This window comes from Anomaloglossus baeobatrachus, chromosome 4 (genome assembly GCF_048569485.1).
Source record: "Anomaloglossus baeobatrachus isolate aAnoBae1 chromosome 4, aAnoBae1.hap1, whole genome shotgun sequence".
NCBI lineage: Eukaryota > Metazoa > Chordata > Amphibia > Anura > Aromobatidae > Anomaloglossus > Anomaloglossus baeobatrachus.
This window is the reverse complement of record NC_134356.1, coordinates 237,842,393-237,914,481: the sequence shown is the minus strand read 5'-3', so window position 1 is coordinate 237,914,481 and position 72,089 is coordinate 237,842,393. Positions and strand designations below refer to the sequence as shown.

Sequence of the window (72,089 nt, the reverse complement as noted above, 5' to 3'; positions counted from 1 at the left end):
AAGTTAAAAGACACTTTTGACACCCGCACTGCAGCAGAAATCAAAATGAAATTCTTTGGGTGCAAACAAAGGGCACAAGACTATACGGGACTATACCTTAAACTTGCAAGAGGCACAGAGAGCAGTTAAACAGGTGGACCCAGAGACTGTGCGTGATGAAGACAAACTACTGACTGAGCAGTTTATAGAAGGGCTCCTGTCAGACGCTCACAGGACACAGCTGTGTATTATGGTCCTGCAGAACCCTGCCCTGGACTTTGCAAAGTTTAAGGACTAGGCGATTCGGGTGCTGAGAGAATCTACACCAAATGACACAGTACCCCTCCGGCATCTTGCTATCACATACGCAGAGGTGGTGCCTGCAACCCGAGCGACTGCAGGAGCTGAGGCGCAGACCCTGGATAATGACCCCTCTGCAGACCTCAGACATCAAGTCCAAGAACTGACCAAGAGTGTGGCTGTCCTCGCAAAAACAGTGCAGTCTCTACATGTGACCCCATCGCCTGCAAGCATCGAGTTGGCATCCAGTCCAGATGACGTCCCGTGGATGCGGCAAAGGAAGATTCCGCCAACCCGAGGAAAAGACACAGTCCGTTACGATTCAACTGGACAACCGATCTGCCGCCGCTGCAACCAGGCGGGGCACTACGCAAGACGCTGTCCTTTAAATGGGCAGAACCTGGGGTCAGGAGCCAACCCCCAGGTGTAAGAAAACCCGGCTCGACTTCCTGGCGCAAAAAGTATGTGGGAGGACGACCGGTCCTTCCTATTGTGCTGGATGGGATCCCTTTGACTGCCCTCCTGGATACGGGGTCCCAGGTAACGACCATACCTTATATACTGTACAAAAGATACTGGGCTGATTCAGACATTACCCGTGGCCCAGATGATGATTTAACGATTGTAGCCAGTAATGGTCAGCCCTTGCCTCAAATTGGGTACAAAGTAGTAACCATTAAAGTGGGGCGGGTAGAATTGTCATCTCAGGGAATGATAATTGTGGTCGTTGATCGCAAAGAATCTAACCCAATGTTAACAATCGGTACAAATGTTATAGAAAATTGTCTTGCCGAGGTGATAGTCTTGTTGCAACAGGTGGCTGAAACTGCCAGCTCTGGGCAGCTGCGTATCCTACAGAGGGAGATCAGAGCCCTGATGAGAAGGCAGCAGGTAGAGCTGGCCGGAGGTGAAGTTGGCAGTGTAAGGGTAAGTGACCCTGTCACAAACCACCGGGGGGTCACTCAGAAATCCCCCGCGCTGGCTACCAGTACGTCACAATCGGGGGGTAACAAGTGGGGGTCACCCCTCCTTTATACCTCCCGACCGACAGACAGAGCACGTGACGCGCTCTCTAGCGCCCCTCTTATAGTCAGGCCAATTATGGAATTGCCCGACAATAAGCAAGGAGGCCGCTATACTACTTATGCCGATTATTGAAGGGTCCCCGGTGAGAGTAGGGTATATATTCCCCCGACCTCCGCGGGCGGAATATATAAAATCTCCCCGAATCTCACTGGCCTCCCCACAATAATCCTTGGCACAACTCGCTGCCACCAACCGCTTCACGGTAACTATTAGCCGAACACACAGACGTGGGATTCAAGATCGAGATAACAGAACAGCCCAAGATTAATTATATAATTTAATCAGCCTAAAGCACACTAGAAACTACAATATATACAATAGGGAATCTACAGAATATACATATGTCAGAGTACAGTTACAGATAAAGCATGGTTTACAAACAGGTATGCAATTCAATCAGTTACCTTGTGCGTCTGGCCACAGGGGGGCGCTGTAGACCAGGTTTCTAGGAACTCCCACAGATGTTTCCTACACGTGACCCCCAGCGAAAGAACACTGGAAAATGGCCGAAGTAGGGTTATCAACCTGGGCAAATCCAGGTCCCCTCCTACCTTCGTGACCTCAGAGGGAGCACTGCTCCACCCCTGGCTGGAGTTATGGACAAAATCCACAACATGGAATATGGCCATAACTTGGCCTGGGAGCGTCGTAGGCGGACGCCAATGCTCTCATTGTGACAGTTATGAATTTAGCTACAGAATGAGAGGTTTCATGACTTGTCTACTAGTTCCACATTGGCTGATATCACGCCTGGGGTATTTCCCAAGCTCCCGCTCCCATAAAAAAGGTGTGCCAGCATCGTCCGCATGCGAAAACACCATTTTTATGGTTGCCGTATTTATCGGAAATATGGCTTGCGAGATATGAACCATTTTTTACTGGAGTCGTTCTGTCTGGCTAGTTCCAGAGCCTTATAATGAGATACAACTCTTGTTACAGGGTGACGGCAGGGAGTCATCCTGTGTCCTTTGTTCCCACATCACCTAATTTCCATATCACAGGAGATGGCCATGGGATGGGTTGCTAAACAAGTTGTGTGAAGGAAAGGGGGGGTGACACCAGGAGAGGGCTTCCTGACATAACTTGAATATCATGATTTATCGTCATATCTCCGGATTTACCTCACACCTCCCCCCTTTTGAGGGCGCTAGGGGGCAGCACCCTCCGGTGTTCCCCCGTGCGCCCGTCCGCGACCTCTCCTTGTCGGGACAGCCCGTCTGCGTTACCGTGGTCACGGCCCCTTTTGTGGCGAATGGTGAAGTTGTATTGCTGGAGCGCAAGGCTCCATCGCAACAGTCGCCCATTCGTCCCAGAGACGGTGTGCAACCAGCTGAGGGGGTTGTGGTCCGTCTCCACGATGAAGTGGCGCCCGTATAGATAGGGTTGCAGACGCTGCAGGGCCCACACTATGGCCAGGCACTCCTTCTCCATTGTGGAATAGGCCACTTCCCTCGGTAACAGCTTCCTGCTCAGGTACAAGACTGGGTGCTCTTGGCTCGCAGAGTCCACCTGGCTGAGCACCGCACCGAGGCCGAAGTCACTGGCGTCGGTCTGTACTACAAACGGCCGCGTGAAGTCGGCTGCCTGTAGCACGGGCGGGCTGGACAGGGCGTCCTTTAGGGCCCGGAAGGCTGTCTCGCAGTCCATTGTCCAATCGACTGCAGAGGGCAGCTTCTTCTTGGTGAGGTCCGTCAGGGGCTTTGCCAGGCTACTATAGCATGGAACAAACCTCCTATAGTACCCAGCGGTCCCCAAGAAGGACATCACCTGCTTCTTGGTCCTGGGGGTGGGCCAGGATGCGATGGCCTCCACTTTCTCAGGCTCGGGCTTCAGTGTTCCCCCGCCTACCCGGTGACCGAGGTACTGGACCTCGCTCATGGCCAGCTGACACTTGCCCGGCTTGATGGTCAAACCTGCCCGGTGGACCCGCCTGAGCACCTGTGCTAGATGCTCTAGGTGATCTTCCCAGGTGGGACTGAAGACGGCAATGTCATCCAGGTACGCGGCCGCGTACCCTTCAAGTCCCTTGAGCAGGGTGTTGACCATCCGCTGGAAAGTGGCAGGGGCATTCCTCATCCCGAATGGCATCACCGTGGACTCGTACAGTCCAAATGGGGTAATAAAGGCAGAGCGTTCCCTGGCCTTGCGAGTCAGGGGGATCTGCCAATATCCCCGGCTCAGGTCCATGATGGTCAGGTACTGAGCCCCGGCCAACTGATCGAGCAGGTCATCGATGCGTGGCATTGGGTACGCATCGGCGACCGTGACAGCATTGAGCCCCCTGTAGTCCACGCAGAACCGAGTGGTTCGGTCCTTCTTAGGGACGAGGACTACAGGCGAGGCCCAAGCGCTGTTGGATGCCTGGATCACCCCCAGCTTCAGCATCTCGTCAATCTCCTGGCGCATGTGTTGCTGCACCTCCAGGGAGACCCGATATGCTGAACGCCGGATCGGGGGATGATCCCCAGTGTCCACGTGATGGACAGCCAAGTCAGTCCTTCCGGGCTGGTTGGTAAACAACCCCCGGAAGGGGAGGAGGGTGGCCCACAGCTGGGACCGTTGGTCCTCCAAGAGCTGGTGGCCAACCTCCACATCCTCAATGGATCCGCCTGCCCTAACCTGGGCTAGCATATCCAAGAGGGTTTCCGCTTCTCCCTCCTCGGGCAGGTTGCACACGGGGAGCGCACATGCCTCCCGCTCATGATGTGCCTTCATCATGTTCACATGGACGGGCTTCCGCCTTCCACGGGCAGGGTCCAGGGTGACCAGGTACGTCACAGGGTTGAGCTGCTGGTACACGAGGTATGGGCCTTCCCAGGCTGCCTGAAGCTTGTCCTGTGGTACGGGGACCAGTACCCACACCTTTTGACCCACTTGGTAGGTCCTCTCACAAGCGTTCTGGTCGTACCAACGCTTCTGATCGGCCTGGGCTTGAGCCATATTGTCGTGTACCAGTTGCGTCAAGGCCTGCATTTTGTCCCGGAAGCGCATGACATACTCGATAACCGACACTCCAGGGGTGGCCAAATCCCCTTCCCAAGCCTCTTTCACCAGAGCCAGGGGGCCCCGCACACGTCGCCCGTACAGGAGCTCAAACGGTGAGAATCCTGTTGAGGCCTGTGGAACCTCCCGGTAAGCAAATAACAGGTGTGGGAGATACCGCTCCCAGTCACGCCCATGGGAGTCGACCAACATCTTAAGCATCTGCTTTAAGGTGCCATTGAACCGCTCGCACAGGCCATTAGTCTGTGGATGGTACGGGCTGGCCACCAGATGTCGCACCTGGACTTGCTTACAGAGGGCCTCCATCAGCTGGGACATGAATTGGGTCCCCCGGTCAGTGAGCATTTCCTGGGGAAAACCCACTCGGGAGAAAATCTCCAGCAATGCGGTGGCCACCTTGTCAGCCCGGATGGACGACAAGGCCACTGCTTCTGGGTACCGGGTGGCATAGTCCACTACCGTCAGTATGAAGCGTTTCCCGGAGCTGCTGGGGATGGCCAGCGGGCCGACCAGATCCACAGCCACCCTCCTGAAAGGCTCATCGATGATTGGCAGAGATACCAGTGGGGCTTTGGGGTGTGGCCCCGCCTTCCCCACTCTCTGACAGGTTTCACACGAACGGCAGTAGGCAGCCACATCGGCCCCCATTTTTGGCCAGTAGAAATGCTGGTTTAACCTGGCCTTGGTCTTAGCGATCCCTAGGTGTCCGGCCATCGGAATCTCATGTGCGATCCGCAACAACTCCGTCCGGAACGGATAGGGTACCACTAACTGTCGGTCCCTGGGCCACGCCTCCGGTGAACCCTGCTGGACCGTGGCCCGGTACAGCCGTCCTTGGTCCCAGACCTCTCGCTCCGGGTCCGAGTCCGAGGGAGGCTGTGCCGCCTGCTCCTTAAGAGCTTTCAGGCTGTCGTCAGCCTCTAACGCTGCCTGAAACCCCTGACTAGATGTGGCCAGAATCGACGAGACTGTCACATCTTCAGTCAGTACCCCGGGACCTGTGTCCTGGCCTCCACCTGACTCGGCTGCCACTTGGTCAGAAGGGGAAGAGCTATCGGACCTCCGGGAGGCCCCTTGGCTTCCAGCACTCCCACTGCGGGTGACAGCGGCCACAGCCGCTGTGACCGTGGGTCGTGCCTGCTCCTCCTCCGTTCCTGACCAAGTCGCCGGTTCAGGCAGACCTACCTGGCTTCCTGACACCCCGGTTGTGGGGGAACCATGCACCGAGATCTTACCTGGGAGCACTTCCGCTCCTGGACCGGCCCCAATCTCACCTGCCTGTTCCCCTCCTGCAGCAACAGAACCCCGCTGTGAAATCTCTGGGGACCCCACATTTGCTGTGGTAGCCCCCACCCCACACACTGGTCCTCCCCCTGCAGCACCCTGCTCTCTGCTTATCCCTGCAGAGGGCAACAGATCCCAGCTCACAGGCTGATTACTTGTAGAGGCATTGTCACACCTTTCTCTGACCCCCTCCCCTGTCACAGCTGCAGCTGTGTGTGTGTCTATGGTGTCTATGCAAGCAGAAATATCAGAGTTCACTCCCTCCTCCCTTACATCATTCATAGATAACACATTAACATTGTCCGGAGGCATGTCAGTACTGGCTGAAGGTTCAGCCCTTGGTTGGGGCCCAAACTGGGAGGTTATCTGCCCCAAATCTGTCCCAAGTAGCACGTTTGCGGGGATCCGATCAGTTACCCCCACCTCCCTCACCCCTCGCCCTGCGCCCCAGTCCACATAAATGTCAGCAACAGGCAGCGCCGGGTCAATGCCTCCAATCCCGGAGACAGCGAGGGTTTTTCCAGGGATCAAGTCTTGGGGGGACACCATCTCAGGCCGCACCAGAGTCACCTCCGAGGCGCTGTCTCGCAGTCCTATGGTCACAGACCGGCCGACGGTGACAGGTTGGAAGCTGTCCAGGGACCTACCACCACCCCCACCCACACAATACACCTTGGGCGGCCCTTGGGACGGGGACGGAGCCGGGGCCTTGGGACGCTGAGGGCACATGGCCTTGAAGTGTCCAGGTAGGTTGCACTGGTGGCACCGTCTTGGTTCTGCCACGGGCCTGGAGAGGGGAGTTGAGGGGGACACCCCCTGCAGTCTAGGGGCAGGTGGGGCAGTCGCAGAGTTCATCTTACCCCCTCTCCAGGTGCTGCTGGTGGCTGCTCTCCTGGCTTCAGGAGCCCGATTGTTGGTGTAGTCATCGGCCAGGGCAGCTGTAGCCGTGGACCCCTTTGGCTTCTGGTCTCGGATGAACTGGCGGAGATCCTCAGGGCAGTTCCACAAGAGTTGCTCCGTGATGAACAAGTCCAGGATCTCCAGTCCGGTGGAAAGCTGCAGGCCTTGGGTCCAGTGGTCGGCAGCTCGGGCAAGTGCCCGCCTGTGGTCAGCCCAGGAGTCCTTTGGTCCCTTCTGTAGGCTCCGGAACTTCTTGCGGTAGGACTCTGGGGTGAGGTTGTACTGTTGGATCAGGGCCCGCTTGATGGTGTCGTAGCCCTGATCTGCCTCAGCAGGCAAGTCCCCAAGGATATCCAGGGCCTTACCCCTTAAACGGGGGGTCAGGTATTTGGCCCACTGCTCCTTGTCCAGATGGTGCTGCAAGCAAGTCCGTTCAAAAGCAGTCAAGAAAGAGTCCAAGTCTCCATCCTTCTCCAGCACTGGGAAGTCCTCAACACGGACCTTTGGAAGTTTGGTGTCTTGAAGGTCACGTGTGGCTGATGAGGGCCGGAGCTGAGCTAGCTGCAGCTGGTGGTCACGGTCTGCCTGTTGCCGTCGCTCCGCAGCCTCACGCTCTGCCTGGCGCTCTTCACGCGCTGCCTGCCGCTCTGCCCTGCGCTCTGCCAGGAGTTCCTTGTAGCCCTCCTGGTCTCCAGCCTGGAGAAGGGCCATAGCCATTTGAAGAAGGCTATCCGAGCCTCCCAGGCTCGGTGGAATGGCACGTGGTGATCTGCGGCCCGCTGCGGAGCCTGGTGATTCACTGTCCATTGCAGAGCGGAGGGCTGGCATCTGGCTCGTTGAGGACCCTTGGGCGAGCTCCTCCTCATTTTGTCCAGCAGTGCCAGGTTGTGCGATGTCCTCTGCAGAGCTGTTCTCTGGCGTCGGGCTCTTGGAGGGCTCGTGGACAACCTCCTCATCGTCTCTGGCCTGAGCATCGGCCATTCCTTTGGCTTTGCTCCTGGTGCTCTCAGCCATTCTTGCAGACTTTGGTCACTGACACAGAACTGACACCTGATGCCTCCACACACCTTACAGTATCTGCACTCTGACACTCTAGTGTTGAGCTAGTCTGAAGACCCCAGCAGCCACAGCTGCTGCAGGCAGTCTTTAGTGTCTGGGAGTATGGGTCTCACACTCACACACACTATTATCTCGATCCCACCGCTTGCCACCAATATGTCACAAACCACCGGGGGGTCACTCAGAAATCCCCCGCGCTGGCTACCAGTACGTCACAATCGGGGGGTAACAAGTGGGGGTCACCCCTCCTTTATACCTCCCGACCGACAGACAGAGCACGTGACGCGCTCTCTAGCGCCCCTCTTATAGTCAGGCCAATTATGGAATTGCCCGACAATAAGCAAGGAGGCCGCTATACTACTTATGCCGATTATTGAAGGGTCCCCGGTGAGAGTAGGGTATATATTCCCCCGACCTCCGCGGGCGGAATATATAAAATCTCCCCGAATCTCACTGGCCTCCCCACAATAATCCTTGGCACAACTCGCTGCCACCAACCGCTTCACGGTAACTATTAGCCGAACACACAGACGTGGGATTCAAGATCGAGATAACAGAACAGCCCAAGATTAATTATATAATTTAATCAGCCTAAAGCACACTAGAAACTACAATATATACAATAGGGAATCTACAGAATATACATATGTCAGAGTACAGTTACAGATAAAGCATGGTTTACAAACAGGTATGCAATTCAATCAGTTACCTTGTGCGTCTGGCCACAGGGGAGAAAGAAGAAAGAGTATACCAAAGACGGGATCACCACAATATAAATCAATAAATATTAAATTTTATTAAATTGACAAAAAAACCCGTGCACAAAACACATGTCTTCACACTAAAAGTTGCTTTGAGACACACAATGACACAAGTTAAAAACATTTAAAAAGCCAAAGGCATAACATGTCCGCCAGGAACAGATTGCATAGTCATATACACAATAATACAATTAAGGACACTCCAATTGTTAGTATATACGGCCCGTATCTGGTTTTACAAGAATGTGCTCTACGGCACTGGTGGACACAAGTAGTACAATAATATATAGAACCACCTGGAATTTGCGTAAGTATAATAATCTACAATAATACGTGATTACCAGCATAGAATGAGCTTTTGCATAATCTGCATAGGTAAAAAAGCTAATAAATGACAGCACAGATCGGGTTATGAAATAGAAACACTTGTATTATACACATATAGGACACCTGCACTACGGATACCAGGTGGTTCTATATATTATTGTACTACTTGTGTCCACCAGTGCCGTAGAGCACATTCTTGTAAAACCAGATACGGGCCGTATATACTAACAATTGGAGTGTCCTTAATTGTATTATTGTGTATATGACTATGCAATCTGTTCCTGGCGGACATGTTATGCCTTTGGCTTTTTAAATGTTTTTAACTTGTGTCATTGTGTGTCTCAAAGCAACTTTTAGTGTGAAGACATGTGTTTTGTGCACGGGTTTTTTTGTCAATTTAATAAAATTTAATATTTATTGATTTATATTGTGGTGATCCCGTCTTTGGTATACTCTTTCTTCTTTCTCCCATGTAACTTTGTATACCAGGAGATCCCACTGGGTAGTGCCCTTCCTCTCCTCCTTTGTCTGGCCACAGGGGGGCGCTGTAGACCAGGTTTCTAGGAACTCCCACAGATGTTTCCTACACGTGACCCCCAGCGAAAGAACACTGGAAAATGGCCGAAGTAGGGTTATCAACCTGGGCAAATCCAGGTCCCCTCCTACCTTCGTGACCTCAGAGGGAGCACTGCTCCACCCCTGGCTGGAGTTATGGACAAAATCCACAACATGGAATATGGCCATAACTTGGCCTGGGAGCGTCGTAGGCGGACGCCAATGCTCTCATTGTGACAGTTATGAATTTAGCTACAGAATGAGAGGTTTCATGACTTGTCTACTAGTTCCACATTGGCTGATATCACGCCTGGGGTATTTCCCAAGCTCCCGCTCCCATAAAAAAGGTGTGCCAGCATCGTCCGCATGCGAAAACACCATTTTTATGGTTGCCGTATTTATCGGAAATATGGCTTGCGAGATATGAACCATTTTTTACTGGAGTCGTTCTGTCTGGCTAGTTCCAGAGCCTTATAATGAGATACAACTCTTGTTACAGGGTGACGGCAGGGAGTCATCCTGTGTCCTTTGTTCCCACATCACCTAATTTCCATATCACAGGAGATGGCCATGGGATGGGTTGCTAAACAAGTTGTGTGAAGGAAAGGGGGGGTGACACCAGGAGAGGGCTTCCTGACATAACTTGAATATCATGATTTATCGTCATATCTCCGGATTTACCTCACAGACCCCTTCCCCATTGTAATACCCCCAAGAAGTGAGATATTGATATGGTGTCGGGCAGCAATAGGCCTCAAGGGTCAAAATTACCAGGCCCTGGTAGAACCTGTGTTTTCAGACAGTAGGCCTGGGATCCTGATAGCCAGGGGGGTAGCAGACGTCCGCAAGGGAAGAGTACCCGTCCGCATCCTGAATTGTGGGGAGGAGGAAGCCAAATTACCCCGGTACGCCACTGTAGCTAAGCTGTACACTGTCAGTAATAATGCCATGAGGACAATGGAACCCTTGATCCCGTCTGACCAGGCGGAAGACAACGGCTCCAGGGGACGGCTGGAGGACTGGTGTCAAAGATTACAGGTGGGCACCAACTCCACCCTTTCACACCAAAAGCATGGGGTTTACCGGGTGGTACAAGAATACGAGCGGGTTTTCAAACACCCTCTAGACTTTGGGCAGGTAAAAGGGGTTCAACATCAAATCCCCACTGGTGACCATCAGCCCATTAAAGAGAGATACCGCCCTGTACCCCCAGTGCAATATCAGCGTGCCAAAGAAATGTTACGGGAAATGAAGGAGGCTGGGGTGATCAGAGCTAGTTTTAGCCCCTGGGCAGCTCCACTAGTGCTCGTAAAGAAAAAAGATGGCACAAGATGAGAATGTGTGTTGATTACAGGCAGAATAACCACATTACACATAAAGATGTGTATCCACTACCCAGAATAGAGGAGTCGTTAGCAGCCTTAAAATCAGCTAATTATTTATCCACCTTGGATCTCACCAGTGGTTATTGGCAGGTTCCCGTGGCAGAGGCGGACAAGGAGAAGACTGCATTTACGACACCAATGGGCCTCTGCGAGTTCAACTGTATGCCTTTTGGGCTCTGCAACGCACTGGGAACATTTCAAAGATTGATGGAGTGTTGCTTGGGACATTACAACTTTGAAACCGTGCTATTATACTTGGATGACGTCATAGTCTACTCAAAGACCTATGAAGACCACCTGAAGCACTTGGCCAAAGTGTTTGAGTCTTTGTCCGGGTTTGCCTGAGGGTAAAGCCATCAAAATGTCACTTCTAGAAGCCAAAGGTACAGCACCTGGGTTATCTAGTCAGCGCAGAAGGTGTGGCACCTGATCCAGAGAAGGTCACAGTAATCAAGGACTGGCCAAGACCCACCACGATTAAGGAGGTGTGACAGTTACTTGGGCTGGTGGCTTACTACCGAAGTTTCTTTAAAGGTTTCACGAAAATAGCAGCACCCCTTTAAGATCTCCTGGTGGGTCAGTCAAAGAAGAGCAAGAAGCAGAGTCCTCCATTCGAATGGAGCAGCAAAGTAGAAATATACTTTGTCCGGTTGAAGATGGCTCTCACAGAAGAAATCCTGGCCTACCCGGACCATGGCCAGCCATTTGTACTGTACACAGATGCTAGCAACGTGGGATTGGGAGCAGTTCTGTTTCAGGTAGAGGGAGGCAGCGAGAAGGTGATAGCTTACGCCAGTAGAAAGCTTCGTCCCACAGAAAGGAACCCAGAAAACTACAGTTTCTTTAAGCTAGAGTTCCTCGCTATTGTCTCGGCAGTGACCAAACGCTTTAAGCACTATCTGGCGTCGGCCAAGTTTACCATCTTCACGGACAACAATCCGTTGACCCACCTGGGAACAGCCAAGCTAGGTGCGCTAGAACAGCGATGGATGGCTCGACTGTCCAACTTTGACTTTACCATCAAGTACAGAGCTGGCCGAAAGAATAACAATGCTTATGCGCTGTCCAGAATGCCTCACTTACTCGAGTCTGGAGAAGACCTGGATGAGCTGGAAGAGATAGAGTTACCGGCTTTCCACCAACAAGGTGTCTCCCAGTATGGGCATGCTGTAATAGAGAAGCGCTCGAGCCAACAAAGGGTCACTTTCAACCCATTGCCTCACCATGGATGGGAGGAAACACAGAACAGTGACCCGGCTGTCCGATTAGTCAAAGAAAAGCTGGCGCAAGCTGACCCTTATCTTGGTCCAGATGCTCTACAAGAAGCCCAACAGCTGTGGAAGGAGAGGGGATGACTGTTTCTCTACAAGGGCAAGTTATGCAAGAGATATGTTAACTGGCGGACCAATGAGCTTGTCTGGCAAATAGTGGTTCCACAGAGGGATGCCCCTATGGTCCTAGAAGCTTACCACGATGGAACAGGACACTTCGGGTGGAAGAAGTTGGAGATCCTACTCCGTGATCGGTTCTACTGGGTTGGCATGAGAAAGGCAATCAAGAAGTGCCAAGAATATGGTCCGTGTAACCTGAGGCGGAAAGATGATAACTCACCAGAGGTCTCCCCTGCAGCCAATTATCACAAAGCAGCCCCTTGAGTTAGTGGCCATGGACCACGTGAAATTATCACCAAGTCAGTCGGGCTATGTGTATGCCCTCACCATTGTGAACCATTACTCCCGTTTCCTGGTAGTAGTGCCTGTGAAAGACCAAACAGCCAAAACAGCTTGAAAGGGTACTGACTGATCAAGGCCCTGCGTTCGAGGCAGATGTGTTCCAAGAATTCGGTAACCTGTACGGCTGTAAGAAAATAAGAACACCACCGTACCACCCTCAAACCAATGGACTGTGCAAGAAAATTAACATGTGGTTATTGACTTGCTCAAGACTCTGCCTCTAGAAGAAAGAAACCAATGGCCAGAGAAATTACCAGATCTGGTGGACCTGTACAATCATATCCCAGTAAACTCCACCAACTGCAGCCCCGCTTACTTGATGCGAGCAAGACCTGGCAAGTTACCTGTAGACTTCGACATGGGAACTTTGTCACCTGAAGCAGTCCAACAGAAAGAAGATTGGAATACAGAGCGACAACAGTACCGCAAGGTTCAGGAATGTGTAGAAAAGAGCCTGTCCCAAGCGAGAATAAGACAAGAAAAGAACTACAATCAAACAGCCCCAGCAACTCCCTTAGTACCTGGAGAACAGGTCCTCAAGAAAGCGGAGAATGCACAAATTAGATGACCAGTGGGAAACTGAGCCCTACACAATTATTCCCTCAAATTTTGACAATAAAAGTGTGTCTCATAAGTAAAGATGGAGGCAAAACATATCAAGCAGTTTCAAGAGATCGTCTGAAAGTATGCCCTGCACGGTGTAAAACCAAAGAAGAAGTTCAAGAAAGGCCCCAACTTCAAGAAAAAGAAGAAGAGATGATCCAAACAGTACTTGGAAAATTCCCCAAAACATGGACCCAAATAATTCAGGCCATAGTGGTACTAGTATTGACTTTCCCGCAAGTGATCGTACCAGAAACAGTAGAGGTTCCAGATCCATCTGAAGACCTGTCGGTCCCAACACCAGATGCCACACCAGCAATGGAACAGGAGAATCAACCCCCTGCCAGTAGTGAATCTGTCATACCCTTGGTGAATCTATGACCCCGTAGGCAACAATCACGCATACCTGTCCGAGTTAGGCCTGCCAGCAACACAGGAGGTAGTAGACATCCCAGGTAGTAATGGATCAACACCAGTACTACGTAGGTCCCAACGCAGCACCCAGGGACAGCTCCCTCTAAGGTATAGGGAATAAAAGGAAAAGTACCTATTAGAGTGTAAATAGTTATTTGAAGTGTCTTTCTATAATGCTTTTGGTTTTAGGTGATTAAGTTTATGGACAACTAGGTCACTGGACTATGGGTGATCAAAACTTTAATTGTCTATAGTTAGCACCCATTGTGCTCAAATACCCCAGAAGAAAAACCCCTCCGGCATGCATAGAATCGGGACATCGATGCTCTGACGCATGGCCAGAGCCTACGTTGGGGGTTTTCTCGCGGCGGGTCCCCCATGGACTGTTACTTACATCTGGAGCAGTGTAATGGATACCCGGCAGGGAGCCACACTGGACTCATAATAATTGTAAATAGTATTGCATTATTCTCATTTAAGTTTGTAACGTTCAAGTGATGTTGCCTCCCAAAAGGGATGAAAAGTCATGTTTTGTTTGTTTCCTCAGTCCGGAGTACAGATTGTAACTAAGGGGGAGTGTGGCGCCCCAGCGGTCTGGTTGCCACAGCAGTGTTGCCCTCCTCAAAAGGGTTAATGCTGAGCCTGGAGTTAGTTGGGGAAGTCCATTGACCAGTAAGTACCATCGTCAAACACAGTTTCTTCCCCGGGCCAGCAGAGGGAGCTCTAAACCTGGAGTTCCAGGGAGATTCCTTAAGCTCTGACCTGGGGTAGGAGTTAGTCAGTCTGGGAGGAGAGTTCAGTGAGCAACGAACTCAAGTAGTGTGGTGTGTGAGCTGGGAGCTGAGCCGGATCGTTCAGCCCAGGAAAAACCACAGTCCCCAGCGAGGCAAAGAGGAGAAGGACATTGGGGAGTGGAGCGCAGCCAGCTCACCCCGACGTCATCGCTGAAAAGCTGAATACCGGAGTTCGGGGCCACTCGAGTACCGGTGGTCGCATCCGGAGGACGAGAGGACTGCAGGTCTCCGTCCACCCCCACACCCGGAGGCGCAGCTGTGGAGTCAGGACTTTGAGCCAGGATAGAAAGAGCGGCACCTGTGACAGTCCACGCAGCCCGCCATACGGGGAAGGTAATAAATTACCTCAGAGAGCGACAGAACGGGTCTCAGCATTGCTGAAACAGTGGGACCTCGTTTACCCAGACAGAGCGTAGGGAGCAGGCCTCATTACTCACCTGGCCAGTGTGAGTTCCCTGACTGCTTCCAGGCTACCGGATCGCCGCTCGCAACTAACAGACTCCCGGGAGGTCACCGACTGAGGACAAGTAAAGGAGAAGGTAAAAGAAATCATTGTTTGTGTCTGTTCCTTTCCACTGCCCTGTCGGCCCTACACCTCATCAACAAACACCATAGACTTTGCCAAAAGTTGCCCCGGGGTACCCGCTCCACCTGTGGGGAGCAAGAAACAACTCAGCTGCCACATCAGCCCTGGAGGTCCCTTCCAGCAGCTGCGGCTCCATAGCCGCACAATTCCACAGGTGGCGTCACGAATTTCAATAAACTACAACTCCCATCATCACCTCCCCCATCAGCCACATTGACTCTGCTGTCCTGGTAATTATTTACAAATAAATCGTGGGACAATTCAACATGCATCTGTAACATATAGTAAACTATAATTGCATTTTCAATAAAAAATTATCAATAATAAATATCTTTGATACTCAAATTATTGGGCATTTGATCGCTCTTTTTCTCCTTTGTCTTTACAGCTGCCGGGTAATCATAGGCCAGCAGCTGACATATGTCGACGTCAGCTGCTGGTCTGTGATTGGCCGGCTGCTAGTGACTCGCCCGCCCCAGGGCCTTAGGTGACTGTCGGGCCGGACTAGTCCAGGGTGGTCAGCAGTGGCGGGGACTCGGGAATCCAAAACACATGTCGGGTGTTTATACGTGGTGACCGCTGATTAATTGCTGCAAAATTGTTTTGGTAAATATATCTTATAATCACGGCACACCGATAAGGTTATTATTGAATATAGTCTATGTTAGACGGTGAGCTCATTGGGAGCCTAATTGATAGAGATTATATAGCAAAATAATTGGTCTTGTATCCTCATGGCGACCTCTAGTGGTCTGTGATGGTAATCCGTCAACCAGATCCTTTTTATATTAACCTTTGATCTATAGTATTTTATTGAGTAATTATGGATTGTGGCTATATGCAGCATTAATATATGTTTTTTTTTATATCTTAACAATTGCTGTCCCGATTATTGTTTACGATATTTTACAGATGCATGTTGAATTGTCCAACTATTGATTTGTAAACTATAATTGCATTTTCAATAAAAAAATTATCAATAATAAATATCTTTGATACTAAAATTATTGGGCATTTAATCGCTCTTTTTCTCCTTTGTCTTTACGGTTGTCTTGCGATTTGCCCCTAATATGTACAGTCCATATATGCTAATAATTCGTCTATTGATGGTTATTTTACATAGTTTATATCATAATGCATAGATGGTCACTGTTTAAGTTTCTCCTTGGTGCCAGCAGCTGGCATTGGTAAAGTCATGCAGAAAGCTTGTCTCTACGCAGCGCTGGCAGCACATTTCAATTGAGCTGAAATACAATGCTGATATTGTCAGCCCCATGGACTGGGCAACAATCGTTAAAAGGGTTCTACATTGCCTGGGGTCCGCATGCGCAACAGAGTGGACACCAAGGACAATTGAGAATTATTTTTTTTTAATTTAAATATGTATGTGAAAAATTGAATAATAGGTGGCATTACTACAAGATGGGTATAAGGATGGGACATTATTACAAGATGGAAACAAGGATAGGGCACATTACTATAAGAGGACCAGGATGGGCGATATAACTACAAGATATGGATCAGGATGGGAACATTACTATAAGAGGTTGGCCAAAATTACTATATGGTGCTAATTGAAAGACCATGTTACTTATAAGAAGGGGATAAAAAAGTAAAGAAAAAAAAAAAAAATAAGCGCATGACTTTTTTTTGTTACCACTAAATATTTTCTAAAAAGTTATCAAAAAAGGGGTATAGAGAAAAAACAAAAAAGGCATCACTGAAAATGTCACTTTGTCCTGCAAAGTATGCAGCCCCTAAATTCGATGTTTTTTCTATTTGCTTCCCATACACCTAGCTGAGTTTGAAACCCCTGATCTAAAATGTTAAACAGGCAGTCTGTTCCAATAGTGACCAATGCAGCAGAACGTTAGCTATTCTATATAGCAGACATCCACTGTACTTTTGGGCATTAGGGGATGCCATTTACCTATTCCTCAGCAATGTAAAAAAGAAGGGAATTTTGTTACTTACCGTAAATTCCTTTTCTTCTAGCTCCTATTGGGAGACCCAGACGATTGGGTGTATAGCTACTGCCTCCGGAGGCCACACAAAGCATTACACTAAAAAGTGTAAGGCCCCTCCCCTTCTGGCTATACCCCCCCAGTGGGATCACTGGCTCACCAGTTTTAGTGCAAAAGCAAGAAGGAGGAAAGCCAATAACTGGTTTAAACAAATTCACTCCGAAGAAACATCGGAGAACTGAAAACCATTCAACATGAACAACATGTGTACCCGAAAACAACCAAAAATCCCGAAGGACAACAGGGCGGGTGCTGGGTCTCCCAATAGGAGCTAGAAGAAAAGGAATTTACGGTAAGTAACAAAATTCCCTTCTTCGGCGCTCCATTGGGAGACCCAGACGATTGGGACGTCCAAAAGCTGTCCCTGGGTGGGTAAAGAAATACCTCATGTTAGAGCTGCAAGACAGCCTTCCCCTACGGGGAGGCAAGTGCCGCCTGCAGGACTCTTCTACCTAGGCTGGCGTCCGCCGAAGCATAGGTATGCAACTGATAATGTTTGGTGAAAGTGTGCAGACTCGACCAGGTAGCTGCCTGGCACACCTGTTGAGCCGTAGCCTGGTGCCGTAATGCCCAGGACGCATCCACGGCTCTGGTAGAATGGGCCTTCAGCCCTGATGGAACCGGAAGCCCAGTAGAATGGTAGGCTTCAAGGATTGGTTCCTTGATCCATTGAGCCAGGGTGGATGTTGCAGCCTGCGATCCCTTGCGCTGACCAGTGACAAGGACAAAGAGTGCATCCGAGCGGCGCAGGAGCGCCGTGCGGGAATGTAGATTCTGGGTGCTCTACACCAGATCCAACAATGCAAAGCCATTACATATCGATGAAATGGATAAAAGGAAGGTAAGGAGATATCCTGATTGTGATAAAAAGGGAATACCACCTTAGGGAGAAACTCTGGGATCGGACGCAGCTCTACCTTATCTTGGTGAACACCAGGAAGGGAGCTTTGGATGACCGCGCTGCTAGGTCGGACACTCTCCGAAAAGACGTGACCGCTACCAGAAAGGCCACTTTCTGTGAAAGTCGAGAAAGTGAAAACATCCCTCAGAGGCTCGAAGGGCGGCTCCTAGAGAGCCATTAATACCCTGTGCAGATCCCATGGGTCTGACGGCCTCTTGTACGGAGGGACAATGTGATAACCCCCCTGCAGGAACGTGCGTACCGGAGGAAGTCGTACTAGGCGCTTCTGAAAGAATATCGACAGCGCTACGACTTGTCCTTTAAGGGAGCCGAGCGACAAACCTTTTCCCAATCCAGATGCAGGAAGGGGGGAAAAAGGAAACAATGCAAATGGCCAGGGAGACACTCCCTAAGCAGAGCACCAAGATAAGAATAACTTCCACGTCTTGTGGTAGCTTTTGGCAGACGTCGGCTTCCTAGCCCGTCTCATGGTGGCAATGACGTCTTGAGATAATCCTGAAGACGCTAGGATCTCGGACTCGCTGGCCGCACAGTCCGGATCAGGGCCGTAGAATTCAGTGGAAAGAACGGCCCTTGGGACAGTAAGTCTGGCCGGTCTGAGAGTACCCACGGTTGGCCGACCGTGAGATGCCACAGATCCGGGACCACGACCTCCTCGGTCAGTCTGGGACGACGAGGATGGCGCGGCGGCAAGCGGAGCTGAGCTTGCGTAGCACTCTGGGCAACAGTGCCAGAGTAGAAAACACATAGGGTAGCTGGAACTGCGACCAATCCTGAACTAGGGCGCCTGCCGCCAGAGCTCTTTGCTCGTGAGACCGCGCCATGAAAATCGGGACCTTGTTGTTGTGCCGAGACGCCATTAGGTCGACGTCCGGCATCCCCCAGCGGCTACAGATTTCCTGACACCATACTGGGTGCAGAGGCCATTCCCCTGCGTCCATGCCCAGGCGACTGAGGAAGTCTGCTTCCCAATTTTCTACGCCCGGGATGTGAACTGCGGATATGGTGGAAGCTCTGTCCCCCACCCACATCAGAATCCGCCGGATTGCCTGGTAGGCTTGGCGATGCGTGTTCCGCCTTGGTGGGCGATGCCTGCCACCGCTGTGGAATTGTCCGACTGAATTCGGATCTGTTTTCCTTCCAGCCACTGCTGGAAGGTTTGCAGGGCAAGATGCACTGCCCAGATTTCCAGAACATTGATCTGAAGGATGGACTCCTCTGAAGAGAGTCCTTGACCGTCTGAGAAGGGAAACGTTCCTTTCTAGGGACGTCGACTACCCAACCCATTGGCAAAGCATGTCCCATTGAAGTGGACGCAGATGAAACTGCGCGAAAGTGACTGCCTCTGCATGAGGCGTCTTAAGGGGTGTGACTGGCCTTGAAGGAGAGACTGCACCCCCGACTGTAGTGAACGCTGCTTGTCCAGCGGAAGCTTCACTATCGCTGAGGGAGTGTGAAACTCCATGCCCAGATATGTCAGCGATTGGGTCGGTGCCCGATGGAACCTTGAAAAGTTGATGATCCACCCGAAACTCTGGAGAGTCTCCAGCGCCACGTTCAGGCTGTGTCGGCATGCCTCTTGAGAGGGTGCCTTGACAAGTGGATCGTCCAGTAAGGATCACAGAGTGACCCTGAGAGTGCAGGACTGCTCCCACTGCTGCCCTGAACTTGGTGAAAACCCGTAGGGCTGTCGCCAGACCGAAGGGCAGTGGTACGCACTGAAGATGCTCGTCTTCAATAACGAAACGTAGCAAACGCTGGTGCTCTGGAGCAATCGGCACGTGGAGATAAGCATCCTGATGTCTATTGATGCTAGGAAATCTCCTTGAGACATTGAGGCAATGACGGAGCGGAGGGTTACATCCGGAACCGCCTGGCCTTCACGTGCTTGGTGAGCAGTTTTAGGTCCAGAACGGAACGGAAAAAGCCACCCTTTTTTGGCACCCCAATAAGATTGGAGGAAAAAAACCGTGTCTTGTTCCTGAAGAGGAACAGGGATTACCGCTCCTTCTGCCTGCAGAAGAGCATCGGCTCGGTGGGGGGGGGGGGGAATTCTGAAGAGTCGAGCCGGAGGACGAGAACAGAGCTCTAACCTGTACACGTGAGACACAATGTCTCTCACCCACCGGTCTGTGACCTGTGGCAGCTAAATGTACCCAGAAGCGGGAGATTCTGCCACCAACCGCGGAGAGAGAGAGAGCTGAAATACATGAGGAGATCGCCTTGGTAGCGGTTCCTCCTGCTGCCTTCCTTGGGCGTGAATGAGCCCGGCCGGAATCTGAGCCCCTCTGAGCCTTTTGAGCCCTTTTAGACGAGGACCATTGGGACTTGCCCGAGCCTGGGAAGGACCAACCTCGACTGTCCCCCCAGGACAGCATTACTAGGGTAAGTCGCAATGCAGACATTGCGAGGTTAAGGACACCACCTGCGGCACAGATGTACATGTGCTCAAGAGCAGCTGCGCAAGACCAGCTGAAATAGGTTAGAGTGCCCATACGGCTGCGAATGCCGGAGCAACCGACACGCTGATAGCTACACAGACAGATTTCAACCAGAGGTCTATCTGTCTGTCAATGGCATCTTTAAGTGAATTCCCATCTCCACTGCAACTATGGATCTAGCCGCAAGCCTGGAGATTGGGGGATCCACCTTTGGACCCTGGGTCCAGTGCTTTACCACGTCAGGGTAAGGGGATAACGTGCATCCTTAATACGTTTGGAGAAAACGTTTATCTGGTAAGCGTGGTGTTTCTGAACTGCTTCTCTGAAGTCAGCGTGGCCAGAAAGTACTCAATATACGCATGAGATACTGAAAAGGGATTTCTCCTACTGTGAAGCTGACTCCTCCACTGGGGGAGCTGAGGGAGAAATATCCAACACTCCATTGATGGACGCTATAAGATCATTCACTATGGCGTCACCATCCGGTGTATCCGGATTGAGAGCGGTGTCAGGACCAAAGCCCTGATCAGCTACGTCTGCCTCATCATACAGAGAGTCGTCCTGCTGGGACCTTGACCAGTGATGAAGCCGAGTGCCGCACCCAGCGAGCTAGCTTAGGCTGTCTGGGACTGCCGTCCGTGTCAGAGCCTTCACCCTGGAATGCCTGGGACCCCCCCGGAGCACTAAGTACGTTCCAAATGAGGGTGGCCAGGGAGCATTAATCAAGATTGCCCATGGCCTGTCTGGACTGCAAAGTCTCCATCCCATGACAATCTCCGTCCCTGTCCCTGGACAGGGTTCACAGGTGGTTCCTTTGGCCACCTCTAGTAGAGACCCCGGCTGGCTAAGTGCTACAGGGGAGCATTGCACACAATGGGGGTCAGTGGAACCTGCCGGTGGAACAGTATCACATGCAGGAAAAGCAGCATAGAAAGCCTGTGTTGCCTTTCTGCTGCTGTATTCTAGTCATCTATGCAATGTATAGCATACAAGCATAAACACTTCAGCACATGCAATACAAGCAGCATAGAAAGCCTGTGCCTTGGCACCCTTGCTTTTTTGCTGCTGTTGTCCAGCCATCTAGGAGAATATAGCCAAGAGTAGCGACCGTACAGTGCAATGTATAGCATACAAGCATATATACAAATGAACACTTCAGCCATGCAATACAAGCAGCCTAGAAAACCTGTGCCTTAGCACCTTTGCGTTTTTGCTGCTGTTATCTCGCCATCTAGAAGGGCATATGGCCAAAGATAGCGACCTACAGTGCAGTGTATAGCATACAAGCATAAAATACAAATGGACACTTCGGTATTTAGTGGGGTCAGCACTTCAGGTGCTGCTTACCGCCCGCCTATAACGCGGGTGTGTGGTCGCCAGAGCCCTGGGTTGGTTGCCCAGAGCATGTCTCCGTTCCCCAGCTCGGACTACGTGCAGGAATGGCTGCCGGCGTCCTTCTCCAGCTCGTGTGACGAGGGGCGGGCCGTGGGCGTGCCCCAGACAAGAGCGGGAAACTGGCGTCCCACTGTGTCCAGTGAAGGGGGCTGGAGAATGCAAAGCAGACTCCAGCCCTCGGCGCTGACTGTCTGTACAGCGTCCCGCCTCTCCCCTGACTGGCAGGGCTGGAGGCGGGAACGAAACGAAAACTAGGCCGCAAAGCCGGGGACTCGAGTAATAAGCGCGGCCGTCCATGTGCACGGCCAGCGCGGAGTCCCCGGCGCACCACAAGTCCCAGCCGCGCCACAATGTCAAAAACACCCAGCAACGGCCGGCGCGGCAGTTCCCAATACATAAAGTCACTCAGCAAAGCTGTAGTGAATAATAGCACGAGCGCTCCGCGCTGTTGCCCCCGGCGCACTAACACTCCCAGCAATGCTGGTGTGTGTGTGCGCGCTTGCCCGGGGACACAGAGTACCTTAATGTAGCAGGGCCTGTCCCTGACGATACTCAGCTCCATATCCAGCAGGTTCCCTGGGTCTGTGGATGGAGCCCGGTCTCAGTGCCTGGAGACCGGTAAGATCCCACTTCGCCCAGAGCCCTGAGGGGGGATGGGGAAGGAAAACAGCATGTGGGCTCCAGCCTCCGTACCCGCAATGGGTACCTCAACCTTACAAACCGCAAGTGGGGTGAGAAGGGAGCATGCTGGGGACCCCATATGGGCCCACTTTTCTTCCATCCGACATAGTCAGCAGCTGCTGCTGACTAAACAGTGGAGCTATGCGTGGATGTCTGACCTCCTTCGCACAAAGCAGAAAACTGGTGAGCCAGTGATCCCACTGGGGGGGTATAGCCAGAAGGGGAGGGGCCTTACACTTTTTAGTGTAATGCTTTGTGTGGCCTCCGGAGGCAGTAGCTATACACCCAATCGTCTGGGTCTCCCAATGGAGCGCCGAAGAAAGGTGGTGCTGAAGCATACAGCCACTTAACCCCTTCAGCCCCGGGGCACTTTCTGTTTTTGTTTTTTGCTCCTTTTCTTCTGAGAGCCGTAACTTTTTTATTTTTCTGTCAATCTTGCCATATGAGGGCTTGTTTTTTGCGGGACGAGTTGTACTTTTAAATGAAACCATAGGTATTACCATATAGTGTACTGGAAAACAGCAAAAAAATTCCAAGTGTGGAAAAACTGCAAAAAAAAAGTGTGATCGCACAATAGGTTTTGGGATGTTTTATTCACCGTGTTCACTATATGGTAAAACTGATGCATCTATGCCTCAGGTCGGTGCGAGTTTGTAGACACCAAACATGTATTAGATTTACTTGTATCTAAGGGGTTAAAAAAAAAAATCACAAGTTTGTCCAATAAAAGTGGCGCACGTTTTGCGCCATTTTCCGAAACAGGTAGTGTTCTCATTTTTCGGGATCTATGGCTCAGTGGTGGCTTATTTTTTGCGTCTCGAGCTGACATTTTTAATGGTATCATTTTTGCGCAGATGCTACGTTTTGATCGCCTGTTATTGCATTTTGCGTAAAACATGCGGCGACCAAAAAAAACGTAATTTTGGCGTTTGGAATTTTTTTGCCACTACGCCATTTACCAATCAGATTAATTGATTTTATATTTTGATAGATCGGGCATTTCTGAACGCGGTGATACCAAATATGTGTATATTTATTTATTTTTTAACCCTTTCATTTTCAATGGGGTGAAAGGGGGGTGATTTGAACTTTTAGGTTTTTGTTTTTTTTAAAACTTTTTTATTTTACTAGTCCACCTAGGGGGCTATAGCGATCAGCAATCCGATCGTTCTTATCTATCTGCTGATCTTAGCTATACAGCTGTAAACAGCAGATACAGTCACTTCCTGTTTCCCTCTGCTCAGAGCTGAGGGAAAACGAAAATGAAACATCATAGCGGCAGGCGTCATCACATGACCCTGTGCTACGATGGCAACCACCGAAAGTCATGTGATCACTCACGTGACTTCCGGTGGGTGCGGCGGTAAGTAAAAATCATGGCCGCGCGCATATAGATCTCGCTGCCAGACTTTGGCAGCGAGATTTAAGGGGTTAAATGTCGCCAGTGGAAGCGATTCCACTCGCAACATGCAGGCACACGTCAGCTGTTGAAAACAGCTGATGTGTGCCGACCGCCTGCCCGCGGCAGGGGGCGGGGCTTAACCTGACACGCTCCATGACGGATAGATCCGTCCAAGGTCGTGAAGGGGTTAATGACCACCGTAAAAAAAAGCGCACTGGCGGTCATTAAGACATGAATAACAGATAAGACTTCTACATGAATGCTTTGCTTTATCTATGAAACATTGACATGAAATCCAACAATTAGTCAGTGACAATATTCACAGTATAGGTGAAAAGACTGTTTGGAACAGCAAACATAAAATATTCCTGCAACAAGCCAAATATTACCAATAATAATTTTTCCTACTTATTTGCTCAGAATATCATTTGAAGAGTATATTACACCATACAGCTAACAAAAAAGTATTTTTTATTTAATTGCATGATATTTTGAAAGATCATATGTCCAATAGATTGGCAAGATACAGTAGATGAGAAAGTTCTGCGGCAGGAATACTTAGAGAGTTAATTTGAAACACAGAATACACAACAATGTTATAAAAAATATTGCAGTTCTTTTATCAGTATAATTGTAGCAGGCTAAACTACATCGCTATAGCAAAACATTTCCTTTTCATGATTTTACAATACATTAGCCAATCTCTAGTATGTCACACAAAGCTACTTAGAAGCATGACCCGAGCTGAGTGAATTCAAGAAATTAATTCACATCGCCTTATGATTTCCTTTGCCAATTAAGTATTACTGAAACTAAAGTATTCCTGTTAAAAATATAGGAAATACTACAAAATGCTTGATCTAATAAAAAATAACTTTACTCATTATGGCACAGTCCTCTTCTAGCTTTCCACAGTAAATAGACTGCAGATGTCCATATGTACCATATTTATTAATGTACAAATGGGTTTGAGGTGTCACATTATTTGCAGGTTCCTGACAAATGGCAGTTTGTGTACTTAGGACTGTTAAAAATATGCTGAGTCATTGAAAATCAGTTTTCATCTTTGCTTAAATTTTGGTTGCCCTGGAGCCATTTCGCAAAAGGGTTCCCTTCATTGGGTTCCATAGCTTGGTAAACCAAGAATGAAAGCACGGCCAAAATGAGAAGAATAAACAGCTTTATCCAAATGGGGATGGATCGTCCACTTTTCCCTTTCGTAGGTTTCTCTTCAATTACTGGCTGGTACTTCGAGACATATTTAGTAGAATAACTTTGATCCAATTTGTAATCTTTGAAATCTTTGACATTAAAAGGTCGACCAGCAGCTCCTTTAATCGGCCTGCGGCAGCTTGCACTGTGATGGAAAAAAAAAAAAAGTATGCTCAAACCTTGAATATAAAACCTACTGAACACATATACTTGAAGGGGGAACAAAAACACAAAACAAAAAACCCCCAAAATATACAAACCTTATTCCTGTAGGCGTTGAAGTTTCATATGGAAACATTTCCTTCAAAACATCTCTATCTGTTCGCTTTTCTTCTGTGAATGTCTTTTCTATAATCTAAACCAAGAGAAAAAAAAAAATAATATTCATTACATCTTAAATAGCAGACATGGAATATAGGCCCCAGGAAACCCAACTAGGCATGTGACTAAAGCAAAGTTAATCACCACAAGTGCTACGTAAATATCTTCCCTGCTTTGTAATGGGAGTAACAAACTCTGTTATTTTCAACTGTCTTGTCTTGTTTGGAGTATCCAGACGATGTTCACTGGAATTTCCAGTATCCTTCAATGTGAACAATACTGTTTTAATTTTGCACTCTAATAAGGTCATCAACATTTAAGAGGAAAGCTGAAGATGGTAAGTCGTCACCTCAATCACTGCTGTGTTCAGGAGATCACTTGGATCTGTATGACCAACATTTTGAACATCAATGACCTTATTAAAAAAAGAAGCTTCATCAGTTTGTTGCAGCAAGTTTACATACTGCATGACACTCAAAAGTCACCAATGTTTAAATAATATCTGAAGAACCAAAAATTGGTCAAGTCTGAATATACGTGTTAATAAGTTTACTATAAAAGAATAAAATTATTTAAAAAAATTGTGAACTAAAACACAAGAGATTAAGTGCTTCAAGAAAACATATTACTATTCCCTTTGTAGTATTTACTTTTTCACTGATCAGCTGTTTCTTTGGAGTCCTTCTTGACAAATCTGTGTACTCATTGATTGATCGCAATGCGTTAGCATGCTTGAAATTTTCAATCACCTGATAATCAACCTGACGGGATTTAAATGGAGAGAATTCTGTATTAGCCTACACAGATCATCGGGGCAAAAAGAAAATTAACTTAAGACTTCTCTTTAAGCAAATAAAAACATACTAGAGTTGTGTTGCTTGAAGCAAATACACTTTCAGATATAGGTGCAGCTTCAGAGATATCCGTTTCCTCAACAGAATCTGTATCTACCACCTATTATATGTTTTTTAAGAAAAAAGGTGAGAAAAAAAAATATCTAAGCATTGTAATGTATTGAACCCACCCCAACCCCAAAGCATGGTGGTAAACAACTATGCAGTCACCCTCTTTCTCGGTGTTCTTCTTACTACTTTTGTTGACTCTCTAGAAACAGCCTGCAGTCGACCACCTTTTTCAGACTCCAACATCTTTGGAAGCTCAGAAAAGGAATCACCGGAAATGTTCTAGGCAAGTGTTAAATAAATATTTAGGTGAGAAAATTTCCTAGAAAAGTCTACTACCTACTACAAAGAAAAAAAAATATAAAACAGAACAAGCAAAATACAACATTGTCAGCTCTACTACCAAATCCCAAAGTTCAGAAACAGCAAGTCAGTGAAAGAGATAATAGTGAAGAGTAGCTCAGAAGGAAAAAACAAAAAGGATTGTGCAATGTGTAAATATCATTGGGTGGAAATAGGTTACAACAAAAAGATATCTTTACAGTTAGATTCATGGATAATTCCTCAATATCAGGCAGAAAATCCTTCGGAGGCAGCCTGCTACTTCGTCTGACATTTAATTTGGAAAAAACTTCAGTATCTTCAGCTGCCTACATTCAAGAAAAGTCAAAAACACAAATACCTGTATATATGTAAAAATGCATTGAATACTCAATCTAGAGATCATTCAAGCTTACCAATTTTCAATTAAAGAAATGTAATATATGCACGTTATAATCTCTAACAGAAATGTCAAAGAAAAGTAGCTTACAAAGCGTAGACATTAACACTAGAAGTCCCAGAGAGGGGTCATTTTACATTTCTACCATTGGAACCCTATGGAGCTCGAAATGTCTGGGACTTCTAGTGTTAAAGGGAATCTGTCAGCAGGTTTTTGCTACTTAATCTGAAGACAGCATGCTGCAGGGGATAAAACACAGATTTCAGTGATGTGGCTCTTATCAAGGTCTGTACTGTTTACATGCAATGTTTGTTTTAGCTTCAGGAGATTATATTTGCTCAGACTACATGAGCTACAGTTGTGGGTGAGCCCTAGTCTGGCATGCCCCTACCGTCATGAGCAGCTCATGGTCTTTAGACATCGTACATACAGAGCCTGGCGTGGGCAGCTTTCTAAGCTCTGCTGCAATGCTAAAGCTAAAAAAAAAAAAAAAAAAAAAAAAAAACAAACAACAAAAAAAAAAAAAACACCTTTTGTGTCACAATTGCTGCACCCAGTAATCTAAGTGATACATCGTTGGATTCATGGTCACGTTGCCGACATCATGCGGCTCTCAGATAAGGTAGAAAAAAACCCCCAAAAACTACTTACAGAGTCCCTTTAAGATTCCTTACACCCACATCATGAATTGAGATATTTTTATTTAATTTTTTTTTTTTACATGCCTGCTCTCCCACTTTAAGCAATGTAGGTAATAAGACATCTTGAGAAATGTGTCTGCTCTGTGCTCAAGTAAGATAGTCTTCGGAACTCTGCATTCATCATGTGTACTACAAGTTTTGTTTGTCAGTACACAATCATTGATGAGTATAAAGGGGCTTGGATGTCTGCTTATTTAAATTGCTAAGCCAACTTTCTTTGCCTCAGCTGAGTCATATACAAAAGTCTGACTCCGCATAGGACCATTGCTCTGTGTGAAGGTGCTGTCTAATAACACCTAAGCCCTCTTCTGTGCCAAACCCAATCCTGGAAAAGTAAGCTGCTGGGAGGTCCACTCCAAGAACATTAGTAAGGCCTCGCTCCAAAATATATTAGTTAGGCCTTTATCATGGACTAGTGCAACCAGATAACACATCGGATTGCACTTGCACCAGTGTTAGAGGAGGCAGTGCCCATCTGCTATTTTTTCTTATGCCGGATTGGCATGGGAAAAAAAAAAAAAAAAAAAAAAAAAGAATCGCAGCATACTGTGTTTGGCAGCGAATCTCCAATCGCATGCACCAACAAGTCTATGAGTGCGTGTGAAACATTGTAGTGCTCTCAGATGTCATCCAAATGCAGTACGATATATGTACAGACAGGCAGCGAAAGAGATGGAGAGATCACTCTCTCTCTTCTCTGCACTTGTGATCCGATCGCAAGATCACAGTCGCATGATACTATGCTCACGTTCTGAGCAGAGGGTCATTAGCATATTACATCCAATGCTCTTGCATCACATGCCATACGATAGTGGGAGCGAGGCCAGAGTTGTATAATAGATATCTTTTTTTCTTAAAACACATTTAAAGATTTTCTTTTTTTTATCAAGTAGCCAAGTTCAGTAAAAGGGATTGGCTAGGATTAGGAAAATGTGACAGCTAAGCTCAAATTTGCAACATTTGGAAGCTTCAACTACAATATTGTAAGAAGAACAAGCAGAAAAAAAAAACAACAAATAAACAAAAACACAAACCTTTAAAACAAAAGTGCTAATTCAGCGCTTTCAAAATATTTTCACAACATAACCACCTTTCATACATACCTCATTTTGCTCCAGTCTTTTGGACAACCGAGAGGTTACTTGAGCCTTTGGTTTGCCTCTTAACGGCTCTCTAGGCTCAAAAGTCAGGTCTGTTCTGGGTTCTATAAATGGCCAATTATAAAACACAAAAACAACTGTTAACAAGAACTGTGGTAAGTTGAGCAATCAAAATATACAAACGTCAACAATTTAGGTTACCCTAGCAAATCCACCATAACAGATTTCAGAGTATAGTGTATTAACATGCTATAAAACGTACAATGTGTGAAAACTACTTAGGGAATGAGACATTTATATACATAAATTAAATAGATAGATAACACATACATACACAAATGTGAAGGAGAATGGAAATACCACTAGCAATGTGACCAAAACCACTAAAGATCAAATTGAGACGGCAAAGTACTCTAATGTAATTTGTAAGCAGCCGAGTGATGGACTAGTTGAAAACGAAATGGGTTTTTGCCATCACCATTTCTTATACTGCTCTACAGTGAAGTATGAAATATTCATCTGGACTTGAATATTTTCAGCAGCGCCTGGAGCAATGAAGTATCCCAACAATTTCGGGTATGTGCACAGTCTTTTTCATGTGAAAAAGTGCCGCAAGGAATGAACATAATTCTCAACAATTTCAAAATGACATTGCTGTGTAAATGTTCAGTATAAGGTTAGGAGCACATACGTGCGTAGCATCTGATGCAATATGCTAATCGGATGCAATATGCTAATGACCCTCGGCTCACACTATGCTGCGAGAGCGTACAGAGTGTCATTATACTGTGATCAGATCACAGCTGTGGAGGAGAGGAAGAGATTAATCTCTCCATTTCCTTCATTGTCAGCTGGTGCGTATATCGCACTGCACTCGGATGTCATCCAAATGCAGTCTGATGTTTCACTTGCACCCATAGACTTGTATGGGTGCGAATGATAGGTCTCTCACTGACACCTGCAGCATGCTGCAATTGTTTTCTCAGTACCACTCAGCCTGAAGAAGAAAAAAAAAAAATGCAGATTGGAACGGCCCCATCGAGTAACATTGGTCCAAGTGGAATGCGAAATTGTTTCATTGAATTCCACTCTTCTGATTTTACTCGCCGTGTAACTCCAACCTTACATCATTTATTTCAACTACTTCAAGGTGTGGAATCCTTTAAAGTGAACCTGTTAGGTCCCCTGAATACCCAGAACCATGAGCAGTCCTGGGTACGTATTCAGAATCCCTGCCCAACTGTCTCAGTATTTACTAGCACTCCTAGACCCCCAGCCAGCACTGTCAAGTGCTGAAGCGCAGGGCCGTGCCCTGCACCGCATCAGCCCTGTAACACTGACAATGCCAGCCTGGGTGGGTGGATGAGGGGCTGCCTTGCACTCCCAGGCCGGCACTGTCAGTGTTAAAGGGCTGGTGCGGTACTCAGTTCACCGGAGATCATACAGTGAGAACCCGGGTATGACCTCCAGTGAACTGAGTGACATCACTGGAGCCGGGTCCAGCTTGTCAGGATTTCCTGGAGCCTTGAGAAATTGGACATGGCTTTCGTGCTCTCTAGCAGAGCTGAATCGTTGTGTCGATTACGTCAGACATGCAGAAATGTTTTTGGGGTTAATAAAGGGGTGAAAAATTTTATTTTAAGGATTTTTGTGTGCTTGTGTTTATTTCTTTTCACTTACAGATTAGTGATGGGGGGCGGGGTCTCAGACACCTCGCTTTAATAATTAAGTCTTGGTGTCAGCTGTGAGCTGAGATTAATCCCTTATTACCTCGAATGCCACCGCACCAGGGCAATCGGGAAGAGCCGGGTAAAGTGCTGGGGTTGTCACATTTAAAGCTTTCCAAGCTGCATATCAATTCTTTGCTGGGAAGTTGCAAGCGTTCTCTATTGGGAGAACACAAGAGACTGCAGCGCTCTGAAACCCAGATAGTGGGCACAAGTATCTGCGGTCTCCTGCGGAGGAGACTCACAGCCCCACCGCGTCCAGGACGCAGCAGGTCCTGATTGTAGGAAAATCCCTTCAGGAACGCTTTAGTCGCTGAGTTTTTATTTCCTTAGGCAGTTTTGCAAAGTTGTGGAAGATTTTATTTATTTATTCGCAACCACTTCATTGGATGGTGCCTAATTTAGAGTCGCTTTTATTTACCATGTTCACTATATGATAAAACTGACCTGTCATTATGATACCCTAGGTCAGTAGATACTAAACAAGTATAGTATTACCTTTATCTAAGTGGGGAAAGAAAATAATTCAGAAAATTATATGATAGATATAGATATAGAGATATATATATATATTACACACACACACACACACACACACACACACACACACACACACTAGCTGTAGTACTCGGGCGTTGCCCGGGATAGTAACTGTCTCTCTCCCAGTCTCTGTGTCTCTCTGTCTGACTAGCTCTATCTCTGTCTGTATTTGTATCAGTCTCTTTCCATGTGTGGCCAGGGCTGCCTCTTTCCATGTGTGGCCAGGGCTGCCTCTTTCCATGTGTGGCCAAGGGCTGCCTCTTTCCATGTGTGGCCAAGGGCTGCCTCTTTCCATGTGTGGCCAGGGCTGCCTCTTTCCATGTGTGGCCAGGGCTGCCTCTTTGCCAGGGCTGCCTCTTTGCCAGGGCTGCCTCTTTGCCAGGGCTGCCTCTTTGCCAGGGCTGCCTCTTTCTCTTTCCCCAGGCTGTGTCTGTCTCTTTCCCCATCTGTCTCTGCCTGTCTGTCTTTTTTTGTCTCTCTATCCATCTCTCCACTGACTTCATATAACCTCACGCATAAGCTTCAACTAACAATTTTGTTCCTATAGCAACCACTGACAGTTGCTATTAATAACCTATAGCTCCCACCTTCATTCAGTTTAATGGCGGAAGGATTTTAGAAACTAACTGTAAAGCACGGGATTAAATTTATCACACATACATACATACATACATACATACATACACATGTGGAATGGAATACTTAACAAAAAAGTGTGAAACAACTGAAAATATGTCTTATATTGTAGGTTCTTCAAAGTAGCCACCTTTTGCTTTGATTATTGCTTTGCACACTCTTGGCTTTCTCTTGATGAGCTTCAAGAGGTAGTCACTGGAAATGGTTTTCACTTCACAGGTGTGCCCTGTCAGGTTTAATAAGTGGGATTTCTTGCCTTATAAATGTGGTTGGGACAATCAGTTGTGTTGTGCAGAAGTCTGGTGGATACACAGCTGATAGTCCTACTGAATACTGTTAGAATTTGTATTATGGCAAGAAAAAAGCAGCTAAGTAAAGAAAAATGAGTGGCCATCATTACTTTAAGAAATGAAGGTCAGTCAGTCCGAAAAATTGGCAAAACTTTTAAAGTGTCACCAAGTGCAGTGGCAAAAACCTTCAAACGCTACAAAGAAACTGGCTCACATGAGGACCGCCCCAGGAAAGGAAAAACAAGAGTCACCTCTACTGCAGAGGATAAGTTTATCCAAGTCACCAGCCTCAGAAATCGCAGGTTAACAGCAGCTCAGATTAGAGACCCGGTTAATGCCACACAGAGTTCTAGCAGCAGACACATCTCTAGAACAACTGTTAAGAGGAGACTTTGTGCAGCAGGCCTTCATGGTAAAATAGCTGCTGGGAAACCACTGCTAAGGACAGGCAACACGCAGAAGAGACTTGTTTGGGCTAAAGAACACAAGCAATGGACATTAGACCAGTGGAAATCTGAGCTTTGGTCTGATGAGTCCAAATTTGAGGTCTTTGGATCTAACCACCATGTCTTTGTGCGACGCAGAAAAGGTGAACGAATGGACTCTACATGCCTGGTTCCCACCGTGATGCATGGAGGAGGTGTGATGGTGTGGCGGTGCTTTGCTGGTGACACTGTTGGGCATTTATTCAAAATTGAAGGCATACCGAACCAGCATGGCTACCACAGCATCTTGCAGCGGCATGCTATTCCATCCGATTTTGTTTAGTTGGACCATCAATTATTTTTCAACAGGACAAAGACCCCAAACACACCTCCAGGCTGTGTAAGGGCTATTTGACTAAGAAGGAAAGTGATGGGATGCTGCGCCAGATGAGCTGGGCTCCACAGTCACCAGACCTGAACCCAATCGAGATGGTTTGGAGTGAGCTGGACCGCAGAGTGAAGGCAAAAGGGCCAACAAGTGCCAAGCATCTCTGGGAACTCCTTCAAGACTGTTGGAAGACCATTTCCGGTGACGACCTCTTGAAGTTCATCTAGAAAATGCCAAGAGTGTGCAAAGCCATAATCAAAGCAAAAAGGTGGCTACTTTGAAAAACCTAGAATATTAAGACATATTTTCAGTTGTTTCACACTTTTGTTAAGTATTTCATTCCACATGTAGCAATTCATAATTTTGATGCCTACAATGTGAATCTACAAATTTCAGAGTCATGAAAATAAAGAAACTCTTTGAATGAGGTGTGTACATACAGTGTGTATATATACAGTACAGACTTTTTTGGTCTGTACTAATATTATATATATATATATATGTTTATCACTATATCTTGAGACCCGTAGCGTTCTCATTTTTTGCAATCTGGGGCTCAATGACAGCTTATTTTTGTGGCGTCTTGAGCTGGCATTTTTTAATTATATATATATATATATATATATATATATATATATATATATATATATATATATATATTATATTTTGTGTAGATGCAATTTTTAAATGTTATTGCATTTTAATGCAATGTTGCGGCGACCAACAAAAAAAAAAAAAAAAACGAAAACGTAATTTTTTTTCTCACTACACCATTTACAGATTTAAAGAATAACTTGCAGTCTTATGCTGTTCTGTCAATATACTATTTTTTGCATCCTCCCCTGCCCATGAGATGTGGTATGATCAGACCATGTCACTGTACAGTAAGAGTGTGCTTGTAAACCAAGTTACTCGTCTAGCAAAGCAAACTTTACCATAGGAAATAATGCAAGCTCAGACAATTCGTTCCGCAACTTGTGCAATGTCCCATCCTGGGGCCCTATTGTGCCATTACACACACATCGTTGGCGATGATTACCCAATACACATCCTGTACCGGCAAAATACAAGAACCAGGAGGCTGGCGAGGGAACAGATGATAAGGTGAGTATAGTGTGTGTGTGTGTTTGTTCAGACTGCAAGAGCGGGTCAGAGAGCGGTGAAAGTACGGAACCGGAACGGTGTGCGATGAGTATTTGCTCGTACGGCAAAGCTTGCTGGTAAACGGAGTTACAAATTTGCAGCAAGCTTTGCTTGTATAGCGAAATCCTCGCACACCAAGTTACTCGTAAAACGAGGTTCCACTGTAATTATCTCAGAGCAGGAACATTTTTTAAACACATCCAATAGTGAACCATATTATTCCAAGATCTATTGATTAAAATAAGCTTTGTTAACAGGAACACCTTTTAAAGATGTTGTTCACTACTCAAACACCCTTCTCAATCACTATGTTTCTGCCACTGTAAAATAACAGCTATCCTCACCACTCCCAGGGTTTGCTTGACATATCACGATATCCCTGCAGCTGTTTCACTGTCCCCTCCTTTGGGCAAATCAGGGAGCAAGAGTGCAGTTGCCCTCTTGCTTCCTCTGCATGTCAATTACATCCAAAGGGGGAGGGGAGCAGCTGTGGGAATGAAACAATGTCATGCCATTCCCAGGAGAGTCAGTGCCGACACCACCGGAACAGTGCCAAAGGTGAGTACAGCTGTTATTTTACTGAGGGTGAAAACTAGGGATTGTGAATGGGCTTTCTTAGAAGTGGACAACCCTTTTAAATACTAATATGAACTTTACCATCATTGTCACTATACTGTCCAGAATCTGTGTTTCCATTTTGTTTGTTATCTGCAGTTGACAAATCTGCTACTAGAGGCAATGATACTTCTTTCTGCTCCTTCAACTTTGAAAGCCTTTGTTCATAAACTTTCCGTGTACTGCCTGTAAATGAGAATAAAGAGAAATAGGTTACAGGTACTTTGTGTAAGACTTTCCTATACAACAAAGTGAAGAAACTGAAGTGTTTTATTCTGAAAACATACCTAAAATAGGACCAGCTTTCACTCCATATTTTATCAGCTCCTCCCTGAGAGCTTCATTACTGAGAGAAGGTATGTCTTGCTCATTGTTTCCTTCTACAGTTGGTTTATCTGTCTTCTTTGTTGCTTTCTTAAAAAAAAAAAACAAAAAAAAAACATAGCATTGAATGTCATTTAGTGTTAAAGGTGCAAGCTAGAAGCAAAACGGATGCAGTTATCTTGTGCAGGGCAACAGAAGGAGTATAAAAGTCATTCTAAGGCCATTTTTAGACACCCGTATTTAATCAGGTACAAGTCACACGCATGGTTATGGTCACACGTGAGACATCTGTATTTGCATAGGTGTCACACGTATCGGAGGAAAAAAACGGGTCTTTTTTTTTTAAAAAAAAAAAAAAGGATTTCCTATACTCGCCTGTATCCAGCGCTGTTTTCTTCAGTGAGGAGCTGGAAGCCGGAGCATTGCAGGGACAGCGCTGGATACAACACCGCCGAGGACAGGCGAATATTCACAAAGCAAGCAGTATGTGTGCGCAGTGATGTTCAGGTCATTGGAGTTCCCAATGAACTCTGATGACACCCCGCTACAGCGGATATCAGGATGGAGACTTCACGGGTTCATCAGAGTTCGATGCGAACTCTGATGCGAACTCTGATGCGAACTCTGATGCGAACTCTGATGCGAACTCTGATGCGAACTCTGATGGTCAGGCTTCCAGGTCCTCACTGCACACGCATATAAACACACATATATATACACTGAGCACATATACACATGTAAAGAAGGGAATTTTGTTACTTACCGTAAATTCCTTTTCTTCTAGCTCTTATTGGGAGACCCAGACGATTGGGGTATAGCTACTGCCCTCCGGAGGCCACACAAAGCACTACACTAAAAAGTGCAAGGCCCCTCCCCTTCTGGCTATACCCCCCCGTGGTATCACGGGTTCTCCAGTTTTAGTGTCAAAGCAAGAAGGAGGAAGCCAATAACTGGTTTAAACAAATTAACTCCGAATAACGTCGGAGAACTGAAAAACCGTTCAACATGAACAACATGTGTACCCGCAAACAACCAAGAAATCCCGAAGGACAACAGGGCGGGTGCTGGGTCTCCCAATAAGAGCTAGAAGAAAAGGAATTTACGGTAAGTAACAAAATTCCCTTCTTCTTCAGCGCTCTATTGGGAGACCCAGACGATTGGGACGTCCAAAAGCTGTCCCTGGGTGGGTAAAGAGATACCTCATGTTAGAGCTGCAAAACAGCCCTCCCCTACGGGGATGTCACTGCCGCCTGCAGGACTCTTCTACCTAAGCTGGCATCCGCCGAAGCATAGGTATGCACCTGATAATGTTTGGTGAAAGTGTGCAGACTCGACCAGGTAGCTGCCTGGCACACCTGTTGAGCCGAAGCCTGGTGTCGTAGCGCCCAGGACGCACCCACGGCTCTGGTTGAATGGGCTTTCAGCCCTGAAAGAACCGGAAGCCCTGCAGAGCGGTAGGCTTCCAGAATTGGTTCTTTGATCCATCGAGCCAGGGTGGCTTTAGAAGCCTGCAACCTCTTGCGCGTACCAGCGACAAGGGCATCGGAACGGCGTATGGGCGCCGTGCGGGAAATGTAGATTCTGAGTGCTCTCACCAGATCTAGCAAACGTAAATCATTCTCATACCGGTGAACCGGATGAGTGCAAAAGGACGGTAAGGAGATATCCTGATTAAGATGAAACGAGGATACGACCTTAGGGAGAAACTCCGGAATGATGCGCAGCACTACCTCGTCCTGGTGAAAACACCAGGAAGGGAGCCTTGGATGACAGAGCTGCCAGCTCAGACACTCGCCGAAGCGATGTGATCGCAACGAGAAACGCCACCTTCTGTGACAGGCGAGAAAAGGAAACTTCCTTCAGAGGCTCGAAAGGCGGCTTCTGGAGAGCAACTAGAACCCTGTTCAGATCCCATGGATCCAACGGCCGCTTGTACGGGGGTACGATATGACAAACCCCCTGCGGGAACGTGCGCACCTTAGAAAGACGTGCTAGACGCTTCTGAAAAAAAAACACGGATAGTGCTGAGACTTGCCCTTTGAGGGAGTCTAGCGACAAGCCCTTTTCTAACTCCTATTCTAGGAAGGAAAGAAAAATAGGCAATGCAAATGGCCAGGGAGACACTCCCTGAGTAGAGCACCAGATTAAGAAAATCTTCCACGTTCTGTGGTAGATCTTAGCAGACGTGGGCTTCCTATCCTGTCTCATGGTGGCAACGACCCCTTGGGATAATCCTGAAGACGCTAGGATCCAGGACACAAAAGCCACACAGTCAGGTTCAGGGCCGCAGAATTCCGATGGAGAAAACGGCCCTTGAGACAGTAAGTCTGGTCGGTCTGGTAGTGACCCCGGTCGGCCGACCGTGAGATGCCACAGATCCGGGTACCACGATCTCCTCGGCCAGTCTGGTGCGACGAGTATGACGCGGCTGCAATCGGATCTGATTTTTGCGCAGTACTCTGGGCAAGAGTGCCAGAGGCGGAAACACATATGTGAGCCGGAACTGCGACCAACCTTGCACTAAGGCGTCTGCCGCCAGAGCTCTGTGATCGCGCGATCGTGCCATAAATGCCGGGACCTTGTTGGTGTGCCGAGACGCCATTAGGTCGACGTCCGGCACCCCCCAGCGGCAACAGATTTCCTGAAACACGTCCGGGTGAAGGGACCATTCCCCCGCGTCCATGCCCTGGCGACTGAGGAAGTCTGCTTCCCAGTTTTCTACGCCCGGGATGTGAACTGCGGATATGGTGGATGCTGTGTCCTCCACCCACATGAGGATTCGCCGGACTTCCTGGAAGGCTGCTGACTGCGTGTCCCTCCTTGGTGGTTGATGTATGCCACCGCTGTGGAGATGTCCGACTGGATTCGGATCTGCTCTCTTTCTAGCCACTTCTGGAAAGCTAATAGGGTAAGATACCCTGCCCCGATTTCCAGCACATCGATCTGAAGGGTGGACTCCTGCTGAGTCCACGTCCCCTTAGCCATGTGGCGGAGACAAACTGCTCCCCACCCTGACAGACTCGTATCTGTCGTGACCACTGCCCAGGATGGGGGCTATGACAATGAGGTGGGAATAAGCCACTATTGCAGAGAGTCCTCGGCCGTCAGGGAAAGGGAGACTTCCCGTCCAGGGAGGTTGACTGCCCATCCCATTGGCGGAGAATGTCCCATTGCCGTTGGCGCAGATGAAACTGCGCAAAGAGAACTGCCTCGATGGCTGCCACCATCTTCCTTAGGAAGTGCATGAGGCGCCTTAAGGGGTGCGACTGGCCTTGAAGGAGAGACTGCACCTCTGTCTGCAGTGAACGCTGCTGGTTCAGCGGAAGCTTCACTATGGCTGATAGAGTATGAAACTCCATGCCGAGATACGTTAGTGATTGAGTCGGAGACAGATTTGACCTTGCCAAATTGATGATCCACCCGAAAGTCTGGAGAGTCTCCAGCGTAACATTCAGGCTGCGTTGGCATGCCTCGAGGGAGGGTGCTTTGACGAGTAGATCGTCCAAGTACGGGATCACCGGGTGTCCCTGAGAGTGCAAGACTGCTACCACTGCTGCCATGACCTTGGTGAACACCCGTGGGGCTGTCGCCAGACTGAATGGCAGAGCTACGAACAGATGTTCGTCTCCTATCACAAAACGTAGAAAACGTTGGTGCTCCGTAGCAATTGGCACGTGGAGATAGGCATCTTTGATGTCTGTTGAGGCAAGGAAGTCTCCTCGAGACATTGAGGCAATGACGGATCGGAGGGATCCCATCCGGAACCGCCTGGCGTTCGCATGCTCGTTGAGCAGTTTCAGAACCAGAACAGGACGGAAGGAACCGTCCATTTTTGGAGCCACAAAGAGATTGGAGTACAAACCCTCGCCCTCGTTCCTGAGGGGGGACAGGGATCACCACTCCTTCTGCTCTTAGAGCGTCCACCGCCTGCAGCAGGGCATCTGCTCGGTGGAGAGGTGGGGCCGTTCTGAAGAATGGAGCACAATGTCCGTCACCCACCGGTCTGTGACCTGTGGCAGCTAAATGTCGCCAAAGGCGGGGGAGTCTGCCATCAACCGCGGATGCGGAGAGAGAGAGAGAGAGAGCAGAGAGTCCTGAGGAGACCGCCTTGGTAGCGGTTCCTCCGACTGCCTTCTGTGGGCGAGATTGAGCCCGGCCGGAATCTGAGCCCGTCTGAGGTTTTGTAGCCCTTTTGCACGAGGACAATTGGGACCTGCCGGAGCTTGGGAAGGACCGAAACCTCGACTGTACTTTTAGGACAGTATTAACAGGGTAAGTCGCAGTGCAGACATTGCGGGGTTACGGACGCCTCTGCGGTACAGATGTCCCTGCTCAAGGTCAGCTGCGCAAGAACAGCTGAAAAAGTTAGGTTGCCAATACGGCTGTGGATGCCGGAGCAACCGACACGCCGATAGCCTCCTAGACAGATTTCAACCAGAGTCCATCTGTCTGTGAATGGCATCTTTAAGTGAAGCCCCATCTCCAGTGCAACTATGGCTCTATATGCAAGCCTGGAGATTGGAGAATCCACCTTTGGACCCTGGGTCCAGCGCTGACCACGTCAGGGGAAAAAGGGATAACGTGTATCCTAAAAACGTTTGGAGAAGACGCTTATCTGGTAAGCGTGGTGTTCCTGGACTGCTTCTCTGAAGTCAGCGTGGCCAGAAAAATACTCAATATCTGCGTGAGATACTGAAAAGGAACTTCTCCTGTTCGTCTCCTATCTCCACTGGGGGAGCTGAGGGAGAAAGATCCAACCTTCCATTGATGGACGGTATAGGATCATTCCGTATGGCGTTACCACCCGGTGTATCCGGATTGAGAGCGATGTCAGTATCAAAGCCCTGAAGAGCTGCCTTTTGGTCAAGTAGATTGCCCATGGGTGCAAGTCTCTATATTATGACTACTCCGTCCCTGTCCATGGACAGGGTTGACAGGAGGTTTCTTTGGCCACAACTAGTAGAGCCCCGGCAGACGAAGTGCTAGAGACCCCGGCAGACGACGTGCTACAGGGGAGCATGCACACAATGGGACGGTGTCATGAACAGCATCCCATGTAGTAAAAACAGCACTGAAATCTGTGTTGCTTTTTTTTTTTTTGCCGCTGCCGACTAGCTATCTAGAAGTATATAGCCAAGATTGGTGACCGTACATTGCAATGTATAGCATACAGGCATAAAGTACAAAAGACCACTGCAGCACAAGCAATACAAGCAGCATAGAAGCCTGTGCCCTGGCACCCCTGCTCTTCTGCTGCTGTATACTAGTCATCTAGGGGAATATAGCCCAGAAGAGTGACCCTACAGTGCAATGTATAGCATACAAGCACAAGTACAAATGAACACTGCAGCACATGCAATACAAGCAGCATAGAAGCCTGTGCCCTGGCACCTCTGCTCTTCTGCTGCTGTAGACTAGTCATCTAGGGGAATATAGCCTAGAAGAGTGACCATACAGTGCAATGTATAGCATACAAGCACAAGTACAAATGCACACTGCAGCCCATGCAATACAAGCAGCATAGAAAAAAACCTGTGCCCCAGCACCCTTGGTTTTCTGCTGCTGTAGTCTAGCCATTCCAGGAGAATATAGCTAAGACTAGCGACTGTACAGTGCAATGTATAGCATATCAGCATAAACACAAATGAACACCTCAGTCGTGCAAAACAAGCAGCCTAGAAAGCCTGTGCCTTAGCACACCTGCTTTCCTGCTGCTGATGTGTCGCTCCCCAAGCGGGCATATCGCGACCTATGCAGTTAAAAACAACACATGTACACACTGCAGTTATATCGTGGTCAGCACTATGTGTGCTCTTACCGCCCGCCTATAAGCGGGTGTATGATCGCCACCGTCCTGCCTTGGTGCCGACAGTCCGAGCTCGGTGCAGTAATGGCTGCCGGCTTCTTCCCCAGCTCGTGTGAGGAGGGGCGGGCCGTGGGCGTGCCCCCAAGGCAGAGCGGGAATCCGGCGTCCGACAGTGTGCAGTGAGAGGGCTGGAGCATGTAAAAAGGCTCCAGCCCTCGGCGCTGCTGATTGCTCAGCGTCTGTCCCCTTCCCTGAGTGACAGGGAGGGGGCGGGAACGAAGCGGCACTAGGCCGCAGAAGCCGGGGACTGGAGTTATAAGCGCCGCCGCCGTAAAAGCGCGGTCGGCGCCCAGTCCCCGGCGAACTACAAGTCCCAGCCGCGCCGCCGCTCCCGGAGCGTCCGGCGCGGTAGTTCCCAAAACACAAAGTCACTCAGCAAAGCTGCAGTGACTGTAACCCTTTACTGTCCCCGGCGCACTAGCACACCCAGCAAGTCTGGAGTGTGCTGTGCCTGTGTGTACGGGGACACAGAGTACCTGTAATGGTGCAGGGCCATGTCCCTGAACGGTACTCCAGCTCCGTATCCAGCAGGTTCAAATGGGTCTGTGGATGGAGCCCGGCGTCAGAGCTTTGAGGCCGGCAGGATCCCACTTCCTCAGAGCCCCCCAGGGGGATGTGGAAGGAAAGCAGCATGTGGGCTCCAGCCTCCGTACCAGCAATAGGTACCTCAACCTTACAACACCATCCACGGGTGAGAAGGGAGCATGCTGGGGGCCCTATATGGGCCCTCTTTTCTTCCATCCGAAATAGTCAGCAGCTACTGCTGACTAAAATCTGTGGAGCTATGCGTGGATGTCTGACCTCCTTCGCACAAAGCTTGAAAACTGGAGAACCCGTGATACCACGGGGGGGTATAGCCAGAAGGGGAGGGGCCTTGTGCTTTGTGTGGCCTCCGGAGGGCAGTAGCTATACCCCAATCGTCTGGGTCTCCCAATAGAGCGCTGAAGAAAGAGTGTATAGAGATATTTGTTGGTGTTGACTATGAGCAAAAGGCACACCTGCAACGATGGCATCTGACCACTAAATGTTAGCGACACTCACTGTTCTAAATTCTATTAAGTGTTAAAATACTTGAATAATTTTGTGAGTACTGTAATGTAAATAATAGCCGAACTATGCAGTGAAAAGGGAATTTTGTTTACTTACCGTAAATTCCTTTTCTTCTAGCTCCAATTGGGAGACCCAGACAATTGGGTGTATAGCTACTGCCTCCGGAGGCCACACAAAGTATTACACTCAAAAGTGTAAACCCCTCCCCTCTGCTATACACCCTCCCGTGCATCACGGGCTCCTCAGTTTTGGTGCAAAAGCAGGAAGGAGGAAACTTATAAATTGGTCTAAGGTAAATTCAATCCGAAGGATTTTCGGAGAACTGAAACCATGACCAAGAACAATTCAATCTGAACAACATGTGTACACAAAGAACAACAGCCCGAAGGGAACAGGGGCGGGTGCTGGGTCTCCCAATTGGAGCTAGAAGAAAAGGAATTTACGGTAAGTAAACAAAATTCCCTTCTTCTTTGTCGCTCCATTGGGAGACCCAGACAATTGGGACGTCCAAAAGCAGTCCCTGGGTGGGTAAAAGAATACCTCGTAATAGAGCCGTAAAACGGCCCCTTCCTACAGGTGGGCAACCGTCGCCTGAAGGACTCGCCTACCTAAGCTGGCATCTGCCGAGCGTAGGTATGCACTAGATAGTGCTCCGTGAAGGCGTGCAGACTCAACCAGGTAGTCGCCTGACACACCTGCTGAGCCGTAGCCTGGTGCAGCAACGCCCAGGAAGCACCCACGGCTCCGGGAGAATGGGCCTTCAGCCTTGAAGGAACCGGAAGCCCAGCAGAACGGTAGGCTTCAAGAATTGGTTCCTTGATCCACCGAGCCAAGTTGACTTGGGAGCTTGCGACCCTTTACGCTGGTCAGCGACAAGGACAAGAGCGCTCTCCTTCGCACAAAGCATAAAAACTGAGGAGCCCGTGATGCACGGGAGGGTGTATAGCAGAGGGGAGGGGTTTACACTTTTGAGTGTAATACTTTGTGTGGCCTCCGGAGGCAGTAGCTATACACCCAATTGTCTGGGTCTCCCAATGGAGCGACAAAGAAATGCGATTTTGCGGCTTGATTTATAAAATCTTATAAAATTTATAAAATATTGCACGATTGCTGTCAGTCAAGTTGAGGACGAATAAAGTTTTGTTGTGAATAGAAGTCGGCTGGTTGCCACGGAGACGAAGCTGAGACGAGCAGTGTTTTTTGTGTGTTTCTGTGACTGGTAACGTCTGGGACAATAATCCTCAATTTCCGTTCGGTAGAGAGCGTGAAAAAGAAAGAAAACCAACAACGGAAGGTCATTGAAAAGAGCCGGCCGATTTGTGCAGTGTGACACGGCGCCCGTGGAAGGATAAAGCACTCTATATCCAAAACAAGGAGGAGGTACCCCATGTTCTTCCTTTTATTTTAAATTCTCCTTGACCGGTGCAACGAGTTTAGCTAGGGTTAGCTAGGTGTTTAGCCCAACCTAAATAACTGATCTCTATGGGACGGTCTCAGTGAGGCACAACCTGTATTCATCTTCCCAACGACTGTTGATACCGCGGTGCGAAGTTCAGAAAGGCCACAGTCCGTGGTGAAGTTCACAAGGCACCCTCGTGATCGGATTGAATTTTCTCGCAGAGCATGTTAATCAAAAGAAATTGTTAATATTTGTATTTCTTGTAAATGGGAATTGACAATGGTCACTTATTTGTTATTCTTGTTGGTAAACTTGGGTTGAATTCTGCTTAGCTGTACAGCTGAGTTTGGTCATATTGGGATCTCGGGGAGTTTTTTGATTTGGTAGTGTTAAGATTGTGAACCAGCAAGAAAAGACACATATTACGGTTTAGCCTTTGGAACTAACCCAGTGTAGATCCAGACATTTAGGGGAAGGGGTGGTATTATTGAACCCAGGGAAGAAATCTCCTTTTAGTGACCAAGAGTATGTGGCTGTTCCCTTGGTAAGAAAATCAGAAACATATTTTTACGCAACAGGCCAGATAGAATAACAGACGTACGAGTGGATGGGCACCTAGGGAATAGTGACCACAATATAATACAATTCCACTTGTCCTTCAGTAAGGTGCCTTGGAGGGGGAGGGGAGTTACAAAAACGCTGAATTTCAGGAAAGCAAAGTTTGATCAGCTTAGGCTGCTTTCACACATCCGGCTTCAGCTCTGCGGCTCAATCCGGCTGTACAAGCTATGCAACGGATGCGGTGAAAACACCGCATCCTTTGCATAAGTTTTTCCTTTGCGGCCAGTCCGGTTTTTGCCGCTTGCGGCATGCTACTGAGCATGCGCAGTGGCAAAATCCGCATGCGGCGGCCGTATGCGGTTATTGCCGCATCGCGCCGCATCCGGCCGCCATAGGCATGCATTGAAAAATGCGCCGCATCGGCCGAATGCGGCGCGATGCGGGTTTTTTTTGCCGCACGAAAAAACGTGCCAGGCAACGTTCCATCCGGCCGCCGCATCGGCTAAATCTGCCGCATGCGGCAAAAACCGGATGGAACGCAAGGCCTTGCGGCAGAATGCGGCACTAATTAAAGTATATGCAGAAAAAACGCAACCGGCAGCAAAAAAAACCGGTTGCGATTTTCTTGCAAAGTGCCGGATTGTGCCGCATTGCAGAAACAAGAGGTGTGAAAGCAGCCTTAAGGCCCTGTCACACACACAGATAAATCTTTGGCAGATCTGTGGTTGCAGTGAAATCATGGACATATTGTTCCATTTGTACACAGCCACAAACCTGGCACTGATTGTCCACAATTTCACTGCAACCACAGATCTGCCGCAGATTTATCTCTGTGTGTGACAGGGCCTTTAGAGAAGACCTTCGCCAAATTGATTGGGACAATGTCCTCAAAAATGGGAGCACAGAAAATAAGTGGGAAATTTTTAAATCGGTATTAAACACCCACTGCGAGCGAGCCATACCATACGGAAATAAAAGGGCTAGGAACAGGAGAAAAACCAATGTGGCTAAATAAGGATGTAAAAGGGGCAATGAATAATAAGAAAGAAGGGAATTTTGTTTACTTACCGTAAATTCCTTTTCTTCTAGCTCCTATTGGGAGACCCAGACAATTGTGTATAGCTTCTGCCTCCGGAGGCCACACAAAGTATTACACTTTAAAAAGTGTAACCCCTCCCCTCTGCCTATACACCCTCCCGTGGATCACGGGCTCCTCAGTTTTGGTGCAAAAGCAGGAAGGAGAAGACTTATGAATTGGTCTAGGTAAAATCAATCCGAAGGATGGTCGGAGAACTGAACCATGAACCAAAAGAACAATTCAACATGAACAACATGTGTACACAAAAGAACAACCAGCCCGAAGGGAACAGGGGCGGGTGCTGGGTCTCCCAATAGGAGCTAGAAGAAAAGGAATTTACGGTAAGTAAAAAAAATTCCCTTCTTCTTTGTCGCTCCATTGGGAGACCCAGACAATTGGGAAGTCCAAAAGCAGTCCCTGGGTGAGTAAAAGAATACCTCAATAAAAAGAGCCGAAACGGCCCTCCTCTTACAGGTGGGCAACCGCCGCCTGAAGGACTCGTCTACCTAGACTGGCGTCTGCCGAAGCATAGGTATGCACTTGATAGTGTTTCGTGAAAGTGTGCAGACTCGACCACTTAGCTGCCTGACACACCTGCTGAGCCGTAGCCCGGTGCCGCAATGCCGAGGACGCACCTACGGCTCTGGTAGAATGGGCTTTCAGCCCTGCAGGAAGCGGAAGCCCAGAAGAACGGTAGGCTTCAAGAATCGGTTCCTTGATCCACCGAGCCAAGGTTGACTTGGAAGCCTGCGAACCCTTACGCTGGCCAGCGACAAGGACAAAGAGCGCATCTGAACGACGCAGGGGCGCCTTGCGAGACACAGAGCCGGAGTGCTCTCACCAGATCCAAAGAGTGCAAATCCTTTTCACATTGGTGAATTGGATTAGGGCAAAATGAAGGTAAGGAGATATCCTGATTGAGATGAAAAGGAGGGGCTTTGCATGACAGCGCTGCAAGCTCAGACACTCTCCGAAGTGATGTAACTGCCACTAGAAAGGCCACCTTTTGCGAAAGACGTGATAAAGAGACATCCCGCAGCGGCTCGAAAGGTGGTTTCTGAAGAGCCGTTAGCACCCCGTTAAGATCCCAGGGTTCCAGCGGACGCTTGTAAGGTGGGACTATGTGGCAAACTCCCTGCAGGAACGTGCGGACCTGCGGAAGCCTGGCTAGACGCTTTTGAAAAAATACGGAGAGCGCCGATACTTGGCCCTTGAGAAAGCCGAATGCCAAACCCTTGTCCATTCCGGATTGGAGGAATGAAAGAAAAGTGGGTAAGGCAAACGGCCATGGAGAGAAACCGTTATCAGAGCACCAGGATAAGAAGATTTGCCAAGACCTGTAATAGATCTTGGCGGACGTTGGCTTCCTGGCCTGTCTCATGGTGGCAATGACATCCTGAGATAACCTTGAAGACGCTAGGAGCCAGGACTCAATGGCCACACAGTCAGGTTGAGGGCCACAGAATTCAGATGGAAAAATGGCCCTTGTGACAGCAAGTCTGGACGGTCTGGAAGCGCCCACGGCTGACCCACCGTGAGATGCCACAGATCCGGGTACCACGATCGCCTCGGCCAGTCTGGAGCGACGAGAATGGCGCGACGGCAGTCGGACCTGATCTTGCATAACACTCTGGGCAGCATCGCCAGAGGAGGAAACACATAAGGCAGTCGGAACTGCGACCAGTCCTGAAATAACGCGTCCGCCGCCAAAGCTCTGTGATCCTGAGACCGTGCCATGAATGCCGGGACTTTGTTGTTGTGCCGAGACGCCATGAGATCGACGTCCGGCGTTCCCCAGCGGCGACAGATCTCTCAAAACACTTCTGGGTGCAGAGACTATTCCCCCGCTTCCATGCCCTGACGACTGAGAAAATCTGCTTCCCAGTTTTCTACGCCAGGGATGTGAACTGCGGAGATGGTGGAGGCTGTGGCTTCCACCCACTGCAGAATCCGCCGGACTTCCTGGAAAGCTTGACGACTGCGAGTGCCGCCTTGGTGGTTGATGTATGCGACGGCAGTGGCGTTGTCCGACTGGATACGGATCTGCCTGCCCTCCAGCCACCGCTGAAAAGCCAATAGGGCTAGATACACTGCCCTTATTTCCAGAACATTGATCTGAAGGGAAGACTATCGGGGTCCAGGTTCCCCGAGCCCTGTGGTGTAGAAAAACCGCTCCCCAACCTGACAGGCTCGCGTCCGTTGTGACCACAGCCCAGGTTGGGGGTAGGAAGGATTTTCCCTGCGATAGAGAATTGGGAAGGAGCCACCACTGAAGTGACGTCTTGGTTGCAAGGGAAAGAGAGACGTTCCTGTCGAGGGAAGCCGACCTCCTGTCCCATTTGCGGAGAATGTCCCATTGGAGCTGCCGTAGATGGAATTGCGCGAACGGCACTGCCTCCATCGCTGCCACCATCTTCCCCAGGAAGTGCATGAGGCGCCTCAAGGGGTGTGACTGACTCCAAAGAAGTGATTGCACCCCTGCCTGCAGAGAAAGCTGTTTGTCCCGCGGTAGCTTGACTACCGCTGACTGTGTATGAAACTCCATCCCGAGGTAAGTCAGTGATTGGGTCGGTGTAAACTTGGATTTCGGGAAGTTGATGATCCACCCGAACTGCTGGAGAGTCGTCAGAGCGACTGTAAGGCTGTGTTGACACGCCACCCGAGAAGGGGCCCTGACTAGGAGATAGTCTAGGTAGGGAATCACCGAGTGGCCCTGAGAGTGTAGGACCGCCACGACGGATGCCATGACTTTGGTGAAAACCCGTGGGGCTGTCGCCAGGCCGAAAGGCAATGCCACGAACTGGAGGTGTTCGTCCCCGATGGCGAAACGCAGGAAACGTTGATGTTCGGGTGCGATCGGCACGTGGAGATAAGCATCTTTGATGTCGATCGATGCTAGGAAGTCTCCTTGTGACATCGAGGCGATGACCGAGCGGAGAGACTCCATTCGAAACCGTCTGGTTCTCACGTGTCTGTTGAGCAGTTTGAGGTCCAGAACGGGACGGAATGATCCGTCCTTTTTTTGGCACCACGAACAAGTTGGAGTAAAAGACGCAACCACGTTCCTGAAGGGGAACGGGGGTCACAACTCCTTCTGTCTTCAGAGCGTCCACCGCCTGAAAAAGTGCGTCGGCCTAAGCGGGGGGCGGAGAGGTTCTGAAGAAACGAGCCGCAGGACGGGAGCTGAACTCTATCCTGTAACCGTGAGACAGAATGTCTCTCACCCATCGGTCTTGAACATGTGGCCACCAGGCGTCGCCAAAGCGGGAGAGCCTGCCACCGACCGAGGATGCGGCTAGGGGAGGCCGAGAGTCATGAGGAGGCCGCCTTGGAGGCAGTGCCTCCTGCGGCCTTTTGGGGGCGTGACTTGGACCGCCACGCATAGGAGTTCCTCTGGCCTTTCTCCTGCCTGCTGGACGAAGAGGATTGGGGCTTGGCGGAGGGACGAAAGGACCGAAACCTCGATTGTATTTTCCGTTGTTGAGGTCTCTGAGGTTTGGACTGGCGCAAGGAGGAGTCCTTTCCCTTGGATTCCTTAATAATCTCATCCAATCGTTCGCCAAACAAGCGTTCGCCAGAAAACGGCAAACCGGTTAAGAACCTCTTGGAGGCCGAGTCTGCCTTCCATTCGCGCAGCCACATGGCCCTGCGGACTGCCACAGAGTTAGCGGATGCCACAGCTGTACGGCTAGCCGAGTCCAGGACGGCGTTCATGGCGTAGGACGAAAAAGCTGACGCTTGAGAAGTCAAAGACGCAACTTGCGGAGCAGAATTACGTGTGACAGCATTAATCTCGGTCAGACAAGCCGAGATAGCTTGGAGTGCCCACACGGCTGCAAAGGCCGGGGCAAAAGACGCGCCCGTGGCCTCATAAATCGACTTCACTAGGAGCTCTATCTGCCTGTCAGTGGCATCCTTTAGCGATGAGCCATCTGCCACCGATACCACAGATCTAGCCGCCAATCTAGAGACTGGGGGATCCACCTTGGGACATTGAGCCCACCCCTTAACGACTTCAGCGGGGAAGGGGGTAACGCGTGTCAGTGAGGCGCTTAGTAAAGCGCTTGTACGGAACCGCTCTGGGCTTCTGGACAGCGTCTCTGAAGTTAGAGTGATCGAAGAACGCACTACATGTACGTTTGGGGAACCGAAACTGGTGTTTCTCCTGCTGAGAAGCCGACTCCTCTACAGTAGGGAGGCGGGGGAGAGAGATCCAACACCCGGTTGATGGACGAGATAAGATCATTCACTAATGCGTCCCCCTCAGGGGTATCAAGGTTAAGGGCGACGTCAGGATCATAATCCTGAGCTGCGACGTCCGCCTCGTCCTCCAGAGAGTCCTCAAGCTGGGAACCCGAGCAGTGTGAAGAAGTCGGGGAAGATTCCCAGCGAGCCCGCTTAGCCTGTCTAGGACTGTGGTCCTGGCAGGAGTCCTCCGCGTGGGACCTAGGACCCAGCCTGGGAGCGCGCTGCGGCTCCGACCGAGAGGGGCCTGGAGGCGACGAGCCAACAGGGGCTGGGGCCTGTGAAAGGACCGGTCTGGACTGCAAAGCTTCTAGCAGCTTGGCAGACCATTTGTCCATAGACTGAGCCATGGATTGTGAAAGTGACTCAGAGAGTTTCTCAGCAAAAGAGGAGAACTCTGTCCCTGCCGCCTGGACAGGGGGAGCAGGGGGGTCTACATGAGCCGAGGGGTCCACTAGTGACCGAGGCTCCGTCTGAGCAAGTGAAACAGGGGTCGAGCATTGCTCACAGTGAGGGTAGGTGGAACCCGCAGGTAACATAGCCCCACAAGAGGTGCAGGCCGCAAAAAACCCCTGTGCCTTAACAGCTTTGCTCCTTGTGGACGACATGCTGTTGTCTCCTAGGAGAATGATCACTGAGGGTATATGGGCAAAAACAGGGTATACAGCCCGACCGAACAGAAATATATATGTAAATACGTATCTATTCCGGCACCCTAGGGGGGACCAGCACCGGGTGACCGGTGTGGCTTACCGACCGCTAACAAGCGGAGTTGTGTGTGTGCCTCCAGATTCCCAGCCTTGGATCCCCCGGAGCTGCAGAGCTGTTCCTGAGAATCCTCCACCGGCAGAATGCCCAAAAAAATGGCTGCCGGAGATCTCAGGGGAGGAGTGGAGCCGTGGGCGGCGCCAGGAAAGTGCGGGAATCTGGGGTCCCCACAGTGATCAGTGAGGGGGGAGGAAACATACAGGATGCTCCGGCCCTCACATCCGACGTCAGGTCGGCAGTCCCGCCCTTACCCCTGACAGGCAGGCCCGGGGGCGGGATTTTTTGCGACTAGGCCGCGATGAAGCCGGGGACTAAATTTGAGACCGTGTCCGACAAGCAGGCACGGTCGGCGCGGAAGTCCGCCGGTCTTCTCAATTCAGCAGCTGCCGCAGCGTCCGGGAAGAAGGTGCGCTCCTGCACAGACCCCAATGGGGATACAGAGTACCTTATAGTTGCAGGGCCCGGTCCCTGAGGTTGAATAGACTCCGGTCCGGCAGATTCCCACAGGGGCTGCGGAGGGAGCACGGTCCCAGCAAATGGATGACCGTTCAGGATCCCACTTCTCCCAGAGCCGCTAAGGGATGGTGAAGGAGACTGCATGAGGCTCCGGCCTTTGTATCCGCAATGGGTACCTCAACCTTAACAACACCGCCGACATAGTGGGGTGAGAAGGGAACATGCCGGGGGCCCCGTGGGGGCCCTCTTTTCTTCCAACCGACATAACTAATATGAGAATGCATGAGTGGATGTGTGCCTCCTTCCACACAAAGCATAAAACTGAGGAGCCCGTGATCCACGGGAGGGTGTATAGGCAGAGGGGAGGGGTTACACTTTTTAAAGTGTAATACTTTGTGTGGCCTCCGGAGGCAGAAGCTATACACCCCAATTGTCTGGGTCTCCCAATGGAGCGACAAAGAAAAAGGCATTTAAAAAGCTAAAACAAGAAGGCAGCGAAGAAGCATTAAAAATATATAGAGAAAAAAATAAAATGTGTAAAAAACAAATACATTTAGCAAAAGTAGAAACTGAGAGACTCATTGCTAAGGAAAGCAAAACAAATCCCAAACTATTCTTTAATTATATAAACAGAAAAAAGATTAAAATTGATGGTGTTGGCCCTTTAAAGAATAATGAGGGTAAAATCATAGAAAGCGATGTGGGAAAAACAAATGTTTTAAATACTTTTTTCTCAACTGTGTTCACACAGGAAAAGCATATGCCACGGGAAATGCAGAGTGATCATGTAAACGCTTCATTAAGTATGACCTGCCTAACTCAGGAAGAAGTGCAGAACCGACTTAGTAACATTAAAATTGACAAATCACCAGGCCCTGATGGCATTCACCCTCGGGTATTAAGGGAGTTAAGTAATGTGATAGACAGGCCTCTATTCCTTATATTTAAAGACTCTATAGAAACTGGGTCTGTTCCACTGGATTGGCGGCTAGCAAATGTGGTACCAATATTCAAAAAAGGGGTGTAAAAGGGAACCTGGAAACTATAGGCCGGTAAGCTTAACATCTGTTGTGGGTAAAATGTTTGAAGGGTTTTTAAGGGATACAATTATGGAATGTCTCAATGTTAATAATTGTTTAACTCCATATCAACATGGATTTATGAAGGATCGCTCCTGTCAAACTAACCTGATCAGCTTCTATGAGGATGTAAGCTCTCACATGGACCGAGAATCATTGGATGTCATTTATCTCGACTTCGGTAAAGCATTTGACACTGTCCCACATAAAAGACTGATAAGTAAAATGAGAAAGCTTGGGGAAAATGTGTGTAGATGGGTAGGTAGCTGGCTTAGTGGTAGAAAACAGAGTGGTTATTAATGGCGCATACTCAGATTGGGCCAGGGTTGCTAGTGGGGTGCCACAGGGTTCTGTATTGGGCCCCCTACTATTTAATATATTTATTAATGATCTGGTGGATGGTTTACAGAGTAAAATATCAGTATTTGCAGATGATACAAAACTATGTAAAGGTAGTTAACACAAAGGAGGACAGTTTGCAACTACAGATGGATTTGAGTAAATTGGAGAATTGGGCCGAAAAATGGCAAATGAGGTTTAACATAGATAAGTGTAAGGTTATGCACATGGGAAGGAGAAACAGATGCTACGATTACTTACTAAATGGAAAACTGCTGGGGAAATCAGACATGGAAAAAGACTTAGGCATCTTAGTCAATAAGAATCTAAATTGGAGTGCCCAGTGTCAGGCAGCAGCCACCAAAGCAAATAGGGTGATGGGATGCATTAAAAGAGGTCTGGGGGCACGAGATGAAAACATCATTCTCCCTCTGTACAAATCACTCGTCAGACCACACTTGGAGTATTGTGTGCAATTTTGGGCGCCGGTGCTCAAGAATGACATTACTAAACTTGGAAGGGTTCAGAGGCGGGCTACTAAAATAATAAATGGAGCGGGTGCATTACAATACACGGAAAGGTTATCAAAATTAGGTCTATTTACTCTAGAAAAGAGAAGACTAACGGGTACTTTACACACTGCGACATCACTAGCGATGTGAAATTCTAGATCGCAAGTGCGATCTTTCGAGATCGTACATAGGTCATTTTACGCATGTGCGATCTCGAAAGATCGCACTTGCGATCTAGAATTTCACATCGCTAACGAGATCGCTAGCGATGTCGCAGTGTGTAAAGTACCCTTTAGGGGAGACCTAATAAATATGTACAAATATATCAGAGGGCCATATAGAGATCTCTCCCATGATCTGTTTGTACCAAGGACTATGACAAGAACAAGGGGGCATTCTCTTCGATTAGAGGAAAGAAAATTCCTACATCAGCATAGAAGAGGGTTCTTCACGGTAAGAGCAATGAGGCTCTGGAACTCTCTTCCTGAGGAAGTGGTGATGGCCAACTCACTGAATTAATTTAAGAGAGGAATGGATGCTTTTCTTGATAGCAAAAGTATAGAAGGTTATAAATAGCATAATCTTACAGGTAGATAGAAGAGCGACCAAGATTATTAGAGGAATGGGTGGGCTGCAACACCAAGACAGGTTATTAAACTTGGGGTTATTTAGTTTGCAAAAATAAAGGCTTAGGGGGGATCTAATCACAATGTATAAACATATGAGGGGACAGTACAGAGACCTTTCCAAAGATCTCTTTACACCTAGGCCTGCGACTGGAACACGGGGGCATCCGCTACGTCTTGAGGAAAGAAGGTTTAATCATAATCACAGACGAGGATTCTTTACTGTACGAGCAGTGAGACTATGGAACTCTCTGCCGCATGATGTTGTAATGAGTGATTCACTACTAACATTTAAGCAGAGCCTGGATGCCTTTCTTGAAAAATATAATATTACCAGTTATGTATATTAGATTTTATGACAGGGTGTTGATCCAGGGAACTAGTCTGATTGCCGTATGTGGAGTCAGGAAGGAATTTTTTTCCCCATTGGAGCTTATTTGACACATTGGGGGTTTTTTTGCCTTCCTCTGGATCAACATGTTAGGCTACAAGTTGAACTAGATGGACTTAGAGTCTCTAAACTATGAAACTAATCAACTATATATAGGGATCTATTGCATACATATTTGCTTAACCACCCAGTAAGAACTAGGACTAAATGGGAGGGGGAGATAGGCTGCTTGCACACATCCGTTTTTTCCTGTGCGGCACAATCCGGCGCTTTGCAGAAAAACCGCAACGTTTTTTTTGCCGCCAGTTGCGTTTTTTTTGCATAGACTTACATTAGTGCCGTATTGTGCCGCATGGGCTTGCGTTCCGTCCGTTTTTTGCTACGATGTGGCGCGATTTGCAATGCATGCCTATGAACGCAGCATGCGGTTTTTTCCACTGCGCATGCTCAGTAGCCTGCCGCAAGCAGCAAAAACCGGACGGGCCGCATGTAAAAAACTTATGCAAAGGATGCGGTTTTGTCGCCGCATCCGTTGCATAGGTTTTAGAGCCGGATTGGCCGGCTCTGCTAAAACCGGAGGTGTGAAAGCAGCCATAGATGAGATCACTGATGAGGTAGGTGTGGGAAAGTGTCCTGGAGTACATACCGAAATTATCAGTGAACCTTTATGTGGTGCATAGGGCATATAGATCCCCGCTAATTATGTGTAAAATGGGACTGAGGAGTAACTCTGACTGCCCTAGGTGTAATGGAGACGATGCCGGCATCTTCCATATGATGTGGACGTGCCCCAGGTTGGCACCCTTCTGGATAACTGTTCTTAAGAGAATAGAAGGAGCTTATAGATGCAGACTTCCCAGACAACCTTTGGTATGTTTTCTAGGTTATGTGAAGGAAATCAGAGTAGACAAAATTTTTTAAAATAGTGATAGCCAGACTGCTGTATGCGGCAAGGAAGGTAATTGCCCATCACTGGATGCAGGGGGACCCACCGACTAGAGGGGAATTTATCGTATATGTTAATCATATTGCTCGGATGGAGAGAAGTATATATGGGAAAAGGAAACAACTCGCACTTTTTGATAGACTGTGGAATCCGTGGTTGCAGTATGGATAAATATTAGGGCTGGGAGATGTTTGTTTCTGGGCAGGGATACCTGCTTCTATACATTCCAGTATAGGCCACTGAAAGGTAAAAATGTAAGATCTTTTAGGGTATGTGCGCACTAGGCGTTTTTTTTCACGCTGCGTTTTTATGTGCGTTTTTGTCTCAAAAAACGCACCCGCGGCTAAAAGCCGCGGCAAAAACGCATGCGTTTTTGGTGCGATTTGGTGCGTTTTTTGCTGCGTTTTTGCTCACTGCGTTTTTAATCAGTGCACAATGCCATTAAAGATTATTGATGGAAAAAAAAAAAAAAAAGGTCTGATGTCATTTCATTCTTCAAAATGTTCATTGTATGCAGGAGAGCAGACAGCTGCAGAACTAGTGTATGCAGGAGAGCAGACAGCAGCTGCAGAACTACAAGGCTCAGCATCCTCCATCCAGGACTGTATGCAGTTTTTTGCCCAAAAAGAAAAAAAAAAATGACATGGGCTTCGCCATATTTTTGTATGCTAGCTGGGTAGAGCAGGCAGGTACGGGCTGCCCCCAACCCCCAGCTGCCTATTTGTACCAGGCTGGGAACCAAAAATATAGAGAAGCCCTTTTTTTTTTTTTTTAATTATTTCATGAATTTCATGAAATAATTAAAAAAAAAAAAAATGACGTGGGCTTCGCCTAATTTTTGAGTCCAGCCGGGTACAACTAGGCAGCTGGGGATTGGAATCCACAGTGCAGGGTGCCCAAGATTTCTGGGCACTCCCCACTGCGAATTGCAGTCCGCAGCCACCCCAGAAAATGGCGCTCTCATAGAAGCGCCATCTTCTGGAGCTGTAGCCAACTCTTCCAGCTGCCCTGATGCCGGGTGGCTAGCTAGGTAATAATGGAGTTAGGGCTAGCTGTATATTATCAGCTGGCCCTAAGCCCGAAATTCATGGTGTCACGCCAATATTAGACATGGCCACCATGAATTTCTAGTAATGATAAAAAAAAAAACAAAAAAAAAAACAGAAAAATATTTTTATTAGAAATAAAACACAACACAATTAGAGACTCCATCTTTATTGAAATAAAGAACCCCCCCCTCCGCAGTAATCCTGGGTCAGGGTCCCGCGCCGTCCAATCCGGATCCAATATCATCTGAACGGTTTGCTGGAAGGCAGAGCGATCAGATGATGTGTCATGATCAAGTGCCTGAATCACATCACACATCAGCTGATTGTATAAAAGCCGGTTATACAATCAGCTGATGCATCAGTAGAAAAAAAAATAATACTCACTTATGTGCTGTGCTGATTACCGGCAGCTCCTGGAGCGTTCGATTGGACAGGAGTCTGATCCTGTTCGATCGCTGCAGCAGCTGCCGGTAATCAGCTGATGAAGTCCCCTGACGGCAGGTGACTGCATCAGGTGACTGCATCAGGTGACTGCATCAGGTGATCCACCGCCAGGTCCTTACCGTAAATTCCTTTTCTTCTAGCTCCAATTGGGAGACCCAGCACCCGCCCCTGTTTTTTTGTGTACACATGTTGTTCATGTTGAATGGTTTCAGTTCTCCGATATTCCTTCGGATTGAATTTACTTTAAACCAGTTTATAATCTTTTCCTCCTTCTTGCTTTTGCACCAAAACTGAGGAGCCCGTGGGAGCACGGGGGGTGTATAGGCAGAAGGGGAGGGGCTTTACACTTTTAGTGTAATACTTTGTGCGGCCTCCGGAGGCATAGCCTATACACCCCCAATTGTCTGGGTCTCCCAATGGAGCGACAAAGAAAGTTTGTAGTTATGTTTATTATTGCTGGAAAATATGACATTGGCTTTGTATATTCAATGAAAAATAAAAAATATTTGATTAAAAAAAAAAAAAAATTAGAAACATAATTCTCTCGTACAAGTTGTTTGATTTTCACTGTTTATTTTACTAGTGCCTTTTCCTTCCCCATACAAACAGGGGCGAGTTTTGTGATAATAAATCTTGTTATTTTACCAGCGTTTTCGGAAAACTCATCTGTCCTGTCAGTGGCATCACTGTATCATAGCGGAACCTCTTACACACATAGAAGACACACATAGATACACCGAGCACATACACACACATACCGCACATGCATGTATACACAACACACACACTGCTAGATACTCACTTGTCCCCAGCGATGTGGTCCTCGGCACTGCAGTCCCCAGCACTGCCTGCTTCCATCTCTTCAGTGCAGTGAATATTCAATGAGTATAATGAGCGGGGGTCAGAAGCAGGAGGCAGCAGAGCCGAAGAAAGTAGCACTGGATGCATGTGAATATAGAAAATCTTTTTATTTAAAAGACCCGTGTTTTCTCCGGTACGTGTCACACTGATATCACATGGATCACATCAGTGTGTGGTCCGTGTTACACCCGTGCAGCTAGAGAAAAAACGGGCATGTCTGCGTACGGGGTCACGAAGGGTCACACGGTCAGTGTGAAAACACGACCGTGTGAGTACAGCATAGTATAATATGGGCGTGTGGCATCCATGTTAAAAATTGGATGTCACACGTACTTGAAACACCGACGTCTGAAACCAGCCTGTTTCTATGCTGGTCTGTAGCAAAAACTGAGATTTTTCATTAAAGGCTGTTTTTATACTTCATAAATGGGCTTATGATGGACAAAATATCACCAACTGCTCCCAAAGCCAGAAGAGTCTTGTAACTCTCATTCAACTTGGACATATCGCACCTGCAGCCAGTCACAACTGGACCTGAGGAAACCAGTTGGGTACACACACACACACACAATTAGGCTAGGGCCACTCGAGTGTATGGCATATGCTAATGACCCTCGGCTCCCACTCTGGTGCAAGTGTCAGCCGAGTGTCATTCAACTAAGATCCAATCTTGCGACAGGATCACAGCTGCGGAACAGAGAGAAATCTCTCCATTTCCATTGTCAGCTCATGCTTATTTCGCACTGCACTTGGATGTCATCCGAGTGCAGTCCGATGTTTCACTTACACCCATAGACTTGTATGGGTGTCAGTGAATACAGCTCTCGCATACACCCGCAGCATGCTGCAATTGTTTTCTTGGTGCGATTCTGCCTGAGGGACAAAAAAAAAAAAAATATTGCAGATGGGAACTGCCTGATAGAATAACACTGATCCAAGTGGAATGCAATTTATTGCATTATACTTGTCCAATTTTACTACTCGGCTGTGCGTCCTAGGCCTTATAAGTTCACACAAGGATTCAAAACAGCGGATATAGAAAACAAGCACCAGTGACATGACTGATAGGTTTGAACATCAACAATAATCACTTATCCACAGATCATGTGGACGGGAGGTCCGCATCTGGAGTTAAAAATAGAGCAGGGGTCATGCACAAGTACTGCCAGCCCACTCAGTAAGGCTGCTTTCACACTAAGTTTTTTTAACGCAAAATCTTAATTACTCACCGGTAATGGGATTTTCAATAGCCCATGACAGCACCACATGAGAGATAGGTTCCGCCCACATCAGGACAGGAAACCCACTGATAAAAAGGCGGTACCTCTCCTCCACATCAGTAGGTTTTCAGAGCCAGAGAGGACCAACAAAACACAACAAACAGATTAATCATACCACCACCCAAGGAAAAACACCCATAACTAACACTCCCCGAAGGGTGCCCACAACCAGTGAATAGGGGGGGGAACTAAGGGTGCTGTCATGGGCTATTGAAAATCCCATTACCGGTGAGTAATTAAGATTTTTCCCTGCCGCCCATGACAGCACCACATGAGAGATTTATATAGACCATCCACCTTAGGGAGGGACCACCGCCTGCAAGACCCGTCTCCCAAAGGAAAGGTCAGTTGTGGAGGACAAGTCCAGCCTATAGTGCCGAAAGAAAGTCCCAGGAGACGACCAAGTAGCCGCCCGACAGATCTGGTCAATAGAGGCATCCGCCCTCTCTGCCCAAGACGTAGACACTGCTCTAGTGGAGTGCGCCCTTATGCCCGGAGGAGGAGTGGCGTCTTTAGCCGAGTACGCCAAACCGATGGCATCCCTGACCCATCTGGCCAAGGTAGCCTTAGAAGCCCCATGCCCCCTGGACTGCCCCTGAAAAGTGACAAACAGGACCTGAGACTTCCTCCATTCCCTAGTCCTATCTAGGTACGTGACTAAGGCCCTCCGGACATCCAACGTGTGTAACCTAGCCTCCTTCTCGTTCCGAGGGGGGGTCACAGAGGGAAGGGAGCACGATCTCTTGGGACCGATGAAAAGGTGTAGAAACCTTGGGCAAGTAGAAGGGATCAGTCCGCAACACTACCCTATCATCCAGAATCTGGGTATAAGGGTGAACCACAGACAAGGCTTGGAGATCCCCCACCCGCCTGGCCGAGGTGAGTGCGACGAGGAGAAAAACCTTAAGGGACAGCAGTTTGAGAGGGACTTCCCCTAAGGGCTCAAACGGTGGCCCTGTGAGGGCATCCAACACTAAATTAAGGTCCCATGGGGGAACCCTGGGAGCCTGAACAGGTACAGACCTGGACTTAGATTTAATGAACCGGCAAATCCATTCATTCTGCGCCAGACTACAATGAAACAGTGCCCCTAAGGCCGATACCTGCACCTTGAGCGTACTGGTGGAGAGCCCCAATTCCAACCCCCTCTGGAGGAATTCTAGAATAGCCGAGATAGGAGGGGGGCCCTCCGCCCGAGCCCCCGACTGAAGGAGAAAGCGCTTCCAGACCCTACCGTAAATGGCCGTGGTGACCACTTTCCTACTGCGCAGAAGAGTATCGATTAAGCAAGAGGAAAACCCCCGTCGAGCTAGCAGCCGCCGCTCAAACGCCAAGCCGTCAAATGGAGAGCCGGGTCGGGGGGGTGACGGACTGGGCCCTGGGACAGGAGATGAGGGGCGTCCGGGAGAACCCAAGGATCCACCAGAGACAGTGTCCGCAGCCAGTAAAACCATGCCCGTTTCGGCCAGAAGGGGGCGATGAGAATAACCTCCGCTCTGTCGGTCCGGATTTTCCGGAGAACCGAAGGCAACAGGATCAGGGGAGGAAACGCGTACAGGAGGCCGTGAGACCAAGACATCTGGAAGGCATCGAGGGCAACAGGATCGTCTCGGGGGTTGAGAGAGCAGAACCTGTCCACTTTCCGATTCGCCTTGGTAGCGAACAGGTCGAGAACAGGGGCACCCCACAGAAGCGTGAGCTTGCGAAAGACCCCCGGGTCCAAGGACCCCTCCCCCTGACTGAGACAGTGCCGGCTGAGGAAGTCTGCCTCCTCGTTTTCCGCCCCCTTGATATGAAGAGCTGTTAATGAGGAGAGATGTTGTTCGGCCAGCTGGAAGATGCGCATAGTCAGAGCCAGAAGAGAAGGGGATCTGGTGCCTCCCTGATGGTAGACGTACGCCACAGTCACCCTGTTGTCTGAAAGGACCCGAACATGGCGACCTCTCAAGAAGGGGAGGAACCCCTCTAGTGCCTTGAGAACCGCCATGAGCTCCCTGTAGTTTGAGGACTGTCTGACCAACCGAGCGTCCCAGGGACCTTGAAGCACCTGTTGGCGCAGATGGGCGCCCCACCCCCAACGGCTGGCATCCGTGACTATAGTGTCCATGACCGGGGAAAGCCAAGGAACCCCCGTCCGGAGGTGAGAGGGGTCCTGCCACCAACCCAGGGAGTGCAAGGAGTCTGCAGACAGGGTCAACTTCTCCAAACAGCCTCCACACAGTCTCTGAAACCGAAGGACCTCCAACTGGAGGATTCTGGAATGCAGTTGGGCCCACCATACCCCTGGGATGCAAGAGGTAAGAGTCCCGACCAGCGACATAGCCTGCCGTAAGGACATGCCTGGGCAACTCCTTACGGAAGAGACTAAGGACAAGATCCTGGTGACCTTGTCCACCGGCAGGTGGCACAACTGACTTGTGGAGTCCAGGACGAGACCCAGGAAGACCTGACATTGGAGAGGCTGGAGTCTGGACTTCCGCAGATTCACCACCCACCCCAGACCTTCCAGGATGGTGATGACCCTGGTCACATGAGCCGCACATAGAGACTCCGACTGACCCACTATCAGGAGGTCGTCCAGATACGGAACAATCAATATGTCCTGTTCCCTGACATGTGCCATGACCTCTGCGAGGACTTTGGTGAAGATCCGCGGGGCCATGGAAAGCCCGAATGGCAGCGCTGCGAATTGGAAGTGTCTCAGCCTCCCGGAGACGTGTAGTGCGAACCTGAGGAACCGCCGGTGAGCCGGAAAAATAGGGATGTGATAATAGGCATCCTTCAAGTCGAGGACCGCCATAAAACACTCTGGATACAACAGCCTGACAGTTGACTTCATGATCTCCATTTTGAAGGCTCGCTGCACCAGATGCAAATTCAAGCTTCTCAGGTTGAAGATGGTGCGGAAGGTGGAGTCCGGCTTCCGAACCAGAAACAGAGTGGAGTAAAAGCCGTCCCCTTCTTGACCTATGGGGACCTCCTGAATGACTTTCCTCGAGAGGAGAGTCAGCACTTCTACTTCCAAGGCCATCTGCCGCTCTGGGGACCGCAAGGATGTTATTATTAGAGACCCCCGAGGGGGTGAACGGAAGTCCAATTTTAACCCTTCCGCCACAATCTGAAGGAGCCACTTGTTGGAGGAGATTTCCTGCCATGCATGGAGGAAGAGGGACAGCCGGCCCCCTACCTGATGACAGGCGTCATTGAGAGGGTTTGGGCTTATTATCGGAGTGCTTGCCAAAGAGAAAGCCCGAGGTATTCTTTCTACGGTCCTTCCACTGATCTTGCGGTTTTTGAGACTTCTTTGCGGAAAAACTGACGTCTCCGAAAGGGCCGGCTGCGAGAGGACGCCACCGGAAAAACTGGAAACCCCGGTTTCTTATCGGATGCCTTAGTGAGGAGGTCGTCCAGGCCAGAGCCAAAAAGATAGGCACCTTCACAAGGCATGCTGCATAGTCGCCCCTTGGATTGGACATCACCCTTCCAAGTTTTCAGCCAGAGGGCCCGACGCGCGGAATTGGAAAGCGCCGCCGACCTGGCAAATAGTCTTAAAGAATCAACCGAGGCATCAGCCATAAAGGCAGCAGCACCCTGTATTAAGGGCAAGGACGAGATAATATCTTTCCTTGGAGTGTCATTGCGCAACTGGTCTTCCAACTGCTGAAGCCACACCATTAAAGACCGGGCAACACAGGCGCTGGTCACGGCAGGGCGCAAGCCACCTGCCGTAGACTCCCATGTACCTCTCAGAAAACCATCAGCCTTCCTATCCAGCTGATCCTTAAGGGACCCCAAGTCCTCAAACGGCAAGGTAGTGGAGCGAGACGCCTTGGCAATAGCGACATCAATTTTCGGGGTTCTATCCCAGGAGGTAGACGCTTCCCCATCCACAGGGTACTTCCTTTTAAGGGAAGAGCTAAGATTCAACCTTTTGTCCACTTTTTTCCACTGGTCAGCAATGAGACTTTGAACCTTCTGGGGAATGGGAAAACCCCTTACGCTTCCTGGAATCCAAGCCCCCAAACATGACATCCTGGGTAGATTCGGGCCCCCTGGGGTCCACGATGCCCATGGTCGAACGTACCGCCTTCACCAAAGGTCCTACGTCTGCCGTAGGGAAACAAGGACGACCACCTTCATCGGAAGAGGAAGAGGAGTCAGAATCGGAGGGGGAGGATCCCGAGGAGCCTGATGACCGAGAGTCATGAGCCGAACCCGCCGAGGTATCGGGAGTAGACAGCTTAGGATGACGGGATTTCTTGCGCCTCTTGCCCCCCTTAAGGGATTTAAGGGACTCCTGCACTTCTGCTCTGATAATGGAACGCAATTCAGATGAGAACCCAGGCCCCTCTTTGAGTAGGGTCTGTTGGATACAGCCTGCACACAGGGCCTTGGTGTAATCAGAAGACAGGGAGGATTGGCATATGGCACATTCCTTGTGACGCTGCTTGGAGGCACATTTTTTCGGTACTTAACAAGAGAGGGGACATGGAAACGGGGACTTAGAAACATGGAAGACCACGAAGTCCACTCACCCCCACGACTCCTGGCAATACCGGATCAGGAGGCGGATTCTTATCTCCCTTGGACCTCTTGGGACCCACCGACCGAACGCTGCCTGGACTGGATACAGCCTTCCGGGAACGATCCGCAGAGCCGCGTTCCGAGCCACGCTGTGGCGACTCCTTGCGCTGCTCCTTGCTGCGGGGTGAATCTCCTGCCATAATGGTAACAATGGAGGAGAAAAAACTCACCAGTCCCAAGCGCCGGTCATATTTGAAACAGAGATCCCTCGGTACATGGGCGCCGCCATCTTGGATCCTAGTGCGCATGCGCACACCAGTCACTTCCTGGTCGCATTGCGCACGTCACCATGGAATCGTGTCACTTCCGGCCGGAGCGTCCTGCTTCACTCCAGCGTGCTGCACAGCAGGGACAAGCCTTCCAGCGGCCGCCGTGAGTGCGCACATCCCTGGAGCGACGCCGGGCCGAGCTCCTGCTCCAGGCCCGCGCCTCACCGCCGCAGAGGTCTGAGACCGAGGGGGGGTGCAGCCAGGCCCGAGCACCGGCTTCAGGTAAGTACCAGGCTTCCACACCGGGTCGGACCTGGGACAGCAATGGGTTGTCCATACCAGGACAGGAAACCAAACTGATGTGGAGGAGAGGTACCGCCTTTTTATCAGTGGGTTTCCTGTCCTGATGTGGGCGGAACCTATCTCTCATGTGGTGCTGTCATGGGCGGCAGGGAAAAAACGGATCCAGTGCAAATGCGTTTTCATTTCAATGCATTTGCAATGGACTCGCGTCAACATGCGTTTGCATGCGTTATAGTGAGGATCCAGCAACTTGCAGTTTAACTTTTTTCAAAACCGCTACTTGTAGCGTTTTTGAGCTGCTTCCAAATACGTTTTTTCACTGGATCCTGACTATACTGTACGCAAACACATGTGAACGCTGGCATGCTGATAGACAGGATCCTGCTTGTTCTACTGAGCATGCTCAGAAACCAGCCTGGCGTGACCAGTCTCTCTCTCCCCCTCTCTCTCCTCCGCCTGAGAGCGGCGGACGCTCGTAACCAAAGTAAATATCGGGTAACCAAGCAAAGCGCCTCGCTTAGTTACCCGATGTTTACCTTTGTTACGTGTGCAGGGAGCCCGGCTCCTAGCAGCTGCGGACGCTCGTAACCAAGGTAAATATCGGGTATCCAGGCAAAGCACTTCGCTTAGTGTCCGCAGCTGTCAGATGCCGGCTCCCAGTCTATTACGTTCAGTTCCCTTCACTCCCGATCACATGACTTCAATACCCGCCCATAAACTTCAAGTGACAGGATCCTGCAAAATAACATGCGTTTGCATGCGTTTTTCTTTGTAAAAACAGGATCCACTTCTACAGCAAAAAAACGTTCATGACGCATGTTAAAAAAACCGTAGTGTGATAGCAGCCTAAGAGTACAGCAATCAACTGTCAGTCCCATAGCCACCGAATAGATCAGTAGTGCTCATGTGACCATTATACCATTAGGACATAGCCACCAGACTGTTCTTCAGATTCTTGGTAATCTCAGAGATCATACACTTATCACCAAATATGTGAATAGATCATAAAATGTTTATGGTCCAATCCAATTTAACATATATTCATTTACAGGAGATTGTCTTACCAAAGACTATTCACTTCTGACTATAGCAGCAGGGTAAAAGACAGAAGTATTGTATGTGCACAGAGGGACGCCGGTGAAATTGCAGAAACTATCTAAAGAAATCAGCTTCAGGAAAAAACAGTGGTCTGCCTTCCTGAAGCAGCTTAGCCGTTTTAGCTTTGGCTACACCACCAGCCACTTCTACAACACAAACTCATAATGACAACCATGACAAAGTAGTAACAGGTCTGTGATTCATGATCAGTCCATCAATGTTGTGATTAGTTTTAGGTGTTGATGCAACAAGAAAATAATCCAAAGTGATGCACCAACGGATCTCACATCTCAGTCTCTGTTCACACGTCCATTTGGACATTGTATGCATGTTCCGTTGTAAAACAAAACAGAATAAGTAATCCATTGCATAAGTTATATAAGCGGGTCTTTTTTATTTTTAAAAGAACCCAAAACGTTCTACATGGAAAACGTTTACTCTTTTTAACTAAAAAAAAAAAAAAAAAATCAATAATAGTAGTAAAAAAAAATAATAAAATGAGGCCATGTTCACACACTGCATCTTTTCTAACCACAAAGATGCGTTTTTGCCTGGAGAAAAAAAATAACATGCACAAATAATGTACCCGCGGCAAAAACCCATAAAAAAAAAGCATGTATTTTTGCCACTTTTTACCGCATTTTGCCTAATGTGTTTAAGTTAAAGCTATTGAGTGGAAGGGCTCAAAACCGCTGGAAAAAAAGCAAAAAGAATTGACATGCTGCATCTTCAAAAACACAGCCAAGAAAAGATGCCCAGTGTAGACAGCAAAATAGAAATCTCAGACTTTGCTGGGGGAAGGAAATGCATGTATTTAGGGGCATCTTTGTGACCTAAAAAACGCACCAAAAATGCAGTGTGACCATAGTCTAATTTAGGCTAAGGCTGGTTTCACACTACGTTTATTTAACATCCGTCCTTAACGTTATTTTAGCGGAAATACGGATCCTGCTTTTACAACAAAAAACGTATGCAAACGCATCTGTTATTTTGCAGGATCCTGTCACTGGATGTTTAGGGGCGGGCATTGGAGTCATGTGATCGGGAGTGAGGGGAACTAGACTGGGAGCCGGCTTCTGACAGCTGCAGACGCTGGTAACCAAGGTAAACATCGGCCTTGGATACCCGATATTTATCTTGGTTACGAGTGTCTGCAGCTGCTAGGAGCAGGGCTGCCTGCACACGTTACCAACATAAACATCGGGTAACTAAGAGAAGTGGTTACCCGATATTTACCTTGGTTACGAGTGTCCGCAGCTCTCAGGTGGGAGAGAGGAAGGGGAGGAAGGGGGAAAGACAGAGATAGAGATAGAGAGGGTGAGGGAGGGAAGAGGAGAGATAGACAGATCACGCGAGACTGGTTCTGGGCATGCTCAGTACTTTCTGGGCATGCTCAGTACAAAAGCAGGATCCTGTCTATCAGCACGCCAGCGTTCACCTGCGTTTGCGTGCTGTTTAGTCAGGATCCAGTGATTTGCAGTATTTGGACGCAGCTCAAAAACGCTACAAGTAGCGTTTTTGAAACATGTTAAAAAACTGCAAGTCTCTGGATCCTCACTATAATGCACGCAAACGCAGGTGAACGCATGTTAACGCGAGTCCATTGCAAATGCATTGAAATGAAAACGCATTTGCACTGGATCCGCTTTTCCGCTAAAAAAACGTTATGGACGGATGTTAAATAAACGTAGTGTGAAACCAGCCTAAGGAGTACTTTCCATATTGCGACATCGCTAGCATCGGCTAGCGATGCTGAGCGCAATAGTACCCGCCCTTGTTGCACATGCGATATCTTGTGATTGCTGCCGTAGCGAACATTATCTCTACGGCAGCTTCACACGCACTCTCCTGCCCTGCGACGTCACTCTGGCCGGCAACCCGCCTCCTTCCAAAGGGGGCGGGTCGTGCGTCATCACAGCGACGTCACACGGCCAATAGAAGCGGAGGGGCGGAGATGAGCGGGATGTAAACATCCCACCCACCTCCTTCCTTCCGCATAGCCGGTGGAGGCAGGTAAGGAGATGTCCCTCGCTCCTGCGGCTTCATACACAGCGATGTGTGCTGCCGCAGGAACGAGGAACAACATCGTATCTCCTATTGGTGTGACATTATGAAAATGACGGACACTACACAGATCACTGATTTTCGACGCTTTTGCGATAGTTCATCAAGCATCTAGCCTTTACACATTGCGACGTCGTTACCGGCACCGGATGTGCGTCACTTTCGATTTGACCCCGACGATATCGCAGTAGCTCTGTCGCAACGTGCAAAGTACTCCTAAGTTCACACAGGGCTACTTTTGTGCGTTTTTGACATCACAAAGATGCACCAAAATGCATGCATTGCCTTCCCCCCAGCAAAGTCTATGAGATTTCTATATTGCTGTCCACACTGGGCATCTTTTGTTGGCTGCATCTTGGCTGTGTTTTTGAAGATGCAACATGTCTATTTTTGCAGCGTTTGAGCCCTTCCAGTCAATAGATTGGCTAAAAACGCATTGTGTAAAAACACAATGCGTTTTAGTGCATTTTTTAAGCACTCAAGATGCACTGGCAAAAAGATGCCACGTGTGAACATAGCCATATTCCGCTCTTGATGTACTTGGCTATTTGTCAGTTTATGCTTCTCAAATAGATAAATGAAAAAAATTAACATTAGTGAACCTCATATTAATCCATGGCTTGATTGCGGTTAGTACCATGTGCCCTTGAAATTAGGTTCACAGGGGACGAACTTCATAAAGATGTCTACATCCCTCTGCAACCATAGAAACATCTGCAAGTGATAACAGCTTTGTACAATATACCGGAGGGCTACATAGGTTGTGTGGGGGAATGAAAGTGAAGACTGGGCGTGACAGGCTGAGCGCATGTAAACCATGACTGCTGATTCAAAAGCTGAAGACACTAAGGGTATGTGCGCACGTTGCTTTTTACCTGCTTTTTACCTGCTTTTTTGCTGCTTTTTCTTCTGCGCTGTTTAATGCCAAAATGGATGTGTTCTTCTATTCAAGCAAAGTCTATGGGAATTTGGGTTTCTTGTTCACACTATGTTGTTCAAAATGCTGCCTTTTTGTGGCAGACCTTTGGTCAAAAACTCAGCTTTTCAAAGAAGCAACATGTCAATTGTTTTTGCCATTTGGGTTTTGCACTGCAAAGCTGAGTTTTTGACCAAAGTTCTGCCACAAAAAGGCAGCATTTTGAACAACATAGTGTGAAGAAGAAATTCAAATTCCCATAGACTTTGCTTGAATAGAAGAACACATCCATTTTGGCATTAAACAGCGCAGAAGAAAAAGCAGCAAAAAAGCAGGTAAAAAGCAGGTAAAAAGCAACGTGCGCACATACCCTTATACCAAGAAAAAAGGCGGGAAGCGGCCAGTCAGCTCCTCCAGGTGGCGCTGCGGCGGGAGAAGCGCAGACAGTCCCTGAGGCGATGTGCAGCTGGGTCACAGGAGGCTGCGGTGTATCCGACCGCTACCTAACACCACACAGCTGGGATCAGTTACTGCTGTAGCTCGCCATGACGCCCTCATGGAATATTCATGAAGAGGCCTGACCGGAAAGTGGCAGTGTATCCATTCTCACTCATTAGGGCCTCATTCATCCAACCTGGCCCCGGCCCTCTACCCAGCGCTCACCCGTCCCGGCGGCCGGCCCCGGCCTCGTACTGGTGTGGACTCCCTCTCCTCGTCACTGGAGAATTCCGGGGTGGCGCGGTTGCGGGAGCTCAGGTGCACGCGGTACAGCTGCACATACACGTCCTTGCGCTGCTCCCCACTCGGAAGAACCACATTATTGGCGATGAGCTCGTTCTTCAGCTTCTCTTTGGTGAGAACTGACGGGTCTTGCAAATACTCTGACATGGCGCGCTCACGCAGGCTACCACCGTCCAGCCGCCACAGGACCTGCCGCCAGTCCCCTCCCTGACAAAAGGATATCAATAGTGCAGCGCTGAGAACGGAAACAGGTTGCAAGCTAGTAACGGCCGCAGTGTGCGCGACGAAAAGCGGGATGCCAAACAATAACACGCGCTGGGATTGGCTAGCGGGTAAAGCAAGGCGACCGGGGATTGGTTGTGGGCGGCCTTTAAAAAAAAGACATCACAACGCGGCCTTTCACAGATTAGAGTCCCTAGGACAGCTCAGTAGAGGGGCCGAGCTTCCTTTGTGCTGCCAGGCCCCCTGACTGAGGGCGGTGCGCTACACAGACCAGACTGTTATCTGTCTGCAATGAGGGGAACGTGATTGTAAAGCGCAGCACTAAGCTAAGAGATAGTAACCGTGCCATTCATGTAAAAATAAGGGAAAACATGCGATTATGAGGTAAAAAACTAAGGGAAAACATGCAATTCATGAGGTAAAAGTATGGGAAAACATGCCATTCATATGGGAAAAAAGTAAGGGACACCATGCCATTCATGTAAAAATAAGGGAAAACATGCGATTATGAGGATAAAGGAATGGTCTCACCAAGGAAATCCTCCCATTTACTCATATATGTATGATTTGGCTTGTCTTCCGGGTAGGGAGTAATTAAAATGAGATATATGTCCAAAATAAGGCCCTTGGTGGAGACCCCAGCTCTGCATAAACTTTCAAAGAGTGTAGGGGTAGAGACTTCTAGGGAGGAAAAAGGAGTGCATCAGGTGTCTAAAGCTGGGTTCACACTAAGCGACAGCGACAATGACGTCGCTGTTACGTCACCATTTTCGGTGACGTAACAGCGACCTTGTAAGTCGCTGTTATGATCGCTGCTTAGCTGTCAAACACAGCAGAAGCAGCGATCATAACGTCGCTGTGCTACATATGCAGAGAGCAGGGAGCCGCGCTTAGCGCTGGCTCCTTGCTCTCCTAGGTACAGTACACATCGGGTTAATTAACCCGATGTGTGCTGCAGCTACATGTCACAGTGCAGAGAGCAGGGAGCCGCGCGCACTGCTTAGCGCTGGCTCCTTGCTACAGTACACATCGGGTTAATTACCTGATGTGTACTGCAGCCACATGTGCACAGAGCAGGAGCCGGCACTGGCAGCAAGAGCAGAGGCTGGTAACGAAGGTAAATATCGGGTAACCAGGGAAAGGTCTTCCCTTGGTTACCCGATGTTTACGCTGGTTACAGCTTACCGCAGCTGCCAGACGCCGGCTCCTGCTCCCTGCTCGCTTCATTTCGTCGCTCTCTCGCTGTCACACACAGCGATGTATGCATCACAGCGGGAGAGTGACGACCAAAAAATGAAGCTGGACATTCAGCAACGACCGGCGACCTCACAGCAGGGGCCAGGTCGTTGCTGGATGTCACACATAGCGACAGCGACGGGACGTCGCTGCAACGTCACAGAAAATGGTGACGTAGCAGCGACGTCGTTGTCGTTGTCGCTGTGTGTGACACCAGCTTAACTTGTAGGTACCGATATTGGGAGTTGCCAGGGAGATTAAAATTAGTTGATATGGTGGCATAAGGGAGAAGGACCCTGGAGTGTGCGTCTACTATGTCAGCAAAACAAAAGAGCTTCCTTTCGAACCATGTCTTAGTCATATCACCTTGCATACCATCTGGCATCTTGGGGTTAAAAAGAAAGGAAGTCAAAAGAGAGCGTTCAGATTTAAGTGGAAATTTTTAGTGAAGGCTATAGGGTCCAGGGTATGTGGGTCAGGCTTATTAGATGAGGTACCCCAGAGATAAGAGTTGTGATGTGTTGGGGCTAGCCATAGCTTCTCTATTTCCATCCATCTAGAGAAAGCACAGCAATTAGACCATGCAGGGATGTGACGTAAGTATACTGCCCAGTAATATTTAGTTATATCAGGGACCTCCAATCCTCCCCTCAGTCTACTGTCAAGCAAAGTCATTTTTTTAATTCTATGTCTTTTATGGGCCCAAACGAATTGAAGTATAATGGACTGTATATTGCGTAACTCTTTGTATGGTACACACACCGGAAGGGTCTCAAATAAATAAAGCAGCTTTGGCATGACAGACATTTTGACAGCGGAGATTCTTCCAAATATAGACAGTGGGAGCTTGTTCCAATCGAGTAGGAGTCTTTTTAGTTCAGTAAATAATCTAGGATAGTTATGTTGATATAAGAGCTTATACTTAGATGTTAGTTGTATCCCCAAGTAAGTCAAGGATGTATCTTTCCATTTATAGTTGTAATTTTCTCGCAAGGAGGACACCCGCGCCTGCGGAATATTAAGGGGTAGAGCCTCCGTTTTGCTCTGGTTAACCGCACCCTAGGCGATTTTTCGTTGTTTTTTTCCTTCCCTTCATCCAAAAGCCATAAGGTTTTTTTTTAACTTCCTGTCAAAATAACCATATGAGGGCTTATTTGTGCTGGACGATTTGTACTTTTGAATGACACCATTCATTCTACCCCATATTGTACTGGAAAATATTTCCAAGTGTTGTGAAACTGCAAAAAAAAGCGCAATTGCATTTCTTTTTTTTTTAACTACCGTGTTAAGAATTTTGGAAAATTGATATATCAATAATGATACCTCATGCCGGTATGAGTTTGTAGATAGCAAACATGTAACATCAGCTGGAGACCCAGCGGCAACGGCAGGGGTGCAGTGCAGGAACCCCCACAATCGCATACCTCCCAATGGCAGGGGTATAGTACAGGAACCCCCACAATCACATACCTCCCAACCGTCCTCAATTGCAGGACTGTCCGGAGCTGCTCAAAGCTGTTGTCCCGGCTCCTCCCCTCAGTGCAATGCAGTTGATGCATAAATTAAATTCTTATCTGCTCTGGTTTACTGGTACAGCTGGGACTCCAATGCATGAACTCAGTGTCCACAGGCAGCAGCTCTGCCACTGAGCCACTGCATCAATTGAAAGATATAGGAAGATTTGGTAATCTTGACCTGTATATTGCAGTAGAGAAACCAGAAGCAGATTATTCAGCTACAAAGATAGAGAGAGATCGATAAGTACATGGATAGATAGCGGACTAGATAGGTACATGATAGATCAGGGGTGGGCAATTAAATTTCTCATGGGGACGCATGAGAACTTGGGATCCTTTTAGAGGGCCGGACTAATATAATTAAAGGAGTTGTCCGACATTAGCTTAACAAACATTTTTGAGTTTATCTGTGCTGTATTGTCATATAAATCACACCTACATTGTTATTTTTTGTTTTCTAACTTTTGTTCCTCTTGAATTATCCCTTTATTCTCTGCAGCACCTTGTTTACATTCAGATCCAGCAAACATGACCACTTCCTGTGCTGAACCTCAGTCAGAGCTGTCACCACCCAGCCTCAGTATCCAGCCCCACCCCAGTGTCCAGCTTCGCCCCCTGCCCGCCCCCTGCACACACATTCCCTGTCAGTATTTTTCCCCAGCACCTCACCTGCTATCACTACAGCATTGCAAATAACAGCCCCACATATGGTTCTGCACCGCACACGCACACATATGGTTCTGCACACGCACACATATGGCTCTGCACCGCACACATATGGCTCTGCACCGCACATATATGGCTCTGCACCGCACACATATGGTTCTGCACCGCACACGCACACATATGGCTCTGCACACACACACATATGGCTCTGCACCGCACACGCACACATATGGCTCTGCACACGCACACATATGGCTCTGCACCGCACACATATGGCTCTGCACCGCACACGCACACATATGGCTCTGCACACGCACACATATGGCTCTGCACCGCACACGCACACATATGGCTCTGTACCGCACACATATGGCTCTGCACCGCACACGCACACATATGGCTCTGCACACGCACACATATGGCTCTGCACCGCACACATATGGCTCTGCACCGCACACGGACACATATGGCTCTGCACACGCACACATATGGCTCTGCACCGCACACATATGGCTCTGTACCGCACACGTATGGCTCTGCACCGCACACGCACACCTATGGCTCTGCACACGCACACATATGGCTCTGCACTGCACACGCACACATATGGCTCTGTACCGCACACATATGGCTCTGCACCGCACACGCACACATATGGCACTGCACACGCACACATATGGCTCTGTACCGCACACGCACACATATGACTCTGCACATGCACACATATGGCTCTGCACCGCACACGCACACATATGGCTCTGTACCGCACACGCACACATATGGCTCTGCACCGCACACGCACACATATGGCTCTGCACATGCACACATATGGCTCTGCACTGCACACGCACACATATGGCTCTGTACCGCACACGCACACATATGGCTCTGCACCGCACACGCA

General features: G+C 48.7%; 1 protein-coding gene across 3 annotated transcripts; it reads right to left on the bottom strand.

The window, feature by feature from the left end:
- Nucleotides 1-24,088: 24,088 nt before the first annotated feature.
- TMPO (thymopoietin) lies at nt 24,089-67,850 on the bottom strand. 3 transcript variants are annotated; one of them, XM_075344746.1, is made up of 9 exons: nt 67,467-67,847; nt 34,643-34,769; nt 34,398-34,541; nt 28,595-28,695; nt 26,232-26,351; nt 26,032-26,121; nt 25,818-25,928; nt 25,107-25,201; nt 24,089-24,991 (listed from the first exon to the last, which is right to left on the bottom strand). In XM_075344746.1, exons 1-9 carry the CDS (start codon nt 67,689-67,691, stop codon nt 24,688-24,690), a joined length of 1,317 nt encoding a protein of 438 aa, XP_075200861.1. In that variant the 5' UTR covers nt 67,692-67,847; the 3' UTR covers nt 24,089-24,687. The 3 variants fall into 3 exon arrangements, with proteins under 3 accessions (XP_075200861.1, XP_075200864.1, XP_075200862.1); XM_075344747.1 differs by lacking the exons at nt 24,089-24,991; nt 25,107-25,201 and adding exons at nt 25,233-25,429; nt 25,517-25,582 and having other exon boundaries at nt 67,467-67,850; XM_075344749.1 differs by lacking the exons at nt 25,818-25,928; nt 26,032-26,121; nt 26,232-26,351.
- Between the last annotated feature and the right edge of the window lie 4,239 nt (nt 67,851-72,089).

Coding starts and splice junctions, on each gene's coding strand:
- TMPO (XM_075344746.1), bottom strand. CDS start 67,691: ATGTCAGAGTATTTGCAAGACCCGTCAGTTCTCACCAAAGAGAAGCTG. Junction 34,542..34,642: donor GAAAGCTGGTCCTATTTTAG/GTATGTTTTCAG, acceptor TCTCATTTACAG/GCAGTACACGGAAAGTTTAT. Junction 28,696..34,397: donor ACAGTATAGTGACAATGATG/GTAAAGTTCATA, acceptor GGCCATTTATAG/AACCCAGAACAGACCTGACT.